We start from the raw sequence: 71,548 nt of genomic DNA, 5'->3' as shown, positions 1-71,548 counted from the left end.
TTTGTTTTTAAAACTTGCATCCGCTCGTAGTTGCCGCTTCTTCCGTTTCTTGGTTGACCTTCTCTCTGATCAACCGGACCGCTCTCTTCTCTCTCTTTTCTGAGCTCATCAAACCCCTTGCCTTCGTTGACCGTTCCGAGACCAACCGTGTTTTCGGTTCCCTCTTATCAAACCTACTAACCTCTCTCGTCAGCCCGCGATCCCCTCCCGCGCGTCCGAAAGTTGTCCCGTACCCGACCCGGTTTGTTGTTACCGTTGGATTCGGATCATCCCCAAACATCTATAAAACATCTCCGTTTTATTATTCGGGCTACCTAACCTATTTATTTACGACCGCCCGATTATAATCGGACGGACCGGATTAATCCCTACCCTAATCCCCTACCTATTTAAATAGACCAACCCTAAATTCTAGGGGATTTGTCCCCCCTACCGCCGCCACCCACTCACCAAACCCCCTGTAACGCCCACGATGCGGCTATATCTCCCACGTGTCGAGGCACGACTTGGAGGCATAACCGCATTGTGGTTTTGTTGCAAGAAGGGTCATCTTCACACAATCCCATGTAATGAACAATAATGGGACAACGAGAGTTGGCTTACAATCGCCACTTCACACAATACATAAATAAATTCATGGGACGATTGTAAGCCAACTCTTTATCACATTCTTGTTCATTACATGGGATTGTGTGAAGATGACTCTTCTTGCGACAAAACCACAATGCGGTTATGCCTCTAAGTCGTGCCTCGACACGTGGGAGATATAGTCGCATTGTGGGTGTTACAAGTTGGTAATCAGAGCCATCCCCGACTTAGGAGCCCCCTGCTTGATCGAATCGCTGACGTTGTTGACTCTAGAACAAAAATGTTTTGAGTCTTAGGATTATATATATCGGAGAGTAGGATTCTTTTTACTCCTCAGTCCCTTCGTCGCTCTGGTGAGGTCTCCTGACGTAGAAGTTTTGACTTTTCTCTCCTCAAATTTCACTAAAAAAAAATTAGGATCACGCGGGTATCTTGGAATCATTCCGATGGTTTTGTGACGAGAACATTGTTCTTGGTGCCTCCTGACATTTAGGGGTTGTGGCCGTGTCCCGGGGAGTTGAGCTCCGAGGTGTTGTTGTCACAATTTTATCGTTGCAGTTCTGGAATACCTGAGTTTTGCCGACATCGAAAATCTCTTTTATGCAGTTGTTGGTGAGATCACCTCGACGCCACCCAGTACTGGGGCGGGAGTTCGGGAGTATTGCCATAACTCGTATAACGGATGCTTTTCGAAGGTTGAGGTAAATGATTTCCGAAGGTTTCTTGGTTATGTGTTGAAGGATGGATATAGCTGGATCTAGGGATTGTTAGTTTGCGTGAGATATATTGCGTCCCCTGTATCCCCAACACGTGATTGCGTAACCAGAAAGTTTCGGGAGTTTATAAGTGGGAATTCAAGTAGCTCCTAGGATATCTTTCCAATAGATGCATGATATGAGATTGGGGTTCGACGTCTAGTGGTCCGCCTTTCCACGGTTGGTTTTACAGTGGTCTCGCAGTGTCTTAAAGAGTCCTTGGCTATGCCGACTCGGGGACGCTTCGTATGTCATGTGCACTGCCTTGTACATGATGGTGCTGTACGATCGAACCCGTGTGGGCCCCACCACGAAAACTTCGAACGAAATCTCTATCATATGTTTGTTCCGGCTTATTCTGCAAGCCAAAACCTTTATTTTGTTTTGTTTTGTGGTATTCGAGTTGCTTCAATGCCAAGTGTTGATTCCATACCTTATCCTAAGCGGTGTTCTCATATTCCTATGTGGATACTAATCATTCTTGACCATCGAGATTGCCATCTTAATTCTATTTCCAACCGGTGTGCTTCTCTTCAAGTGGATCCGATCATTTTCAACATCCGCAAGATCAACTCTAAGTTTTCTCAACGGTGTTTGTTTCATCCGTCCTCAAGTTGTATTTGTTTTCCCCGAGCTTCAAGTTTATCATTCTTCATTCTTTTTCTTCTCCGGTGGACTAAATTCAAGCCTTCAATGTTGGTCACATTCCTTTCCTTGTTTTCAAATGTTTTTCTCGTACCGGTGCACCTCTTAATCATCCACTTCTCACTATTCAATTGTTCCGGAGTGCTGAAGATGCCTCAGGAGATTCGTGTTTCCTCTCCGCATCAATTCTAAATATTTCGAGGTTGTTACCTCATTCAAGCCATTTAATTCAACCGGTGCTGTCTCCTTTTCAAGTAATCATTTCAACGGTGTTTCTTTTGAGTGGACCCTAACCCACAGGTCTTTTTCCAGGATCTTACCTAACTCTTCTAATTCTTTTCGGAGTTATTCTCAAATTCATTTCAAAGTTTGACATAAGAATGAATTTTCATCAGTCATATGTCTTTCTCCAAGATCTTTCAAAATCTTTCATCGTTGGTTCATCATTTCTATTATCCATTGTTCCGAAGTGTCTCAATAATTTTGGTAGTATTTCTCGTCGTCATTCTCGGGTTTTGAAGACCAAAAAAGAGTTCCTCTTAAATCCTTACCCGTTCTTCCAAAGATTCATGGTTCTAACTTGTTGCCATCCTCTCAACATGTTTCCAATCGCGCAATTCTTTTCTTACCCATCCGGAGCATTTCATAGTTGTTTTCATTTCTTGATCATCCAAAGGCCATCTTTTCAAAAGATTTCTTCATTCTAAGTTTTCAGCTTCGTTCTCCAATTATTCTAAATTGATGTCTCTTCGTTCATCTCCATATTCTTCCAGTGCATCGTTCAAATATCCTCTAATCAGTTCATGATCTTTTCGTTCTCATGTGTCTAAATTCTGTCAAGTATCTTTATTCGTTTTCTAATTCTTCCCGATGAATTGCGCCTTTGCTACTTTCATTTCCAATTCTTACGGTGGTTCGTTCAAGAGTTCTCTTCCTTGGTTATCATAGAATTTTTTTTCGTTGTTTCAATCCTACCAGTGGTTCGTTGAAGACCTTCCCAAGTTTGCGCCATATCTATCTTATTCCTTTCTACGAGAAGAAGTAGTATGCCAAATCCGTTGCTTGTCATCAATCTAAATTGGTGAAGGTTAAGCATAATGCTATTCTTATTCTTGTTTCATCCTAGTGATTAATTCCTTATTCCGGAGATTCATCAAAATTCTTGATCTCATTTGTTCATTTTTCTTTCCGGAGCTCCAAGTTATTTCAATTATATCATTTCAAAGCTTCATCTAAATCATTGCAAGGCTTCACCTTGTGTTGTCAACTTCTCTTTATTTTTATCATCCTTTTATTACCGGAGATCTTCGTGGAGGCTCTACATGGTGCTTCGTCAAGGATTCTTTTCATTCTTCAATTGTTCTTCAAGATTTTTCTCGAAGTTAAGATCCGCCAAGCTATACTTTTAAATAAACATGGTGTTCAACACATGTTTTGTTTTGTGGAGTCCAAGCATTCTTGATCTTGCATTCTAAAGTGCAATTCGTTCTACCTTATCATTTGAGGTGGTGTTATGTCATTCTTGACAGTTTGAATTCGCGTTTCATGATTCACATGTTGTCAAGAATGAGATATTTTAAATCCACCAATCTCTTCGTTGGATTTATCTTGTGTCATGTTTCACCTAAAGCCTTCCCTAAGGAATGTTGCTATTATGGTGCTTATCAATGATCCAAGTTTTCTCCTATCCTCTTGGTGAAAGAAGTTTTCATCTCGTTGGTGTTATCAATTATTTTAATTGTTTCCGTTAGTGGCAGAATTTTACCTCATGTTTTGAGAAGTTTTTCCATAAGTCCACTACAAGCTTATTCTTTTCGTTGTTGGTTTTTCCAACAACTCCGTTCTAACCTTCTTGGAAGGGTGCTTTCCAAGATCATTTGTGGCAGAAGTTGTCATTTTCTTCTCCATTCTTTATTCCAAGGATCTATCTTATTTTATTTATTTCTTCCGGAGGCATGGTGATGTTGCTCTCTTCACTCATCATCTCGAGTTGTGAGGACCATGTTCTTTTCGTGCTTATCCATTTCCAACCGGAGTGTCGTGCCCTCTTTTCAAGTTCTTCCCATTCTGTCAAGTTTTGCGTCCCTTCTCAACCGGAGTGCTGTCTGAAATCTTTCTGACCCATTGTGCCATTCTTTCAATAGTTCCGGAGGCAGTGTCTTGTTAATTTCATCGAGTATCCTCTCATCTTGTCAAGATCATGTTCAATTCCTTCCATTTACAGTCGGAGTACTGTCCAAATTATATCACTCTTATTCCTTCTCTATCTTGTTTTAACCGGAGTGTTGTCGTAATTGATCTTTATCGTTCCTTGTACATCTCGTTTCAACCGGAGTGCTCGCATGTACTTCTCGTCCATTGTTCTCGTCATTCATAGCTTTGCAAACTCCAAGGTTCACATGGAGTTCCTTGTTTCTCTTTTCTACCGGTGTGCTTTCATATTCCTTTTGATGCGTTAAGCTCTTGTTTCATATTCTTCAACCTACAAAGGTTCTCGCAATGTTCCTTGTTCCTCTTTGATAACGGAGTGTTTTCAATCTCGTTCATCTCCCTTGTATTCTCTCTTTTCGTTCGTTCAATCTCTCAAGGTTCGTGGTTTCACTCGTTTGTCAAGAAGCAATTTGTTTTACCTCTTCCTCTCCCGCTTCTCTCCGGTTCCATCCTAGATCTCGGGACGAGATCCTCTTGTAGTGGTGGAGTGTTGTAACGCCCCGAGACCGACGCTCCAGATGTCTTCCTTGTTTTGCGTGCCAGCTGTGTTATTTATTTGTTTGTTGCATCTCATCATCGCATAATGTGCATTGCATCCGCATTTGTTTTTAAAACTTGCATCCGCTCGTAGTTGCCGCTTCTTCCTTTTCTCGGTTGACCTTCTCTCTGATCAACCGGACCGCTCTCTTTTCTAAGCTCATCAAACCCCTTGCCTTCGTTGACCGTTCCGAGACCAACCGTGTTTTCGGTTCCCTCTTGTCAAACCTACTAACCTCTCTCGTCAGCCCGCGATCCCCTCCCGCACGTCCGAAAGTTTTCCCGTACCCGACCCGGTTTGTTGTTACCGTTGGATTCGGATCATCCCCAAACATCTATAAAACATCTCCGTTTTATTATTCGGGCTACCTAACCTATTTATTTACGACCGCCCGATTATAATCGGACAGGCCGGATTAATCCCTACCCTAATCCCCTACCTATTTAAATAGACCAACCCTAAATCCTAGGGGATTTGTCCCCCCTACCGCCGCCGCCCACTCACCAAACCCCCCTCGGGATCCATCCCTCCCCAACCATCGCTCGCCACCTACAGCCTCCAGATCCCCTCGCCCTCCACCTCGCTCGATCCAGCGCCTCCCTGTCCTCTCCATCGCCTCCTCCCCGCGTCCAGCCGCTGAGCCCATCCGGATGCCGCCGCTGCCCCTGTCCCTGAGCCACTGGAGCACCGCCCCGCTTCTGCCTCCTCGTTCGAGCGCCGCTGGAGTTGCTCCGTCCGTCATGCCTCGCGTGCATGGTAAGAACCCCGGTGAGCTGCGCATGCCCATTCCCCTCTTCTCTTCTCTATCTCTCGACTTATCTCTCTCACGCGTCTCTCTTTCTCTCTGTACCGCTGCAACAGGGAGCCGCCATGGCCATGGATGTCGTCCGCCGCCTCCAGCTCGAAGCTCCGTTGCGCCCAAGCCTCGGAGGCGACCGGATCCGGCCCGGATCGACCTCCCCAAGCCCCCAACACCGGACTCTCCTGCTCACCCTCTGCTTCCTGCACCGATGACCCGAGACCAGGCGCCCCCAGCAGGACCAGCCCCGTCGCCCCTCTCCTTCCTTCCTCCACTTCTTCTCTCTCGCTCTCTCTGATGGTGTCGCGACGCCGCCGTTTTTGCAGGAGCCTGCCGCCCATGGATCTCCTGGAGGTTCCCGTCGCCCCCGCCTCGTTCCAGGGAGGGACGCCCTCGCGCCCGCTCCTCCTGTCTGCCCGAGCGCCGCCGCCTCGCGACCCTGCATCCCTCGTCACCAGGAGCTCGTCCCCAAGTCCCGCCAGCGCCGCCTCGCCAAGTCGTCGCCGTCCCCACCTTCGGTGCCCCAAGTCCCCACTGCCGCCGTCGAGCCCTGCTTTTGCCTCGCCCGCTCGTCTCTGTACGCGAGGGAAACGAGCACCCCGCTCCGCGTTGACCAGTCCAGCGCCAGCCTGGACGAGCGCCACTCGCCGCGCGAGGCCTCCTCTGCTTCGCTCGCAGCCTAGTCGATCCAGATTCGGCCTCAAGGCCCGATGTGAGGAGCCCCCGTCCTCTGTTTTCTCCTGTTGGGCCAGCCAGTTTCGGCCCGATAGTATTTTTTTCCTGACCTGCGAATTTCCTTTTATCCAGTGAATTACAGTTTTACAGAAAAGTCCCTCTACATCATGCATTTAATAACTCACAAGCCGTGCATCGGTTTAAAATGATTTTAATATGTAAAATGCTTAGAATTCTGTCTAGTTTCACATTATGCCACTCTCATCCATGTTTAAAATGTTTAAATTGCTGTTTGATTAAATTTGCTCAAATGCCATGTTAAAATGATTTATTTCATAACTAAATAACCGTAACTCGGATTTAAATAAACTTTATATGTAAATGGGGTAGAAAAATGCCTAGTTTAACATGGTGCACTTTATTTTGCTGTTTAACAACTACAAAATTGTGTTTAGGGAAGATCAGTACCAAATCAAAAATATGCTTATGGAGATTTTCCGGATTTGTTGTTTGTTGTTCCGGCCTCATTTAAGCTTGCCTAGATAGATAGTCTTACTATGCTTCACCTCTTGCCATGTTTAATAACATTTAATATTGTTGGGTACATAAACGAGAGAGAACTAAATAATTGATGTGGTGTTTCTTCAATATGCAACTCGTTGCATATTGAGCTCCATTTAATTTGTAGTGTTGTTTGGTGCACTTTGCCATGCCATGCATATTTAAACCGGACATGCATCATACTTGATTGTGCATCATGCCATGTGTATGTGGTGGTTGTTTACTATGTTGTTTGTTTCTTTCCGGGTTGCTTATCTCGCTAGCTTCGGTTTCGTTCCGGAGTTGTGAGGATTCGTTTGACTACATCTGTTTGTCTTCTTCATGGACTCGTTCTTCTTCCTTACGGGATCTCAGGCAAGATGACCATACCCTCGAAATCACTTCTATCTTTGCTTTGCTAGTTGTTCGCTCTATCGCTATGCTTGCGCTACCTACCACTTGCCATATTCATGCCTCCCATATTGCCATGTCAAACCTCTAACCCACCTTTCCTAGCAAACCGTTGTTTGGCTATGTTACCGCTTTTGCTCAGCCCCTCTTATAGCGTTGCTAGTTGCAGGTGAAGATGAAGTTTGTTCCATGATGGAACATGGATATGTTGGGATATCACAATATCTCTTATTTTAATTAATGCATCTATATACTTGGTAAAGGGTGGAAGGCTCGGCCTTATGCCTGGTGTTTTGTTCCATTCTTGCCGCCCTAGTTTCCGTCATACCGGTGTTATGTTCCTTGATTTTGCGTTCCTTACGCGGTTGGCTGATTTATGGGACCCCCTTGACAGTTCGCTTTGAATAAAACTCCTCCAGCAAGGCCCAACCTTGGTTTTACCATTTGCCTACCTAAGCCTTTTTCCCTTGGGTTCTGCAGACTCAAGGGTCATCTTTATTTTAAACCCCCGGACCAGTGCTCCTCTGAGTGTTGGTCCAACCCGTCAGTCGCCGGTGGCCACCAGGGGCAACTCTGGGCTCGCCTATCGGAAGCTTGGACAATACGGTGTGCCCTGAGAACGAGATATGTGTAGCTCCTATCAGGATTTGTCGGCACATTCGGGCGGCTTTGCTGGTCTTGTTTTACCATTGTCGAAATGTCTTGTAAACCGGGATTCCGAGACTGATCGGGTCTTCCCGGGAGAAGGAATATCCTTCGTTGACCGTGAGAGCTTATAATGGGCTAAGTTGGGACACCCCTGCAGGGTATTATCTTTCGAAAGCCGTGCCCACGGTTATGTGGCAGATGGGAATTTGTTAATATCCGGTTGTAGAGAACTTGACACTCGACTTAACTAAAATACATCAACCGCGTGTGTAGCCGTGATGGTTTCTTTTCGGCGGAGTCCGGGAAGAGAACACGGCTTTTGGATTATGTTTGACGTAAGTAGGAGTTCAGGATCACTTCTTGATCATTACTAGTTGACGACCGTTCCGTTGCTTCTCTTCTCGCTCTTATTTGCATATGTTAGCCACCATACATGCTAGTGCTTGCTGCAGCTCCACCTCACTACCCTTTCCTTCCTATAAGCTTAAATAGTCTTGATCTCGCGGGTGTGAGATTGCTGAGTCCTCATGACTCACAGATACTTCCAAACAGTTGCAGGTGCCGACGATACCAGTGCAGGTGATGCAACCGAGCTCAAGTGGGAGTTCGACGAGGACCTTGGTCGTTACTATGTTTCTTTTCATGTTGATCAGTAGTGGTGCCCAGTTGGGATGATCAGGGATCTAGCAGTTGGGTTATCTTCTTTTCTTTTGGCTTTGACCGTAGTCGGTCTATGTGTGTACTCTGAATGATGCATGAATTTATTTATGTATTGTGTGAAGTGGCGATTGTAAGCCAACTCTTTATCCCATTCTTGTTCATTAGATGGGATTGTGTGAAGATGACCCTTCTTGCGACAAAACCACAATGCGGTTATGCCTCTAAGTCGTGCCTCGACACGTGGGAGATATAGCCGCATCGTGGGTGTTACAAGCTGGGCCGGCCCATTATGGTCCGCTAAATTTTGTGGGCCTTTAGCTGGGCCGGCCCATTATGGTCTGCTAAATCTTATGGGCCTTCGGTTGGGCCGGCCCATTTAAACTTTGTGGGCCAGTTTTGGGCCGGTCCACATGTCAACATATCATAGGCCCATCTCGACCGTTGGAGGAGTGACATCTTTGCCAACGCGGAGCTGACGTGTGGATCCGTCAGCCAATGAGAATTTTACACATGGAAAATCGGCATTGGTCGTGGCTGTTAACGGGTCATCGGATCCAAAATCCAACCCGATAGCTTAACGACGTTCCGTTACGGTGGATGCCACGTGTCGGTCACCCTTGACGAAAGCACTTATGTGACGCGCGATTTATCGTCACGGAAGTGGACACTTCCGTGATGATAATTTTGGCAATGTCATGGGACACTTCTACGACAGCACAGGTATGACTATCTTGATTCTGTCATAAATTTGTCATGGATGTACATGCATGACAGATAACGCGACCTACTGTGACAAACACGTATCATCACGGAAGTGTATTTTTTTTGTAGTGGATGGAGTAGTTTTCACTGGTGAACATCACTATGTTGATCATATCTTCTATATGATTCACGCTTGACCTTTCGGTCTCCAGTGTTCCAAGGCCATATCTGCATATGCTAGGCTCGTCAAATTTAACCTAAGTATTATGCGTGTGCAAAACTGGCTTGCACCCGTTATATGTGAACGTAGAGCTTATCACACCCGATCATCACGTGGTGTCTCGGCACGACGAACTTTCGCAATGGTGCATACTCAGGGAGAACACTTATACCCTGAAATTTAGTGAGAGATCATCTTATAATGCTACCGTCGATCTAAGCAAAATAAGATGCATAAAAGATAAACATCTCACATGCAATCAATATAAGTGATATGATATGGCCATCATCATCTTGTGCCTTTGATCTCCATCTCCAAAGCACCATCATGATCACCATCGTCACCGGCGCGACACCTTGATCTCCATCGTAGCATCGTTGTCGTCTCGCCAACTATTGCTTCTACGACTATCGCTACCGCTTACTGATAAAGTAAAGCAATTACATGGCGATTGCATTTCATACAATAAAGCGAGAACCATATGGCTCCTGCCAGTTGCCGATAACTCGGTTACAAAACATGATCATCTCATACAATAAAATTTAGCATCATGTCTTGACCATATCACATCACAGCATGCCCTGCAAAAACAAGTTAGACGTCCTCTACTTTGTTGTTGCAAGTTTTACGTGGCTGCTACGGGCTGAGCAAGAACCGTTCTTACCTATGCATCAAAACCACAACGATATTTCGTCAAGTATGTGTTGTTTTAACCTTCACAAGGACCGGGCGTAGCCACACTCGATTCAACTAAAGTTGGAGAAACTGACACCCGCCAGCCACTTGTGTGCGAAGCACGTCGGTAGAACCAGTCTCGTCTAAGCGTACGCGTAATGTCGGTCCGGGCCGCTTCATCCAATAATACCGTCGAATCAAAGTATGACATGCTGGTAAGCAGTATGACTTGTATCGCCCACAACTCACTTGTGTTCTACTCGTGCATATAACATCTACGCATAAACCTGGCTCGGATGCCACTGTTGGGGAACGTAGTAATTTCAAAAATATCCTACGCACACGCAAGATCATGGTGATGCATAGCAACGAGAGGGGAGAGTGTCGTCCACGTACCCTCGTTGACCGTAAGCAGAAGCGTTGTGAGAACGCGGTTGATGTAGTTGTACGTCTTCACGATCCGACCGATCCAAGTACCGAACGCACGGCACCTCCAAGTTGAGCACACGTTCAGCTCGATGACGTCCCACGAACTCCGATCCAGCAGAGCTTCACGGGAGAGTTCCGGTAGCACGACGGCATGATGACGGTGTGATGCTGCTACCAACACAGGGCTTCGCCTAAGCACCGCTACGATATGATCGAGGTGGATTATGGTGGAGGGGGGCACCGCACACGGCTTGGAACAATCAACTTGTGTGTTCTAGGGTGCCCCTGCTCCCGTATATAAAGGAGCAAGGGGGAGGCCGGCCGGCCCTTGGGGCGCGCCAAGGAGGGGGGAGTTCTCCTCCTAGTAGGAGTAGTACTCCCCTTTCCTAGTCCAACTAGGAAGAGGGAAGGGGGAAGGAAAGAGAGGGAGAGGAAGAGGGAAAGAGGGGCCGTGCCCCCTCCCCTAGTCCAATTCGGACTCCTCATGGGAGGGGGCGCGCCACCTCCTGGGTTGCTGCTCTCTCTCTCCCCTCAGGCCCACTAAGGCACAATACTTCCCCGGGGGGTTCCAGTAACCCCTCCGGCACTCCGGTTTTCTCCGAAACCACCCGGAACACTTCCGGTGTACGAATATAGCCGTCCAATATATCAATCTTTACGTCTCGACCATTTCGAGACTCCTCGTCATGTACATGATCACATCCGGGACTCCGAACTACCTTTGGTACATCAAATCACATAAACTCATAATATCGATCGTCACCGAACGTTAAGCGTGCGGACCCTACGGGTTCGAGAACTATGTAGACATGACCGAGACACGTCTCCGGTCAATAACCAATAGCGGAACCTGGATGCTCATATTGGCTCCTACATATTCTACGAAGATCTTTATCGGTCAAACCGCATAACAACATACGTTGTTCCCTTTGCCATCGGTATGTTACTTGCCCGAGATTCTATCGTCGGTATCTCAATACCTAGTTCAATCTCGTTACCGGCAAGTCTCTTTACTCATTCCGTAATGCATCATCCCGCAACTAACTCATTAGTCACATTGCTTGCAAGGCTTATAGTGATGTGCATTACCGAGAGGACCCAGAGATACCTCTCCGGCAATCGGAGTGACAAATCCTAATCTCGATCTATGCCAACTCAACAAGTACCATCAGAGACACCTGTAGAGCACCTTTATAATCACTCAGTTACGTTGTGACGTTTGGTAGCACACAAAGTGTTCCTCTTGTATTCGGGAGTTGCATAATCTCATAGTCATAGGAGCATGTATAAGTCATGAAGAAAGCAATAGCAACATACTAAATGATCAAGTGCTAAGCTAACAGAATGGGTCGAGTCAATCACATCATTCTCTAATGATGTGATCGCGTTAATCAAATGACAACGCATGTCTATGGCTAGGAAACTTAACCATCTTTGATTCAACGAGCTAGTCAAGTAGAGGCATACTAGTGACACTCTATTTGTCTATATATTCACACATGTACTAAGTTTCCGGTTAATACAATTCTAGCATGAATAATAAACATTTATCATGATATAAGGAAATATAAATAACAACTTTATTATTGCCTCTAGGGCATATTTCCTTCAGCGCAACCGCAGCAAGCCCAGGAGGCGTCCGTGCGTCAAACGAGGGCCGCGACGGCGAGGAAGGTGGTGAAGGCTGCGGTGGCGAAGAAGAAGGCGACTGCCTCTTCATCGTCCATGTGTCCTCAGACTCCATCTGCTTCCCCTCCTCCCGCAGATGATGACACGCAGGTCGTCTTCGATTTTGGGTCTCTCAGCCCAAGGAGGAAGAGGAAGGCAGCGGAAGAGGAGGTGGAGGATGAGTAAGTATCCTGCCTTTTTGTCATCTCCGTCCTCTCAGACCGCGCCGCCTTTCTTGATTTGTTCTCATCTTCGCAAGGATGCGGAGACGCTGGCCCAAAGGGTGAAGAGGGCCAGGGCCTTGACGGGCGGCCAGCCCCCGGCGGGCACTTCAAGTGCGCCGCTGGTGGTGGTGAGCAGCCCGGACAGCAGCCGCCGGCGCAGCCCCCAGCGTAAGTTCACCACTCGCCCCCCCTCCCCCTCAACGTGTGCTGGGGTACGATCCCTTGGCACTGACCTTGTCGTGGTTGCAGGAGGAGGACGGCAGCCGGAGGAGCCACTGAGGGCCACCCCCAACACGCCGCCCCCATCGACCACGTTGCCCCGAGGGGCGTCCCCGGCAAGGGCGCCGAGCACCGAGCCCATGCGCACGGAGGAGGAGGAGGCGAACATGGGCACTGGTGGCTCCTCCCAGCGCCAAATGTTGGTGGGGAGGGGATCTCTTCTTCCCAACCCGGCACGGGTAAGTTACATGCCTTCTGTTCCTGTTCTGGTTTCTTCTTCTTGAAACTTGGTCTTGGCTTTTCCTTATCCTCCTTCTTGGGATCTAGGTGCTCCCTCGGCGAACCAGGAGGACATTGACATCGTCATCGAGGAGGTCGCCAGGGATGCTAAGGCCGAGGCCAACAAGGTCGCTGCCGAGCAGGCCGCCAAGACCGCCGACAAGGACGCCGCCAAGGGGCCGGCTGGGGAGACCGGCAAGGCCGCTGCCGAGGAGGCCGGCAAGGGGCCTGCCGGGGAGGCCGGCAAGGCGGCTGCCGAGGTGGGGATGGTCGACGACCAGCCGTCCTTCTCTGCTGCCTCCAGCTTGGGCAGGTATCTGAGGGTGAGCGACGATCTGTTCGTCCACCTCCCAGGGACGGCGAGCACCAGGGCGCCCACCGAAGGGGAGGTGTTCGACGACAAGGTGCTCGCCACCGCCGGGCTTGAAGTTGTCGACGAGCCAAGCGCCGGTGGCGGTAGTTCCCAGGAGGAGGAGGTCCTTCGGGCCATGAACGCCAACTTCCAGAAACTTCGGGCGCTCCACCGGGCTCGCCTGGACAAGGCCAAGTCCAGGATGGCGGCGGTGGACAAGGCGGACCTCGAGGGGCGCGTCGCCGAGACGCGGGCTTGGTTTCACCAAGCCCATGAGGAGCTGAAGGTTGCCCAGGACCTGCTGGCCGAGCGCAAGCTGGAGCTTGTCATGAAGCAGGCCGACATCGAGAAGGCCCAGGACAAGGCGAGGGCGCAGGCTGCCAAGGACGAGGCCGCCCGGCACCAGCACCTGGCCGAACTGAACTCCCAGGAGGAGGATCTCGCCGCCCGTGAGGAGAAGCTTGCCGCAACACTCTATGGCAAGGATGAAGAGGTGGAGAAACTCGTCGTGCAGCAGACCCAAGAGCTGGAGCAGAGGCACGAGGAGGCACTCAATGCCCAAGCTCTGATCCACGCCGGCAAGGTGAAAGAGCTGGAAGTGGAGCGGGACGGGCTGAAGGATCAGGCCCTGAAGTTGGCAAAGGAGAAAGACATGCTCAACAGTGTTCTGGTGGAGGCGCAGGGCGCAGTCCTCGGCAAGGCTGAGCAGCTCTCCAAGGCCAACGACTCCATCAAAGACCTGAAGCAGAAGCTGGAGGGTCTTGAGGAGACGCTGTCTGAGGTCAAGGCCCGGGAGGAGACCCTGACCAAGGATCTAGAGAAGGAGAGGCAGTTGCGGAAGAACGAAGCCGACAAACACGCGGATTTCGTGAAGGGTGAGAAACTCTGGGTCAGCCGCCTCGCCGACGTTGCCGGCAGGATCACCATGCAGCTGGCTACCATGGGGATGTCGCACGTGAGGTACGTCCCGGAGCCGAACGTGAGTCCCAACGCCAAGCTGACGCTGTTCTTTGAGGGTGTTCTTGGAGCCCTGGAGCTGTTCCGCTCCAACAGGGCGGCCTCTCTGGCCGATGCGGCCCGGAGGCTCTGCCGGGGTGCCATCACCAAGGTCCTCACCAAGGTGGCGCACTGGAACCCCAACCTCGACTTCGACGCCGCGCTGGAGAGCTTGCCGGAGGATGCGGACCTTGTGACGCTCGAGGAGCGTATCAAGCCCGTCATTAGCCGCATCGACGGCCAGAGGGTGGAGGGCCAGCGCCGGGACTAGGCACCATGTTCTTCATCACCGCTGCAGGCTCATGACCAAGACAATTTTTATCTTTAGTTAGAACCGCAGCAACAATTGATGTAATATAACTCTGCAATACTTTTGATATCATGCATGCTGTCTTCCCGTTAGATCTCTCTTCGTACGTTTGTACCCTACGCTTGTTGAGATAAGGCTGCCGGCGCGTAAACCCATGCCGTGGTGCTTTAAGGACGGATCGTTAGCATCCTGCCGGAAGGGCGCTTGCTGCCGGCGAGCCACCTTGCCGCCGCCAGCGCGGTCGCTTGAACTGTCGAGCGGACTCGAGGCAGGACAAGAGCGCAGCTGGGAACAGGTAGGCCACCTTGCCGCCGCCAGCGCGGCCGCATGAACTGTCGAGCGGGCTCGAGACAGAAACAAAGGCGTTGCCAACAGCGGAAGGGTCCCGTCGCGTGCAGGTTCCTCGTACAAAGAACGAGATATCTTGGGGGGAACCGCCTTATGTAAGAGAAAATAACCAAGATTTCTTGTGACTTAGCTTTTCTGTCGTAGCGCAGGCGTTCACCGCATCCACGGGCGACGCCGCCCGTTTGGTCGTCTTCTTCCTTGGAGTGACGACCACGATGAAGCCGCTGGTCCAACTAGACCAGATTTCCACAACTGCGCCCCCTACCTGGCGCGCCAAAGATGTCGGTGGAAACGACACCTATGGAATGTTGGCGGGCGCGGGGTTGTGCAAAGAGTGGGTCTGGCGGTCAGCACAAGGATCATTTACCCAGGTTCGGGCCGCGAAGATGCGTAATACCCTAGTCCTGCTTTGGTGTATGTATTTGAGTGTTCTTGAGCTCTTGAGCTAGCTACTGTGTGTGTTGCTCAAAAGATCCGAATCCTTATCGTGGACGCCTCGGGCCTCCTTTTATAGACAAAAGGGGTCGCCACAGTGGCACACAGGAGGTGGAAAGGTGTACAGTGGATGCGTCTATCCTCTGGCACTGCCGGACAAACGCATTTAATGCGCCGCCGATGTGCCCCTCTTGCTTTATCGGGGACGGCAAGGAAGCTCGTCCCAGCTGTCGCTGCCTCGCCTGGCTCCGACGTGCGTCCGAGCTGATGAGGCGTTGCAGCACCACGTCAGTTGGCTGCTGGGCTGGCGCGGTGGTGGAGTCTTCACGAAGATCTGCAAGCCACCACGCAGGTGCTAGCTGGGTCGGTGTAGAGGCCGCATGCTGCCACGCAGGTGCCTTCCCAGTTGGTTGAGCTAGCAGCTGCATGGGAGCGGTGGTGTAGTATTGGCAGACGCGGGCCTGATTGCGGCCCCGTAGGTGTCTTCGGCAAGGGCCTTGCCGTGGCACCGCGGTCGTCCCCAGCAAGGGTCTTGCTGGGGGTCTCGTGGATTTCCTCGGCTAGGATCCCGCCGAGGATCGTCGTCTTCTGGTCCTCATCTGATCTTGTGTGTTTATGATCTTGACGAAGATCTGCATGCCACCATAGAGGCGCCTCCCGAGCCTTGGTTCCAATGTGGTTGATGATGTTGGATCCCTTGGGCTCGAGGGTGGCGCACTCTGCTGGCGTCGGGCAAGTTGCCCCAGCAAGGGTCTTGCCGAGGCTGTGGAGGCCGCCCCGGCAAGGGTCTCGCCAGGGGGAGTCCGCCTCGCCCTCTTGCTCTTTGTGTCTCTGGTCTTGGCGTTGCTTTGGTCGTCTTGTGCTCCGGCTTCCCTCCTCTGCCCTGCCCAGTGTGGCCGCGAGCGCGGCTCTGACTGCTCGTGCACAAGTAAAGGGGTACAAACAAGAGCCCCTACTTTAGTACACCGACACTACTGGTCTTGTCAACCATCAACACTTGATGCTTTTCTTGATTTCTACCTTCGTCGATTTCAACATCACGAAGAGCTTGGGAATTGTTTCCGTTATCCCTTGCATATTATAGTTCATCACGAAGTTCTAGTAACTTGCTGATAGTGACTAGAGAACTCTGTCAATCACTATTTTATCTGGAAGATTAACTCACACTTGATTCAAGTGATTGTAGTACTCAGACATTCCGAGCACATGCTCACTAGCTGAGCTATTCTCCTCCATCTTTTAGGCAAAGTACTTGTCAAACGTCTCATACCTTTCGACATGGGCATGGGTCTGAAATACTAATTTCAACTCTTGGAACATCTCTTATGCTCCATGGCGTTCAAAACGTCTTTGAAGCCCCGATTCTAAGCCGTAAAGCATGGTGCACTAAACTATCAAGTAGTCATCATATCGAGCTTGCCAAATGTTCATAACGTCTGCATCTGCTCCTGCAATCGGTCTGTCACCTAGCGGTGCATCAAGGACATAATTCTTCTGTGCAGCAATGAGGATAATCCTCAGATCACGGATCCAATCCGCATCATTACTACTAACATCTTTCAACTTAGTTTTCTCTAGGAACATATCAAAAATAAAACAGGGGAGCTAAACGCGAGCTATTGATATACAACATAGTTATGCAAATACTATCAGGACTAAGTTCATGATAAATTAAAGTTCAATTAATCAAATTACTTAAGAACTCCCACTTAGATAGACATCCCTCTAATCATTTAAGTGATCACGTGATCCATATCAACTAAACCATGTTCGATCATCACGTGAGATGGAGTAGTTTTCAATGGTGAACATCACTATGTTGATCATATCTACTATATGATTCACGCTTGACCTTTCGGTCTCAGTGTTCCGAGGCCATATCTGCATATGCTAGGCTCGTCAAGTTTAACCCGAGTATTCTGCATGTGGAAAACTGGCTTGCACCCGTTGTATGTGAACGTAGAACTTATCACAACCGATCATCACGTGGTGTCTCGGCACGACGAACTTTCGCAACGGTGCATACTCAGGGAGAACACTTGTACCTTGAAATTTAGTGAGAGATCATCTTATAATGCCACCGCCGAACTAAGCAAAATAAGATGCATAAAAGATAAACATCAGATGCAATCAATATAAGTAATATGATATGGACATCATCATCTTGTGCCTTTGATCTCCATCTCCAAAGCACCGTCATGATCACCATCGTCACCGGCGCGACACCTTGATCTCCATCATAGCATCGTTGTCGTCTCGCCAAATATTGCTTCTACGACTATCGCTACCGCTTAGTGATAAAGTAAAGCAATTACATGGCGATTGCATTTCATACAATAAAGCGACAACCATATGGCTCCTGCCAGTTGTCGATAACTCCGTTACAAAACATGATCATCTCATACAATAAAATTTAGCATCATGTCTTGACCATATCATATCACAACATGCCCTACAAAAACAAGTTAGACGTCCTCTACTTTGTTGTTGCAAGTTTTACGTGGCTGCTACGGGCTGAGCAAGAACCGTTCTTACCTATGCATCAAAACCGTTGTTGCAAGTTTTACGTGGCTGCTCCGAGTTATTAAACACTCAAGGACATCGATAACTGAATCGAGTCCGCATCACGATTAAACAACTCTTAGTAATCTCCTTTGCTTACGAGTTCGTACTCGATCACGTCATCCCTAGCCTGCTCAGCTATGCCATTATCGTGCCGATTTTAACTGTGCTACCTGGTTCTTATTCCCAGAGCACAGCTTTCGACGATGAGCTAAGCTTACGTCGATCTTCCTCGTCATATCACTTCTCCTTGAATAGCAAACTTGATTCCGAGTTTGTGTCCTAACCGTGGTTCCAATAACCTTTCGCTTTCATCATTCCTTTGACTTGATGTCATCGTCGATCGATTACATCTCCATGAAACCTCTCGACAAAATTTGTCATGATCATCATCAACATTCTGAGTTCCTCCAGGATATCAATTGAATTCATGATGAGAAATACCATCCTTGCCCCTCGATGATTTGTGTTATCATCGGCAACATTCTTGCTTTCCCTTCAATACAAACTTGTTCATGTTTTGTGTTGTACCTTGAGATCCTTGTTATCCAACTTATGTTATGTTCTACCTTGGAGTATTGCTATTTTTTTGTCAAGGATATTGTGAGAATTTCTCCACCTCTTGAGAATTCTTGATATAGTAATACTTCTCGCCATCTCCATTTGCTTTCTGATCCCCGTGTTGTTTCTAACCTGAATACCGACAATTGAACTAGGATGCGTGAATTCAAAACTTCTAGCAATCCTATTGCTTTGGAGCTAATGGTCGATAGTTCATGCTTAGACTATTGGTTATCGAATCACCGTTCCAACATTGATCATGCTACCTAAGCCCATATTTTGGGTGCAGCTTTCCACCAATGTTTAATTGGGTATGTTTTCCTCGAGCATACCTCATTATATCATTCGATCTAGCTAATGTTATCTCCTTGGTCACATAGTTGTGGAAATCCATTTTTTGGAAATCTCGAGGAATTGTCGCTGAGTCCATCAGCCACCCCCTCATCCTCCCCTTGGTTTAATGATGAACCCTTGTTTCGGAACTTGCTTTCATAGTTCATTTCCCGAGAATCTTACAATGTCATCCCATCAATTTGTGTTGCACCTTTCTTCTCAGACATCCTGAGTCTGAGGTATCCTGACACCAATCAGATCTGAACCTCGGTCAGATATGATGGTTGGAACATATTTCCAAGAGTTATAACATTGGTCTCTACATAACTCGATAAGGTGGTGTCTTTGCTTAGCACCCCTAGCCAGAGGACCTTTTGTTATAATTTCCTTTTTAGCAAGGTTAACCATTCTTCCATGAGGAAATTGAAAGACTTATTCTATATGTTGTTCCTGATGAATCCTTGTGTATTCCAAGTCTGTCTTTTGCTTGAAGACCATGTCAATGCTATCTCGAAGCATGTCTGTGGTACTCCGAATTTTAATAAGAACATTTGAAGCACAATGCTAAACTTTCTTTATCAATTATCCAAACACCGTTGTATGGGTAATGGCATGAAATTTCTCTCCTCTTTCCTAAAGGGTTTTCTACGTTATATCCCGACATGGATATCATGCTCTGCTTACCCTTGGGAAGAATATACCCTTGAAATATGTGTTTAAACACATTTTCCTTTCCATTGTTCTGTTTAATCCGATAACGATATTTTCCTTCCCATTCTTTTGTTTAACCCTTCTTGAGTTCTATATGATCTAAGCAGTAATATTCTCCTGCTTATGTAAACACCTCGGTGTACAATTCTGTCAGCAAGACCCTGTTACTAGTGTTGATGACATCCCGGTAGCCACCGATGGACGAGAACTTTGCCTAATGGTCCGCCTCGTTTCAACGAGCAGGAAAATGGTTCTCTTCGTCCCTCGCCCTTGGTACCGATATTGTTGCCGACATAAAAGACAGGCTATCCTCTTACATGCCTTACTTACATGATCGTGCAAGACATTACTGCCCTTTCTACTTTTAACCCACATGGTGGGCCCATAACCCACAGTTCCACAGGATCGAAACCTGACTCTCTTGTACACCCCCTGCTCCCAAGGTTATTCCTCACGCTTGGCTTTGTATGTAATTCACGTGCCACCTTTCATGAGATCATCAATTTTGGTATCAGACACAACACTTATTCCCATTGCTCTGAACCCCTTTCACCCTCTGTTTCAGGCAACGGGCGGTTGCCTAACCGCTTGGAGCTTCTCGTTGCCCCTCCTTACCTTGCTCTCGATAACTTTCTTGAATTTCAACTCGAGAGATACTTCTACCTCATTCCCTGAATTGTACACCAGATAATTAATCCTATAAGGGTCAGTTCTCCCGAAGTTACTCTTTACTTCCCCACTTAAATCTCGGGACGAGATTTCTTGTAGTGGAGGAGATTTGTAACACCCCCCAGTGTCATGCTACAGTAATCTCATGCCTGATGATGCCATGTCATCATAATGAAGTTGCTAATCCTTTGTTTCAAACCAAACACAAATTCAAATTTAAAATGCAAGTCAAATATTTATTTCTTCAAGCAGTAAAACAAAAATGTTCACATTGTCCTATAAATTCCCCTGACCATTGTTATGTTGAAACCAACCTCATTTGAGTTCTCAAAATGCCCATGGGAATTAATTTAGTGGTCCAACAGCTTTTAAATTTGCCTTTTCAATTTCTAAAATTGGTTAGCCAACTCCTTTTGACCCCAACCTTTTTGTTCCATCTCAAGATATTGTGCTAGATTCACGTGCCAAGTTTTGTGCAAAACAAAACTCATTTGGTGCTAAAAGAAAATGCAAAACAGAGGAAGAAATTGGAAAGCAGTTAAAAAAAAGGAAAGTAAAAAAAAAGGGCCAGAAGCTACTGTGCAACTAGGCTCTAGTTGCACAGTGCCACGGCCCAGCCCATCTGGGGGCTTTCCCTTACCTCTGTTCACCTGAGGCGTGGTGGCCGCCGTTCGACCGCCCGCGGCCAAGGATGGCCACGCGGTGGCCATCCGTCGCTCCCCCGTTGCCTACTAGGTCGCCCCCGTCATCCCGAGCGCCTCCGTCGCCGCTCACCATCGCAGCCGCGGCTACCGACCTCGCCTCGCCTCGCCGACCTGTCCAGCAGCTCCGCCGTCATCGACTTCCTCGTCCCCGTCCACGAGCGCAAGCCGGGGAGCACCGCAGGCAGCGGATCGAGCCGCCCTCCTTCCGCCTCTGCTCCGGCGATCCCCTTCGACTCCGGCGACGCCTGCTGCTGTTACTAACCTTCCAGGGGCTTTACGTAGCCGCCCGGTGAGCCTCGCCTCTCTCCCCTTCGTCTTCCCGCCGTTGTCGTGCCCGTAGGTGCCGTTCCCCACATGTCCGAGCTCACCTCCACCGAGCTCGTCGCCGGCCACGTTCCGGTGACCGAACGACCGCGCAAGTGTGTCCATCATGCTCGCCCGCACGTGTAGACGTCGTACGTGCTTGGCACCGCTTGTTTTGCTCGCCGTTGCGCCGTTTGCAAGCTCGCCGTGCCTCGGGTCTCCGCCGTCCATGTCACCGGCGACGACTCCGGCCATCCCTGCTCGCGTCACCACCCGTGTTGGACGCGGCGTTCTCCACTTGTTCAAACACAAGTCACGGCGCGTGTTTTGGCTTGCTGTAGCGAAAGTCCCGACGAACTCCGGCGAGAAACCGCCGCGGACGCGCTCGCCGGAGCTCCTCCGGCGCCGGCCCTGACCTGGCGTGGCGTGGGGCCCGCCCAGTGCCGCTGACAGTGGGCCCCTGCGCCTCTGTTTGACTGCGTTGACCACGGTCAACGTGGGGTACTATTCCCCAGCCACAGACATATAGGCCCCACCACCTAATTAGGTTAGTCAAACGTTTTTAAAAATAAACTTAATTAGTTAAAACCTGATCAGTCACTGACAGGTGGGCCCAGTAGTTTTACTAACTAAATTTAGATTAGTTTGAACTCTGTTTAACCCACTGTCTATGACAGGTGGGTCCCCCGTGTCAGTTTTGACCAGTCAACCGGACTGTTGACTGCTGACGTCACTCATACGTCATGCTGACGTCATATTCCTTTTCTGTTAATTAAATAATTCCAGAAATTCAAATAATCTTGAAAATTCATATCTTTTAAACCGTAACTCGGATGAAAATGTTTTCTACATGAAAGTTGCTCAGAACGACGAGACGAATCCGGATACGCAGTCCGTTCGTCCACCACACCTCCCTAACATATCGAACTCGCAACTTTCCCCCTCCGGTCCGTTTGTCCGAAAACGCAAAACATCGGGAATACTTTCCCGGCTGTTCCCCCCCCCCCTTCGCCGGTACCACCTACTGTCGCGTTAGGACACACCTAGCACTGCTCATTGTCATGTCACGCATCGTCATGTTTATGTTTGCATTGTATTTACTGTTTCTTCCCCCTCTTCTCTCCGGTAGACTACGAGACCGACACTGCTGCTGCCCAGTTCGACTACGGAGTTGACGACCCCTCCTTCTTGCCAGAGCAACCAGGCAAGCCCCCCCTTGATCACCAGATATCGCCTATTCTTCTCTATACTGCTTGCATTAGAGTAGTGTACCATGTTACTACTTTCGGTTAATCCTATTCTGATGCATAGCCTATCATTGTTGCTACAGTTGTTACCCTTACCTGCTATCCTACTGCTTAGTATAGGATGCTAGTGTTCCATCATTGGCCCTACACTCTTGTCCGTCTGCCATGCTATACTACTGGGCCGTGATCACTTCGGGAGGTGATCACGGGTATATACTATATACTTTATATACATGTCACATGTGGTGACTAAAGTCGGGTCGGCTCATTGAGTACCCGCAAGTGATTCTGATGAGGGGGCTGAAAGGACAGCTGGCTCCACCCCGGTAGAGGTGGGCCTGGGTTCCTGACGGCCCCCGACTGTTGCCTTGAGGCGAAGCGACAGGGCAGGTTGAGACCATCTAGGAGAGAGGTGGGCCTGGCCTTGGTCGGCGTTCGCAGATACTTAACACGCTTAACGAGATCTTGGTATTTGATCTGAGTCTGGCCATTTGGTCTATACGCACTAACCATCTACGCGGGAGTAGTTATGGGTATCCCGACGTCGTGGTATCAGCCGAAGCTCTTTTGACGTCAGCGACTGAGTGGCGCGCGCCGCATTGGACCGTAAGCTCGCGCTTGTATTAAGGGGGCTAGGTCTGCTTCCGGCCGCGTACGCAACGTGCAGGTGTGCATAGGGCGATGGGCCCAGACCCCTGCGCGCATAGGTTTAGACCGGCGTGCTGACCTCTCTGTTGAGCCTAGGTGGGGCTGCGACGTGTTGATCTTACGAGGCCGGGCATGACCCAGAAAAGTGTGTCCGGCCAAATGGGATCGAGCGTGTTGGGTTATGTGGTGCACCCCTGCAGGGAAGTTTATCTATTCGAATAGCCGTGTCCCTCGGTAAAAGGACGACCCGGAGTTGTACCTTGACCTTATGACAACTAGAACTGGATACTTGATAAAACACACCCTTCCAAGTGCCAGATATAACCCGGTGATCGCTCTCTAACAGGGCGACGAGGAGGGGATCGCCGGGTAGGATTATGCTATGGGATGCTACTTGGAGGACTTCAATCTACTCTCTTCTACATGCTGCAAGATGGAGATGTCCAGAAGCGTAGTCTTCGACAGGACTAGCTATCCCCCTTTTATTCTGGCATTCTGCAGTTCAGTCCACTGATATGGCCCTTTACACATATACCCATGCATATGTAGTGTAGCTCCTTGCTTGCGAGTACTTTGGATGAGTACTCACGGTTGCTTTTCTCCCTCTTTTCCCTTTTTATATACCGGATTGTCGCAACCAGATGCTGGAGTCCAGGAGCTAGAGATCCCGAGGATGATGCTACATGGAGTTCGGCTTCGAGGAGTAGTTAGGAGGTCCCAGGCAGGAGGCCTTGCCTTTTCGATCGTTGCTACTTTTGTGCTAGCCTTCTTAAGGCAAACTTGTTTAACTTATGTCTGTACTCAGATATTGTTGCTTCCGCTGACTCGTCTATGATCGAGCACTTGTATTCGAGCCCTCGAGGCCCCTGGCTTGTATTATAATGCTTGTATGACTTATTTATGTTTTAGAGTTGTGTTGTGATATCTTCCCATGAGTCCCTGATCTTGATCGTACACATTTGCGTGCATGATTAGTGTACGGTCAAATTGGGGGCGTCACAAGTTGGTATCAGAGCCAACTGCCTGTAGGAATCCCCCTTTCCAACTCCTTGGCCGAAGTCGAGTCTAGTCATTGCTAAACTTTTACTAACATGGTTGTGTGGCTTACGGGCCCACGTCGCCATTGGGTGGTATTAGGATCTTTTACTCCTTGCCTATACTCTGGGACTCTGATCTCTCTTCTATTCGGGTTAAATGATTTTACTAAATCTAACATTAGGATCTCGTTATCACTTTCACCCGGAGAGCCCCTTATTACTGATGATCGTCTGTTGCACGTGAAGACCCTGAAGATACTCTCCGCTGATAACCCGAGAACTTGTGTTCATCGCTTTTACAATTCCCTTTCATCGATAAACTCCTATGGATAACCACGTATACTCGCCATTCATACAATGTTTCCCAGATGATCTTGTTATTACAAGATACCCCGAAATTCTCTCTGTTGTTCCGAGAATCCCTTGAGCTTACTACCCTGCTGTTCTTTGTCACCTGATTACCCCTACGGACAATCCTCGCACTTACCGAGTATCCGCTCATCCCCAGTTGATTCAAGTATTTCACAAAAGTGTTCAAAATATCATTCGATCTTCCGAAAATCTTCAGGAGCCTGTTGCTCTTGAAATTCTTGCTTACTAGCATTATGATTAATCCCATAAACCTCGAAATCTTATTGGCGCCCTTTGTCATTATCTTTTTTAGTCCATTGATTCAATATGTTGCGAATGCTCGCAATCCTCAATCAGATCCTAGAATTCATCCTTCCGGCTCAGACATCTTTAACATGAGCTGGATCTCGACCAATCAAATCGTCATCAATTGTACCCCTAAGGCTATTCAACTTATCCATCCCTAATCAGAGCATTGCTTCTGATCCCTTGTCTTGGAATTCATAATTCCTTTGCATTTGAGCTTTTGAGTTAGTCAGTTGTTTCTATAGTCTGATCTCCTTGCATTCTTTCTTCCTCTGGTTGAGTACTGATGCTCACATCAGATCCCTTGGGGACCACCAGACCCTTTTGTCGGATTTTATCCGACAATGTTCTCCATATTAAATAAGCTGGTGAGCTTTTCCTCGGATACATGATGCCTTTGGTAAATTGTATCCTCTGCCTTGTGAACCATACTCTACTTTCAAGATTGTATTATTTACTCCGAAGTTCGTGGTATATGTTCTAAGAAGCCCTGATGGGTTGAACCTATGCCTTCCTTAATATGTGTGAACTCGAAAGTTTTCACGAGTCATACTCTTCTGGTATTTTGCCAGATAAAAATTTTCAACACTGCAACTTCATCAAACGCGAGAAGTGAATGAAAGGTTATGCATTGAAGAAGTGGGAGTCGACCTTGAACTTTGCGTTCATGCCCATGGACACGATGTAGATCTTATCATTAAATATTTTCTTAAATTAATTATTCCCTTGGTATAAGTTCATCTTATCTCTGGGATCTGGCCTTTTGCAATCGTGGTTCCGACCATGTTCTCCTTTAAATACCATTTCTCGTGCAAGTTTAAGCACTTGTCTTCTGCAGAGTAATACCCCAGTCCAACCTCTACTTTGATTTGTCGTCGAGTATTACCCCCTGGTATCTCAAGATTATCACGGAACTGCATAACTTCTTATGAGTTCTCCACCAAGTATTACATTCTCATTGATTCCAATTGTTCACGGGCTCCGAGTTATTAAACACTCAAGGACATCGATAACTGAATCGAGTCCGCATCACGATTAAACAACTCTTAGTAATCTCCTTTGCTTACGAGTTCGTACTCGATCACGTCATCCCTAGCCTGCTCAGCTATGCCATTATCGTGCCGATTTTAACTGTGCTACCTGGTTCTTATTCCCAGAGCACAGCTTTCGACGATGAGCTAAGCTTACGTCGATCTTCCTCGTCATATCACTTCTCCTTGAACAGCAAACTTGATTCCGAGTTTGTGTCCTAACCGTGGTTCCAATAACCTTTCGCTTTCATCATTCCTTTGACTTGATGTCATCGTCGATCGATTACATCTCCATGAAACCTCTCGACAAAATTTGTCATGATCATCATCAACATTCTGAGTTCCTCCAGGATATCAATTGAATTCATGATGAGAAATACCATCCTTGCCCCTCGATGATTTGTGTTATCATCGGCAACATTCTTGCTTTCCCTTCAATACAAACTTGTTCATGTTTTGTGTTGTACCTTGAGATCCTTGTTATCCAACTTATGTTATGTTCTACCTTGGAGTATTGCTATTTTTTTGTCAAGGATATTGTGAGAATTTCTCCACCTCTTGAGAATTCTTGATATAGTAATACTTCTCGCCATCTCCATTTGCTTTCTGATCCCCGTGTTGTTTCTAACCTGAATACCGACAATTGAACTAGGATGCGTGAATTCAAAACTTCTAGCAATCCTATTGCTTTGGAGCTAATGGTCGATAGTTCATGCTTAGACTATTGGTTATCGAATCACCGTTCCAACATTGATCATGCTACCTAAGCCCATATTTTGGGTGCAGCTTTCCACCAATGTTTAATTGGGTATGTTTTCCTCGAGCATACCTTATTATATCATTCGATCTAGCTAATGTTATCTCCTTGGTCACATAGTTGTGGAAATCCATTTTTTGGAAATCTTGAGGAATTGTCGCTGAGTCCATCAGCCACCCCCTCATCATCCCCTTGGTTTAATGATGAACCCTTGTTTCGGAACTTGCTTTCATAGTTCATTTCCAGAGAATCTTACAATGTCATCCCATCAATTTGTGTTGCACCTTTCTTCTCAGACATCCTGAGTCTGAGGTATCCTGACACCAATCAGATCTGAACCTCGGTCAGATATGATGGTTGGAACATATTTCCAAGAGTTATAACATTGGTCTCTACATAACTCGATAAGGTGGTGTCTTTGCTTAGCACCCCTAGCCAGAGGACCTTTTGTTATAATTTCCTTTTTAGCAAGGTTAACCATTCTTCCATGAGGAAATTGAAAGACTTATTCTATATGTTGTTCCTGATGAATCCTTGTGTATTCCAAGTCTGTCTTTTGCTTGAAGACCATGTCAATGCTATCTCGAAGCATGTCTGTGGTACTCCGAATTTTAATAAGAACATTTGAAGCACAATGCTAAACTTTCTTTATCAATTATCCAAACACCGTTGTATGGGTAATGGCATGAAATTTCTCTCCTCTTTCCTAAAGGGTTTTCTACGTTATATCCCGACATGGATATCATGCTCTGCTTACCCTTGGGAAGAATATACCCTTGAAATATGTGTTTAAACACATTTTCCTTTCCATTGTTCTGTTTAATCCGATAACGATATTTTCCTTCCCATTCTTTTGTTTAACCCTTCTTGAGTTCTATATGATCTAAGCAGTAATATTCTCCTGCTTATGTAAACACCTCGGTGTACAATTCTGTCAGCATGACCCTGTTACTAGTGTTGATGACATCCCGGTAGCCACCGATGGACGAGAACTTTGCCTAATGGTCCGCCTCGTTTCAACGAGCAGGAAAATGGTTCTCTTCGTCCCTCGCCCTTGGTACCGATGTTGTTGCCGACATAAAAGACAGGCTATCCTCTTACATGCCTTACTTACATGATCGTGCAAGACATTACTGCCCTTTCTACTTTTAACCCACATGGTGGGCCCATAACCCACAGTTCCACAGGATCGAAACCTGACTCTCTTGTACACCCCCTGCTCCCAAGGTTATTCCTCATGCTTGGCTTCGTATGTAATTCACGTGCCACCTTTCGTGAGATCATCAATTTTGGTATCAGACACAACACTTATTCCCATTGCTCTGAACCCCTTTCACCCTCTGTTTCAGGCAACGGGCGGTTGCCTAACCGCTTGGAGCTTCTTGTTGCCCCTCCTTACCTTGCTCTCGATAACTTTCTTGAATTTCAACTCGAGAGATACTTCTACCTCATTCCCTGAATTGTACACCAAATAATTAATCCTATAAGGGTCAGTTCTCCCGAAGTTACTCTTTACTTCCCCACTTAAATCTCGGGACGAGATTTCTTGTAGTGGAGGAGATTTGTAACACCCCCAGTGTCATGCTACAGTAATCTCATGCCTGATGATGCCATGTCATCATAATGAAGTTGCTAATCCTTTGTTTCAAACCAAACACAAATTCAAATTTAAAATGCAAGTCAAATATTTATTTCTTCAAGCAGTAAAACAAAAATGTTCACATTGTCCTATAAATTCCCCTGACCATTGTTATGTTGAAACCAACCTCATTTGAGTTCTCAAAATGCCCATGGGAATTAATTTAGTGGTCCAACAGCTTTTAAATTTGCCTTTTCAATTTCTAAAATTGGTTAGCCAACTCCTTTTGACCCCAACCTTTTTGTTCCATCTCAAGATATTGTGCTAGATTCACGTGCCAAGTTTTGTGCAAAACAAAACTCATTTGGTGCTAAAAGAAAATGCAAAACAGAGGAAGAAATTGGAAAGCAGTTAAAAAAAGGAAAGTAAAAAAAAAAGGGCCAGAAGCTACTGTGCAACTAGGCTCTAGTTGCACAGTGCCACGGCCCAGCCCATCTGGGGGCTTTCCCTTACCTCTGTTCACCTGAGGCGTGGTGGCCGCCGTTCGACCGCCCGCGGCCAAGGATGGCCACGCGGCGGCCATCCGCCGCTCCCCCGTCGCCTACTAGGTCGCCCCCGACCTAAACCCTAACCCTAACGCCCGCAGTTCCCCTCTCCTTCGCGCCGCTCCTTGCTCCCCCCGTCATCCCGAGCGCCTCCGTCGCCGCTCACCGTCGCAGCCGCGGCTACCGACCTCGCCTCGCCTCGCCGACCTGTCCAGCAGCTCCGCCGTCATCGACTTCCTCGTCCCCGTCCACGAGCGCAAGCCGGGGAGCACTGCAGGCAGCGGATCGAGCCGCCCTCCTTCCGCCTCTGCTCCGGCGATCCCCTTCGACTCCGGCGACGCCTGCTGCTGCTACTAACCTTCCAGGGGCTTTACGTAGCCGCCCGGTGAGCCTCGCCTCTCTCCCCTTCGTCTTCCCGCCGTTGTCGTGCCCGTAGGTGCCATTCCCCACATGTCCGAGCTCGCCTCCACCGAGCTCGTCGCCGGCCACGTTCCGGTGACCGAACGACCGCGCAAGTGTGTCCATCATGCTCGCCCGCACGCGTAGACGTCGTACGTGCTTAGCACCGCTTGTTTTGCTCGCCGTTGCGCCGTTTACAAGCTCGCCGTGCCTCGGGTCTCCGCCGTCCATGTCACCAGCGACGACTCCGGCCATCCCTGCTCGCGTCACCACCCGTGTTGGACGCGGCGTTCTCCACTCGTTCGAACACAAGTCACGGCGCGTGTTTTGGCTTGCTGTAGCGAAAGTCCCGACGAACTCCGGCGAGAAACCACCGCGGACGCGCTCGCCGGAGCTCCTCCGGCGCCGGCCCTGACCTGGCGTGGCGTGGGGCCCGCCCAGTGCCGCTGACAGTGGGCCCCTGCGCCTCTGTTTGACTGCGTTGACCACGGTCAACGCGGGGTACTATTCCCCAGCCACTGACATATAGGCCCCACCACCTAATTAGGTTAGTCAAACGTTTTTAAAAATAAACTTAATTAGTTAAAACCTGATCAGTCACTAACAGGTGGGCCCAGTAGTTTTACTAACTAAATTTAGATTAGTTTGAACTCTGTTTAACCCACTGTCTATGACAGGTGGGTCCCCCGTGTCAGTTTTGACCAGTCAACCGGACTGTTGACTGCTGACGTCACTCATACGTCATGCTGACGTCATATTCCTTTTCTGTTAATTAAATAATTCTAGAAATTCAAATAATCTTTGAAAATTCATATCTTTTAAACCGTAACTCGGATGAAAATGTTTTCTACATGAAAGTTGCTCAGAACGACGAGACGAATCCGGATACGCAGTCCGTTCGTCCACCACACCTCCCTAACATATCGAACTCACAACTTTCCCCCTCCAGTCCGTCTGTCCGAAAACGCAAAACATCGGGAATACTTTCCCGGCTGTTCCCCCCACTTCGCCGGTACCACCTACTGTCGCGTTAGGACACACCTAGCACTGCTCATTGTCATGTCACGCATCATCATGTTTATGTTTGCATTGTATTTACTGTTTCTTCCCCCTCTTCTCTCCGGTAGACTACGAGACCGACACTGCTGCTGCCCAGTTCGACTACGGAGTTGACGACCCCTCCTTCTTGCCAGAGCAACCAGGCAAGCCCCCCCCTTGATCACCAGATATCGCCTATTCTTCTCTATACTGCTTGCATTAGAGTAGTGTACCATGTTACTACTTTCGGTTAATCCTATTCTGATGCATAGCCTATCATTGTTGCTACAGTTGTTACCCTTACCTGCTATCCTACTGCTTAGTATAGGATGCTAGTGTTCCATCAGTGGCCCTACACTCTTGTCCGTCTGCCATGCTATACTACTGGGCCGTGATCACTTCGGGAGGTGATCACGGGTATATACTATATACTTTATATACATGTCACATGTGGTGACTAAAGTCGGGTCGGCTCATTGAGTACCCGCAAGTGATTCTGATGAGGGGGCTGAAAGGACAGCTGGCTCCACCCCGGTAGAGGTGGGCCTGGGTTCCTGACGGCCCCCGACTGTTGCCTTGAGGCGAAGCGACAGGGCAGGTTGAGACCATCTAGGAGAGAGGTGGGCCTGGCCTTGGTCGGCGTTCGCAGATACTTAACACGCTTAACGAGATCTTGGTATTTGATCTGAGTCTGGCCATTTGGTCTATACGCACTAACCATCTACGCGGGAGTAGTTATGGGTATCCCGACGTCGTGGTATCAGCCGAAGCTCTTTTGACGTCAGCGACTGAGTGGCGCGCGCCGCATTGGACCGTAAGCTCGCGCTTGTATTAAGGGGGCTAGGTCTGCTTCCGGCCGCGTACGCAACGTGCAGGTGTGCATAGGGCGATGGGCCCAGACCCCTGCGCGCATAGGTTTAGACCGGCGTGCTGACCTCTCTGTTGAGCCTAGGTGGGGCTGCGACGTGTTGATCTTACGAGGCCGGGCATGACCCAGAAAAGTGTGTCCGGCCAAATGGGATCGAGCGTGTTGGGTTATGTGGTGCACCCCTGCAGGGAAGTTTATCTATTCGAATAGCCGTGTCCCTCGGTAAAAGGACGACCCGGAGTTGTACCTTGACCTTATGACAACTAGAACTGGATACTTGATAAAACACACCCTTCCAAGTGCCAGATATAACCCGGTGATCGCTCTCTAACAGGGCGACGAGGAGGGGATCGCCGGGTAGGATTATGCTATGCGATGCTACTTGGAGGACTTCAATCTACTCTCTTCTACATGCTGCAAGATGGAGATGTCCAGAAGCGTAGTCTTCGACAGGACTAGCTATCCCCCTTTTATTCTGGCATTCTGCAGTTCAGTCCACTGATATGGCCCTTTACACATATACCCATGCATATGTAGTGTAGCTCCTTGCTTGCGAGTACTTTGGATGAGTACTCACGGTTGCTTTTCTCCCTCTTTTCCCTTTTTCTATACCGGATTGTCGCAACCAGATGCTGGAGTCCAGGAGCTAGAGATCCCGAGGATGATGCTACATGGAGTTCGGCTTCGAGGAGTAGTTAGGAGGTCCCAGGCAGGAGGCCTTGCCTTTTCGATCGTTGCTACTTTTGTGCTAGCCTTCTTAAGGCAAACTTGTTTAACTTATGTCTGTACTCAGATATTGTTGCTTCCGCTGACTCGTCTATGATCGAGCACTTGTATTCGAGCCCTCGAGGCCCCTGGCTTGTATTATAATGCTTGTATGACTTATTTATGTTTTAGAGTTGTGTTGTGATATCTTCCCGTGAGTCCCTGATCTTGATCGTACACATTTGCGTGCATGATTAGTGTACGGTCAAATCGGGGGCGTCACAATCTCATAGTCATAGGAACATGTATAAGTCATGAAGAAAGCAATAGTAGCATACTAAACGATCAAGTGCTAAGCTAACGGAATGGGTCAAGTCAATCACATCATTCTCTAATGATGTGATCCCGTTAATCAAATGACAACGCATGTCTATGGCTAGGAAACTTAACCATCTTTGATTCAACGAGCTAGTCAAGTAGAGGCATACTAGTGACACTCTGTTTGTCTATGTATTCACACATGTACTAAGTTTCCGGTTAATACAATTCTAGCATGAATAATAAACATTTATCATGATATAAGGAAATATAAATAACAACTTTATTATTGCCTCTAGGGCATATTTCCTTCAGGTTCTTCACCTTCTGCTCTATTCACTTTGACTATTGACTAAAAAGGTTGGGCGCTTTGCTGCGTCGTTGCTGCTATTGAGTTTTCATAATTTTTTCTACTCTCTCTGTCTTAAAATATAAGGTGTGTTGGTTTTTCGAAAAGTCAAACATCTTTAAGTTTGACCAAATTTATAGAGAAATATATCAATGTCTATTATAATATCAAATCTGTATCATTAGATTCATCATTAAATGAATTTTCATATTCATTTAGTTCGTATTGTGGATGTCGATGTTTTTGGATGTCAATTGATTTGAAAAACCTTTGACATGGTCAAAATCATGAACTAAATAAAAAATTAAATACCTTAATTGAATGGGGTATAGTGGGCTAAAAGAATTGAACGAGAGAGCTCCTAGCGAAAAATAAAATTGTTGATCCGGTCAAAATCGAGTGACCCAATTCTAAATTGAAGGCCTTAATTGACATCGAGGGAGCTTAGTGTATTTAAGATTCTGGTTATGACATGAATTCCTCCTTTTCTTCTATAATATTATTGGACAATGTCGATGAAAAATAAGACTGTCATTTATGAATTACGGATCTCATATCACTATTATAGAATGATACCATGTACATGTTCTCGATAGTCTTCAAATGGGCCTCAAAATCCCCATCCCCTTCCAAACCCTATCTAACCCTAAATCGTGAGCTTTATCTTCCGCCGTTATCCTAAATCCCACCCCGCCATCCACCATTCTCGTTGCCATGGTGCGTTGCAGAGTTCTTCATTGCAAAGGCCATCCACAATCGATGGTCTCATGGTGACGCATGGGTTACTATTCCATTAGCGCATCCTTGACATCCTATGTCGTGTCTGCTTTGTGCCCCATTGTGTTCCTCCCGTTGTCGACACCCTCCTCCGACTATGGGTTGGATGACAAGGAGACGGAGGCACTAATCTAACGCCATCTGCTACCTCTGGCCCAAGACGTGGGAAGAGGACGATCGTGCGCTAGAGATGGAGCGGACGATGGAGCTCAAGGAGCACATCATCGTTGAGGTGCAACTCATCGCGGGAATGCGAGGACGAGGGCGTGGTTGTCCCATCTATGTCGGCGCCCAGACCCTTAAGGGGCACCTTGCCACCAAGGGCTTCATCGAAGCCGCGTGCCGTTGACATCCGAACTGCATACAAGACCAAGCAACGAGAGTGGGCAAGAGTTCTATGCCTACCTCGATGTTGACTCCTCCTCCTACGCTGACAAGGGTGCGCCGAAGGGCACCCATGATGCCAAGGCGTTGGGACCCAGCAAGGGGCCTAGCCCATCGTCATCTCCTCTCATGACAAGAAGTATATCGTCTTAGGTTAATTACGTCATGGGTATGTCTAGAGCACATCTGGATGTGCCTTAACTATTGCACGTATAAGTGACTCAATCAAACATAAAAGGGAAAAAATACATGCACAAATCTCCACGTAAAATCAGTGGCATAACGCTTAGATGTGCAATACTTAGGGCACTTCTAGATGATGCGCTCTACTAAAACCGTTAAGTCATAATTTAAACTAATTAAGTTGTAGTTTATTTTAATTAAGCATTGCTTAGTTCAATTTTTGGGTGATATATAATTATGCACCACTGATGAAATCATGTTTGAATGGCAAAGTTTGTGCAATTTTTTGTTTGGGTAGTAATAGTTAGGGGAATGATTAGGTGCTTGAAAATGTAGGTCACCAACAAAAATGGAGAAGTTCAGTTTAGGGAGCTGGCTTGAAGAGTTCAAATATGGAGAGAGGATAGGAATGTTGTGCCCTCAAGAGGCATGTGCAATATCCACCGTTAAGATCATCCACAACACCGAGAAGAGATGATGTCGATAAAGGGAAGAGGGGTGACACCGAGGGTCTAAGAATTTGGTTCACAGAACGACAAGGGGTGTCCTATGGAGCTTCACCTAGTATATTTGTAGCATTGGAAAAGTTTAAAATAAAGTCCACAAAACCAGTAGTGACATACAACTTGCTGCCAAAGGGGATAAGTGGTACATGAGAATAGACATCAGTCGTTACTGGTCTTCGGAGGATCTATTTGAACCCGGTTTTTGTTCGTCTTCGCTCGTGTAGTTATAGGTTTGATCCTTCTAATCTATGACTCTCTCATCGGCGATGATTGTTGATATGGTGCGCCGGTCCTCTAGGGTCTTAGCACGACGACTTTTCGGCTGTCTACAACAACAACCTGCCCAGCTCCGGTTAGAGAGGGGCGATGACGGCGGCACATCTTCAGCTCGCTCCAATGCTTGTAATCGCTGCTAAGTGGTCCATGGATCTGCTCTATTTTTTATTACATCTGGTGTTTTCGTACTGCTATGATTGATTATGAATAGATCGAGAATTTCTCTAAAAAAAAGAAAAGGAATCATTTTTTCGAGAAGGAGGATGACTCCCGGCCTCTGCATGTGGGAGATGCATGCATCTATTTTATTAACTATTTCACAAAGATCTTACAAAGTAGTACATAGGTAGTTTGAAGCCATCATGTTAGCAACATCTGTCACTATTTCTATCTACTTGATAAATGGGTGCCGATAGTCCGAGTCTAATGCCAAACAGAAGAAAAGGAATGATGCAGGTGATAAAGACTGGACTCGTTGCCTTGATAAGTTGCCAGTGATCGGGAAATCGTAGTATGTCAAATTACGTAGATGCCCCAAAGATGAGTTACAAATGCAAGCTTCTCCTTTCATTTCTCCTTCTGCATCAATCTAAGAAACGTTGTAGCATGCGAGCTATGTCTAGGCTCCAGGATGACCCGAAGATGATCGATGTGCTCGTATTTTTGTAATTCTCTTCATGACAAAATATAGGCAGCTGCTACAAATCAGTCGGGTGATTTTAGACAGACTTAAACCGTCCCTAGAACAGTCCGATTCAGACTCTCCCAGCCACACGATCTGCAGGCCCAAGCCAGCACCACGCACCAGCTCACATGGCAGCACCACACAGCACGAATGGCTCCCGGTGGCGCTCCATTGCAGCGTCGACGGCGCTTCAAAGCAACCCCGGCGAAGCTTCAATGCCCTCCGTGGTGCTTCAATGCAGCTCCAGCGACGCTTCATAGCAACTCGGCGGAGCTTTCGACGACGCCACGATGCTTCATTGCAGCTCCAGCGGTCCCGGCGATGGTCCACTCCAGCAACGCACCAGGCGAGCTCCATGGCAGCACCGGCCGCCGGCGGATGCTGCGACGCAGCGTGCGATGGCGCCGGCGGATGCATCGACGCAACAACAACAGCACACGACTGCGCCGACGGATGCTTCGATGCAAAGACGCAACAGCAACAAGCGGCGGCGCTGATGGGTGCTGCGACGCACCATGCGACGGCGACGGGGGATGCGGCGATGCAACAGTGACGGCGCCGATGGGTGCTGCGACGCAGCATGCGACGGCGACGGAGGCTGCAGCGATGCAACAGCGACGGCGCCGACGGATGCTTCGATGCAACTCATAGCAACGACACCACGCGGCAGCGCCGGCGGATGCCGCGACGCGTTGCTAGCCCGATGATTCGAAACAGAGATGGGGTCATGTGTGGGTGTTGACCGTGTGATCCTCTCCTGCTTGCATCAATGGCAGCCGCCGCCATGACGGGATTGCAGCAGCAGAGGTGTCGATGCGGCGGAGTAGCATCATGCGGTCATGTGTGGGTGTTGACCGTGTGATCCTCTCCTGCTTGCATCAATGGCAGCCGCCGCCATGACGGGATTGCAGCAGCAGGGGTGTCGATGCGGCGGAGTAGCATCATGCGGTCTCTCCTGGTTCCGAGCTGTGACGGTTGGTGATGTTCGTGATGGATTTGACGGCCTCCCCTCTGCCAGTGACGAACTAGGAAGAAAGGGAAAAAGCGAGAAAGCGAGCGGAGAAGAAGGATTGCCAGGAGATAAGGTTGGACGGAGCGGTGGATGGCCTGGGACATGTGTCGCAGACAGGATTCGGTTTAAGTGAGGAATAAATCATCCGGATGAAAGGAAACGTTTTAACATATTTTTTATAGCACATAGGTTTTGGGCTGCTGGGCTCAATACCTCAGCAATTACCGCTACCATGCAAGAAGTAGTCGTGTGCAACAACAACAAAAGATAAAAAAACAAGGTCCTACCGAGACTAGGAAGAAAGGGAAAAAGCGAGAAAGCGAGCGGAGAAGAAGGATTGCCAGGAGATAAGGTTGGACGGAGCGGTGGGTGGCCTGGGACATGTGTCGCAGACAGGATTCGGTTTAAGTGAGGAATAAATCATCCGGATGAAAGGAAACGTTTTAACATATTTTTTATAGCACATAGGTTTTGGGCTGCTGGGCTCAATACCTCAGCAATTACCGCTACCATGCAAGAAGTAGTCGTGTGCAACAACAACAAAAGATAAAAAAACAAGGTCCTACCGAGACTTGAACTCGGGTTACTGGATTCAGAGTCCAATGTCCTAACCACTAGACCATAGGACCTTTGATGTTCACTTCTGACAAACCATATCTTTATACTGTATGTTCCTGTCCTACTCGCCCCCTCCTGCGCTGGACGGCGCGGGACTTGCGAGTTGCGAGAGGTTGGTGTCAGTCACACATGGATGTCTGCATCCGACAGGCTCAATCGACATTGCCCCCTCCCTTTTTCCCCACTGTGTTTGCCAGAAACAGAAGAGAAATACAACAACTGAACTGAACTGCCGACGAACAACCAGATTTTCTCACCGGAGCCAAATAATTTACAGACCGCCTAACTTGTTTGACTGCTGTTGCTTCGTGTTCAAGAAAAAAAAAGAGGCGATGTTGCATCCACGTGCTAGCACAGTAGCACTTGGAACGAACGAAGGAGTTTCAGGCCCCCCACCCCCAGCCCGTGCCGTTGTTCTTGGTAGGGTACGAGGCGATCCTGTAGATGTCACAGACGCCCTCGGGCCTCCCGGTGCCCCTCTTGATCCTGAAGTACCCTTGCTCGCCCCAGCCCCCGCCCCACGAGTTCTTCATGACGATGTAGTCATGGCCGTTGGATGAGCCGTATCCGACGGCCGTCAGCGCATGGTCCAGTTGGGTGCCACAGGTTCCTTCAAACACCCCCTGCAGCCAAGCCACACGCACACACAAACAGATAAGATAATTACCAGGGTAAATAACACTTGATCATTTTGTATCATCTGCTCTATTATCATGGTAGATGACACTTGATCATTTTGTTTACCCCTTTGTAGAACTGGAAGTCCCTGCTCCCCGCAGCGATGCCCACGCTGACGGGCTGGTGCGCCAGCGCCTTCAGCAGGCTCACCTCGCTGTTCTCCGGCACGTCCTCGTAGCCGCTGATGGTGACGACCTTGGAGTGGGGCTAAGAACGAGATCAAATCAAAGCAATCAATGTCCACTGTTATTAGAGTAACAAAAATGCGTTTGCAACTGAATTTCATCTGAAGAATTCGTTAGCTTGTTGTTCCCTGTGCCACAAGTGCCAACCTGCTTCTCCTTGCAGTCGCCCTCCTCCATGAGGTAGGGGTAGTCGGCGTCGGTGTGGATCCCCTGGTTCCCCACAATGTAGGCGTAGGCGAAGTCCATGAGTCCCCCTCCACAGCCGTGGTCCAAGGTGCCGTCGCAGTCCATCAGCTCCTGCTCCGACAGCGACTCCAGCCTGCCCGTCACCATCTGGTTTATCCCTTCCACCGCCGCCACCGTCGAGAAGGCCCAGCAGCTTCCTGCAACACAATTTCAGAATCCAGATAGATGGCGCGCAATGTGCTAACCGAAATCCTGAGATGAATCATGGTTCATGGATGTGCAATGCAATGTTCAGACTTCAGAGTTCAGAGATTGTCTGCTTACCGCATCTCCCCTGGTTCTTGACCGGCGTCACGGCCCCCTTCTTCCGCCAGTCCACCTCCCAGGGCAGGTCCACGGCGGCCTCGTACCTGAATGCCGTCGTCGGAGCGCGCGGCCGCCCGCCGGCGCCGGCCAAGCCGGTGCTCAGCCCAAGGTAGCCGGCCTTGAACTCCTCGTGGGCGACGTCGGCGAACTGGTTCAGGCCCAGCCAGTAGCTCCCGTTCCTCCTGTTGGTCTCCACGATGTGCTTCAGGTTCTGCCGGAACACCTCGTACCGCCGCACCTTCTCCTTCGGGGTCACGTAGACCTTGCTGTGCTTCACCGACCACGAGCTGAAGAGCTCGAGGATCCTGCTCGGCAGCGCGACGTCCTCCTGCGAGTAGCCGACGACCGCGGGGTCATGGTGGTAGGTGGCGCTAGAAGAAGAGCAACAACACGCTGCAAAAACTATCAACAAGAAGAGCACTATTGAGAGCTCTGAATCCATGGCGACGGATTAATCAGCGCTGCTTCTTGTCATGGGACTGCCGGAAACAAATGGACACCTTTTATATATACCGATCGATCGCTACCTAGCTATGCATGTTTCTTGCAAGCAAGCGATTCATCCCACCTCACCTGATATGACCCTTGTTGCTGAAGATTTATGAGGAGGAAGATGCGGTTTTAGCCTTGCAGGTATGCTCTTGCTCATGTTGAAATCTTTGGTTTAGGTAGCAGCGCATGCATTAGAATAGTGAGTAACCGATGCTTGCAGCCTTGCACACCGACCGACTGGAGGTAACTTGTTCGGCTAGACGAAGCAGCTAGCTGCAGAATTGGTTATTTACAAGGATGGACAAGTATCTTTTGCTCATCTGCTTAAGTCTTCACCAAACAGATGTACCTCATGCCATTTTATAATGTGATGGTATCAAACTACTTGCAATGATTTTTCCTTTTCCTGTTGAAGTTTGGTGCACATATCCATTGGTTGTAGAATAGGAAAATATCAGATGAAATTGAACCTAAATGTGCCCATTCTTGACAAAAGGGGCACCAGTTTTTCATTTTATCTCGGATCACTTATCATTAAGGGTACTAGGGCAATTACTCCGTATTTGAGATTTTATTTAAACTTGTACTTGAATGTCTTATATTATGGGACGTCCCATAATATAAGACATTCAATGTATGGAGATATAATAATGTCTTATATTATGAGATGGAGGGAGTACAACCTATTTGCCTGAATTTCACCTTTTTGACAGGATAACTAAGTTCAAACTATATTTTAGAAGATAGGTCCAAATTCCTGGATGTACCATGTGACGTTATGTAAAGTGTGTATATGCAGACCCAGTTTTTCAGGCTACATTTTTGTGCCTTAGAAATATGCAGTTTGACATTCACATGTCAGCATATGTTATTCCCCTGCACTGTCGACTGTCACAGTAAAAAAATGCAGCTGCAAACTAATAATGCAAGTTAATTGACATCTGTGCGCTCCAGTGGTGCACTCCAGCTAAGTTCAATGTGTCCACTACGCAAGCTTGCCTTCTGTTTAGAAGTACCAATCCTGAAGACCATTGTGTGTTACTACTGCTAGTTGGTCGCACGTTCCAGTGTACATGCCACACCACATTTCACCATGCTGCAAGACTGGAGCTTGGACCGGACAGGCAAGGGTTAAATAATTCATCTATAATAATCATAATATTTGCTTCGATTCCTTGGAAACATTGCTCTCACTCCCCGCATCACGATTAACTGTAACACCCGAAGGGTTTATCTTTCAAAGAGCAGAAAAAGGAAGCAAATAATAAGTTAACAGGTTTCGACTGATGTATCCTATCAGGCCAATATGATGAAAATTCAGTAAGCAGGAGGCCGAAACCTGACCTAAAATTTCAATCAAATGCAAACGCTCAGGTTTTTCAGACTTCGTACATGTCATGTCAGGAAATTAAAACACTAGACTGGTCTAGAGCATTAGAAGCGAATACAGAGAACCGCACGGATGAATATCCAATGCCTTGTTTTATTATCAAACCATGGGCTGCTTATGAAAGCTTAAGACTCGACACAATTAGAGAACTCGAACTCGCTCCACATTATTTGTTTTGCTGGAGCTGGAAATGTAAGCTCTATATTCAGGAGCAGCCCATTTCACGGTCCATGTTCATATCTGAAGGGCATCAGCAATCGAGCTAGCAAGGCTCAACACCTCAAATGGAGGTTGTTGGCTGATGGCTTTCACTGTCTGAGGGCACGAATCCGTGATCCAGAAGTAAGCAAACTGGTCACCTGGCCCGGCTGCAAAAAAATTAAAACAATGAGCAAATCAAAGTTGAATAGCTGAAAAACAGGGGAAAGGGAGAACCACCAATTACCAGAATTAGCAGTCATGAAGCGTTCATATGACTGATTGGGGAACACAGCATGAGTTACATAGGCGCTGACTTTTGTAGCACCATGAGCAGCCAGAACTTTCTGCAGAACAGAGTTGAACAATACATAAATACTCATGATAAAAAAGGGGGGCGAAATAGTATATGCAGCTAAAAGTCCACAGACTGCATCATACTTAATTGACACTTGAAATATGTTACTTCTATTTCGCTGTACAATGACATGAAGTAAATATGTCACACCAAATTGACCCACAGCGTGAAAATTCACATGCCATTGACTCTTGCTATAACCAGGTTTGCCGAAGGAATGGAATTGAACTTATTAACTTTACATGACTTAGCCTGCTGGTAATACTGTCGAATGTGGATTCAGGTAAAATTTGCATTGTACAGGCCATTTTTACCATTGTACAGAGAATACGTATTTTGGTCGGACAACTAGAAATGATGCCACAAGACTACCCATCAGCAATTGCAACAGAATGACAGATAGTTACCTGGCACTCTCTAAGAGTTCCACCAGATTGCACTAGATCATCGACAATAACGACATGTCGCCCTTCAGGGTTCCCTTCTTTAATCCGGACTATCCTCTTGTCGCCTTCACGGACCTTCGCACAGACAACCTACATAGTCAAACAGCTCCATCATCAAAAGGCCTGAAAGCTTAATGCCGGGTAATCAATCCCTCTGTGTATCACAAACAGAAAGGAACAGGAATACTGACCACTGGGAAGTTGGCCAACGACTTGTGGAAGCGCTTCCACGCCCCATCATCTGGGAAGGCAATGGTGACCTGCAGCACACGAACGAGGAGTCAGACAAGCAGCAACAAGAAGAAGGATTCACAGCACAGTTGGAAATTAGCAGGAAATGGCTGGGGTTGCACATTGTCGGCGTCGGGGAGCTGGCTGAGGCGCTGCAGCAGGAGCGGTATCCCGGTCTCGAAGCAGGGCAGGACGTCGTCCCCGAAGTAGAACCTCTCCTGGAGCGCGTGGATGTCGTAGATGACGACGCTGGTGGGCCCGCCGCGCGACTTGGGGATCATGGAGAGGATGCGCGCGAGCGTGAAGGCGGTGGCGACGTCGCCCTCCTCCTCGACGCGCTCGAAGGTACCGGTGGGGAAGAAGGGCAGCACGAGCGTGAAGGAGGCGATGAAGAGCTTGGGCAGCGCGAAGATGACGGAGATCTGCTCGAAGATGATCGCCGGCGAGCTGAAGGAGGCGAGGAAGGCGACGTGCTGCCCCCGGATGTCGTGCGCGTTGTTGATGAAGAGGTTCGGGAACCCGTCGGGGAAGTTCCTGGCGGCGCCATGGAGTCGGGAGGGGTTAGATGAGAGAGGTTGAACAGAATCGAGGAGGAGGGAGGGGGGGGGGGGGGGGGGGGGGGGGGCGTGGTGTACCTCCAGTTGATAGACTGGAGCTGGATGGCGTCGGAGGCGGCGGCGACCTTGAGGGCGAGCTCCTCGCACTCGGCGCAGTAGAAGAGGTTAATCTGCTTCTTCACCTTGTGCCTCGGGACGGCGACGGCGGCGGCAGCGGCAGCGACCTCCATCTCGTCCCGGGGAGCGGCGGCGGCGGCGGCGGGGGGTGCGGGGACAGGGGAGCGGCGCGTGGGAAGAGGCTCTGACGGCGACGGGGTAGGTGGTATCGAGACGCGCGCAGCCAAGCAGGTCGTCCGGGACCGGGAGTATCGATTCGATTCTCCTTTCGGCCTCCCAATTATTGCCGCCCGGCTAAACCCTAGACCCCCAGCCGCGGCACCAGTCCAATACGAGTTTGTCGCCGTGGCACTTGCCAGCATGGGATTGGTTGGGTTTAAGGCGAGGCGAGCGAATCAGGGAAAGAAGACGGGGAATGAGATTTCCATGGACGGAATCGCCTGGATTTTTATGGGCAGGAAAGATTGTTTGGTCTGGGGCGGCATGGTTCCGAGCCGGCGTGGAGCGCGCCGCCGCCCGGACGGCGACCGTCGTGAACCACGCAGCCACCCCGCTGCGACGTCCCTTTCTCGCCCAGACCACCGAGCTCTTTTCAGGTGGTGATTACTAGTAGCACTAGGTTTACTGAAAACCGGCACAGATTCCACGCTTTTTTCTGTATTGATCAATCAAAATCTTGCATCCCAACTGGGGTAAAAAGGCAGTAAAAATTACTGGAAATGGCGCCATTTCACCATTACAAATGGGGACAAAATATAGGGAGTAAGAAGCCTTTTGTGCGCTGAAAGAAAAACTGGAGAATGAAAAACACTGGATATGAAAGCTTAGCTTGTAGCAGCAGAGATGTCAGTATGGTTGAACACAAGTTTTACAGAAACAATGAACCTGAAGATAACAAAAAACTTCTGCTACTGAGAGATATGGGGATCACTTATTCCCCACTTGCCTGGTGGGGCCTAATTTACATACAGCACCAACGCGCCATGTCTACTGTGTGCAACTATCCTTGAGCCAAAAAACAATGGAGTATAATCACAAGTTACAGGCATATGTGGTCTATCCAAAAGGTCTACAGAAACCAATATTCAAAACAAGGCCAAAACTTCGGCGTCGTGCGAATCACCACTCTGATAACAGCATTTTCGCTTCAAGCCTGTTCAGCAAGGAGGTGAGACTGAATCACCGACGGGCTTCTCTTTCCAGCGGCGTTCCTCTGCTTGCACAGCCAAGGGGGCATAAGGAGTGGATTGCCGAGTTTGCGAGAATCTAGCTCACACATTCATCAGACATGGGGTGGCTCTTTTCCAGGTTGAATTTGGGCTCGCTGGGATAGACAAAGACGGATGTGGCCGAGGTTGGAGGAGTCAATGCAGCAGAGTACCTCACCGAAGCTACTGTTATCCTCGGCAGCTGCTGGGAACCGGAACCAAGCGGCACGAGCTTGTGACTAAGGGTATGCTCGGTTTTCGGCAGAATGAATGCAGCATGATTGTGAGCCCCAGAGAAAACAAAGTTCTGGGAATCAACAAGAGAGTACTTGATTTCCTGAAGCAAGGATGTTGAGTTGTGGATCTTCACATAGAAAGTGAACGGGGTCCCGAGGATAGCGTAGGGAGGGCACTCGATGCTCATGACAAGCGGCGGCTCCTCAATATGAACCTCAGGTAATCTTTGCTTCATTGTAACACGGCTATCTTGATTCTCTCCAAGGACTAAATCTCTTGACCAGTTCAGGCAAAGTTCACCTAAATAAAAGTCCGGATTGCTGGCCCTTGGATTGACTGAAAATATTGCTTTGTATTCTGCGCTAGGAGCAACAACCGCGTATTCATCAGATAGTCCGCTGATTTGTTCAACTGAGCACAGCTGCTTCCCATCACCATCAGATTCAATGGCTATCGAGTGCAAACGCAAAGGGACCTCGGTGCAATTTCTAGCACTCACAATAAGCATATTGGACTCGTTCATAGCAAGTGAATCTTTTTTATCATCGCCGCTTGAGGATCTGATCCTAGATAGCAACAAGGGTTCTCGCCTAAATGGTCTCAAAAACTGGTGACCAACTATCATGGGTATCTTTCCTTCAACTTGCAAGCTTCTGTGCACGTTAAGTCTGTGTAGTGATGCATCTCCACTGGAGTCTAGAGAATAGCCAAGTGAAACGTAGAGCATGAGTGACTTTGCTCCATGCCATTTAATTTCCAATTTGCAGGACCAGGAATCACCCGCAACTAACGTGGGAACTGATACGACCCCAAATGAATATTGGATCTTTTTAATGTTATCGACTTCTTCCTTCGACACTTCATCCCCAGTTGCAGTTGAAACACCAAGAAGTTCAACGTGATGGCTTTCAGATTCGTCTGCTTCCCCTGGACTCATCAGAAGACCACCGCCTTTGGCATCGACGAGATTAATTTTCAGCTCACCAGAATGAACTGCGTGCCCTTTTGATAATATGGTTACTGGGACAACAAACAACTCTCCAACCAGCGCAGGGCCAGTAGAATCTAAGACAAGGTCAACTTGAGTGTCTGGCTCTTCGACTTGAATCAGTTTCTGCCCGGAAAAGGCAAGTGCAGCATCCTTTGTAGGCAATGTCTCCACTTGATCCTCAAATTTCCACAGCGGGAAGTCTTCCATTGAAGCAGGACTTTCAGCCTGGCAGCAAACCACAAGGTGCTTATTTATTATTGCCTTCACCGATAAACATTCCAACTTTCCACTTTGTCCTGCAGAAAGTACTCATAGTATTACTTCGATTTTACAACTCGTGGTAGGAAAAAAGAATATCAGCACCAACAGATGGAGAAGAAAGCTTGATATTCCCACATCAAGAAGCAAATAGGCAGGCCATAAATTATGAAAAATGAACAGGTCAAAATATAAATAAGCTACAGCTACAGTTTCAACTTTCGGATATGGCAGAAAATTGGCTGTGCTCTTTGTATCACCTAATCACGAAAAGCCCTTTTTTCTGTCACAACAAGCCAACTAGCCCACACAATTGCATGGTTAATAAATTCCAAGTTAATGGTTAGAGTTTGTTTCCTCAACAATTTTCAATTTTTTCTGACTAATATTTACTGTTCTAGTTGTTTATTTACCAAGTTATGTGAATGTATGCATTGTACATCCTCAGTCACACCCGATGGAACTTGCAACTGCCACACACCTTTATTTCCCCCTATCCTCACATGCTTCTCTCTCCTTATCTCTTCCAATCCCCACGATACAACTGCACCACCGCACCTCTCCTCCGCTCTGCTCTCCACCCGGCTGCGTGCTGCCACAAGAGGCCATGCTGTCGGTGCCGAAGCTGTGGCGTCGCAGACTGAGGCAGAGGAGGCGCTGCCGCGATGATGGTAAAGGCTGGAACGAGATAGGAGGCGGCAGTGCTGGCGGAGGCGAGGGCGAAGCTTAGTGGTGGGAGGGGGAACGCCAGCGCCAGGCTACATACAGGGATGGCCTGGGCAGCGGCAGACTGGCGGTTGGTACATGTGTGTGTGTGTGTGGGGGGGGGGGGGGGGGGGGGGGGCAGCGCCGCTGGCCACAAACGGCAGGGGACAACTGCATGGGCAACGGGCTGGCCGGCGGCTCAACGAGGAAAAACTGTGATGGAGGTGGTTCCTCGACGACGAGGCAGGAGGATCCGGCAGTGGAAGAACAGCTGGAGATGGAGAAGACGATAGCTCAGCTGTCAGACTTGACAATGTAGGGTGCTTGACCGCGAATTAGTCGTCCCTTAACCAATGTGTGCTCTGGAGCATGGAGTCTTTCAAAGGAATATCACAGCTATTATAATTGGACTGTACCATATACAAATGGATTAGATTATTTCTCCAATTCAACATGAGATGTTCCCCCTTCTATCATAATTAATGGGACAACTTCTAGGTTTTCTTCTCCAATTCATGTGGTGCATCGGTGCATCCAATCTCGCCATCTGTGTTTGTATATTATATATAGGATAGTACTCTGGTCTCTGGCAATTAACATCAAATGCTGCCTAGCATGGATGAAAATTTAATGAAACAAATAGCGCATAACTGCTAAGAGAGTACCTGATTTAACTTCATGCGTCAACCGCATCCATTTATTGCTGAACAATGTAAGAGAAGTAGAATGGACAACTTGGCCATGAACATCTGAATTCAACGTAGAAGAATCTTCCTGTGCACTAACCATGACAAAGTTACAGTCAGATTGGTTGAACCGAACCTCCAATTGATCAATTGCAACTGGAGAAGGAAGATGAGACAACAATGACACGCTGACAAGCAGAGGTGAGCCAGGTTTTACAGATTGGTCATGAAAAGCAACAGATGCAACAAGCACTATTCTTAGAGGACTTATTTGATCAATAACTAGTTGAGTAGATTCTTCCGTCAATTGAAGATTAAATTCATCATCCATAACTTGGGATGTATGTTTTCCTTCAAGAATATTGACAACTTCTTGCTGTATTTCCTCTCTCCTGGAAATGGTAGGCCAACCTGCTGGTCCATTACTTTTATTTTCAGAGTTGCCCTGTACACTGCCAGAGAATAACGGTAATGCAGCCATCTCTAGTGAATAGCTGATAAAATTCACCAGAGAATTAAGTTTCCTTGAGCATTCTCTCAAGTAACCCAGGTTTTCCCAAAGCAAAGTAGTCCAGCCCTCCTGACGGTATAGACCAGCGACGCCATCAAAAAGTTTTTTTGCGTTACCAAATTCCCCAGCTGCATAATATTCTATAGCCATTCCAGCACTACAGGAAGAAGCCATTCTCGTAGCCCCTAGACTCAGAAATGATTCATAAGCTTTTCTAAACAATGCAATTATCTCGTACGAATCTTGAAACCTTTCAGCTTCTGACAAAGCATAACTGGTATATTCTGCATCAGAAAGGCTGCAATCACAGTGTGAGGTATAAGTATTAATCTTAAAGTTGTATTATCAATTAAAAACAGGCATCAAGAAAACTTACGGAAGCACAGAAATGGTATCTCCTTCCTCAAACAGGCGGACATACTGGCCAACATATACAGAAGACATTACTGAGTCAGGTATTTCGCTATCACCGGTAAGATTTGCCCTTGACGAAGGGCACTCTAAAGCACACCTCTTCTCTCGGAGGTAATTTGCCGCTAACTGCCAGAAGGAAATGTATGATAGATTAAGTGTGATCCAGTAAAAGAAATGTGGCTCTCAATTGCAGTGCTGTGTACAGAAGATTTAGACTGAACCTGGTAGTAGTAAGCTGGCTGAAATTCCCACTCAGTCAATGCATTGTCAGCAGTACCAAACCGAGGGGATATTGTATCTGGAACAGTTGTTGATGTTGTCTCTATTAGCTCACCAAAGACAAGGAACTGCCTGCTAAACCATTCCCAATGAAGAAAAGCAACTTCTGGTGATCCAACAACACGCTCAAAGCTTCGGATATGTTTACGGAACCATGTGATTGCTTCTACGACCTTCCCAGCATGAAGTAGCAATGTTGATATCTTAAAGTGAAATTGATCGGCGACTGCTTTTATCTCAACTAGGCGTTGGGTTGGAGGCAACCTTGTTGAAGTCCCAATCATCTAAATATGAGCGCATTGCCAATGGAAAGTGTCAAAATTAATAGAAACTTTATAAGCAATGGTGGCAGATCAATCAAACTGTAACAAATTTAGAAGGCAATGTATAAACATAAATGGGGAGGGTGGAACAAAGTGTTGTTTGGACTACTTTTCGTGAATGCAGAATGCTATATAAGGATATCAGATGCTTGCACAGCTTTCTTTTTAGTATGAAGTGATCAAGAATAGCATTTACACTTCCCTAAAAAAAAGAGAATAACATTTACACAATGGTGCTTGTCTTAATTCCTTTCCTTAATTACTTCTAAAATAATTTGGCATGCCAGCCATTGATTTACTTAATTATGACTGTTGACAAGGCTATATCAGTTAAGGCATAGGACTGTCGGTCACACCTCACGCAAAACACGAACTCCTTCCTCGTAGAACTTCAATGCTTCTGGCCAATCCCGTCTAAACTCCGCATAAACAGCAACCTGGTGTAAGAAATAAGAAACATCAGAATAATGCAAAAAAAGGTAGAAAATTCATTCACATGTTCCTGTGAACAATCAAGTGGGTATAAGTGGAAGGCTTTCTTTACAGTACTTCTACAATCATAATCTAAGAACCAGACTGGTGATCAAGAGTGGCGGTTCAGGTTTTCGCCGGGGTCAGACCGCCAGTTCACCAGTTCGATTGTCGGTTCGATAGGTAAAAAAACAATTTGTACGTACTAATATAATAGGGGAGGAACGTTAAATAATGTAACTTCTTTCAATTTGACACCTAGCTAGCCTGTCTTGGTTGGTTACTGGGCTGAGATAGTACTTCGGCTTCGCTTTTGAGGGCACCTGCGTTCGAATCCCATGCGACGCAATAAATTTTTAGCACTCACGCCCATCAACCGGTCCAACTGCCTGGTTTTATTCCCCGGTTTATAGAAAAACCGTCTGGTTCAGCCGATTTTCTGCGGTTTGATTGCGGGACGGTCCATGAAGCTCAAAAAACCGCCAGGGCTGCCGGTTCCAGGTTTTTTCGGTCGGACCGGTCTGGTCCGGTTTTTAAAACTATGCCTACAATGGTACTTAGGAACACTTATTAATAGCACTAGAATGGATGAGACAGGGATCCTTACCTTGAAGCAGTAGCGGACACTCAGCTCCACAGAAGAGAAGTTCCTCTTCTCAATGCGGGCTTTTATCCTTCGCCCTTCCTCCTTATAGTATGTGGAACACAGCTCCGCAAAAATAGTCCTCAATCTGTCAACAAGGTTGGAACAGCAGATGAATTATGAGATGTACATTCAAGGAAATTATCATAAAGAAGAACTGGTGCAAGCTTTTCACTCTCAACTTGAGGAGAAATAACATGTCTGAGAAACTAACTTGAGGAGAGATGCGTTCCGTTCTGCTTCATCACTCTCAACCAACACAATCAGGTGCTTAGAATCAATCTCCGCACGTTTTCTCAGGGCAACCATAACTTCCTCACCCAGCTCATCTGCAGGATATAATTGTGTGTTTGCTTAAAATCGTTTTCCTAATTGCCATGTCACTGATGGGAGGTTTGACCCACAAATATCAAGCGATTATAGGATCCTCTTTGTGAGTAGGCACATGTCCTCCATTATCATGGTATATAGGGCACAAGCCCTGCAGTGTTCTGACTAATGGTCGATAGATAAAAGAGACCACTAGGGGTGGACAAGACATTACTTACCACCAGCTTGAGTCTGTACAAGGATCACCACCAATTTACTATGTCTTCCCTGGATTATAGACCTGCGCAAAGAAAAGTAAATCATTTGACATTTGTAATTTCAAGATGGACTACACTTGCTACTGTTCCAAAGGGTCCAACAAGTTCCTAATCCCCACAGATGAAAAGATTGCTCATTCGCATTGTAACATTGATAATTATAAATGTGATACTGCGGGTGTGGATTTGGGATCAATGCTAAAGGATGAAGGGGAGGTACTTGAGGTTCTCGAGATCGGAGCAGGCCTGGAGCCACTGGGCGGGGTCGCCGGTGACCTGATCGGCCCGGAACATGGCGGCGACGGCGGCGGGCACCCGCGTCCGGTGCTTGAGGAGCCAGTCCTTCTTGAGGATCCCCGTGGCGGCCTGCGGCGGCGCGAGCGGGTCGCGGCTCTTGGCGGTGCGGGAGAGGATGTTGGCCTTGGCGAAGTCCGGGAGGGCCAGCGTGCTCATGGGCGGCTGCTGGGAGCTGAGCGCCGCCGAGATCGTGGCGTGCATCTCCGGGCACCCCACGATGGACACCAGCGACACCGGCGGCGTCCGCAGCTCCTCCGGGTAGTCCTCCATGGCCGCCCCACCCCGCGGTCGCCGCGAGGCTGCCGGGCGAAAGGTCTCCGATCCCGGAGCCGCGCGCGGCGGTGGTCGTCGAGGTAGGCGGGCGCGAGCTCGGATCTGTGATGGCTGGCTGTTCCGTGCGTTCGGAGGGACGGGGACGAGGGGGACGCGGAAGTAACAGTGAAACAAACGGGTGCTGGTCTGGCTTGGCTAGGTGTAATAGCGAGCATAGTTCGAGTGCTTCTTTGTAAAGTTTTTGGGGATTTCGTGCGGTTTCTGGGCACGGTCTCGTTTGTCCTTCACGGCAGAATTGATAAAATTGACCTTAAAGCGAAAGTATTTCACAAACTAAACTGTTTTTGAAAATATTTCACACCGCTGATCCTTTTCTGCAGCTTCCGATAGTAAGGCGCTGCACTCTACTGTGCAACTCCTTACAGCTAGGCGCTGCACAGTGTGGCGCTTGTGTGTTAGGCGCTGCATATTAGTGGTCAGTTGGGTGAGATGTTTTTAAACATAGTTTAGTTTGTGAAATAGTTTCTCCCTGAGGTCAAATTTATGTCTTTTGCCGTCCTTCACATTCGACCCTTTCATCTCTAACATCATCCCATAGCATCTATTTCGATGGTGAGCGAATGTGGTGGGTTTCCAGACAATGTGTGCGTTGAACTCGCCCCCCCCCCCCCCTCTTGTTCCCTGTGGTGTTCGAGAACAATTTGTATTTTCATTGTTTTGCAGTCGAGAGAAGATTGACCCAGTTCAAAAAAATCATCTCCCCGTCGCTTATAATCCGTTAGCGGACAGGAGGAACCAGTCCGCGGACACGGAGGACGCCATCCAACCGTAGTTGCATACATCCGACCTTTCTTTTTTTTTCCAAGCCCGCGCAATCAAATGGTCGCACGGAAAGGGTACAGACGTTTAAATAGCCGCATACATCACTAGTTCAAATTTAAAAAAAAATACATCCCAACATTGTTGTCCCCTTTCACCGCCCACTGATGCTCAAACAGATCTTCCTTCGGCTGCTTGTGAGTTGGCCGATGCTGAATTTGTTAATGCATTTGAATAAACTCTTTAAATGTGGTCGGATTCTGGTCCTAAAGTTGGATAGGATCACCCATGTTCTCAAATTTCAGAGTTGTGGCAGCATCGTCACCCTCATTCTCGATGATCATGTTGTGCATGATCACACAACATGTCATCACCTTCCATAAGGTCTCCAGATCCCATTGTTTTGCAGGTCCACCAACAACTGCAAAACAGGTCTGCCACGGTATAGTGGCAAGGAGGAGCTTTTCCTTCAGTCAACCTCGCAAACAACAGCGATCGTTGCAGCACATTGATGTCATTGTGAGACCTGGGCATGCCAAAGAAAGCGTTCTAAATCCAAAGATCCTATGATGCATCTGCTTCAAGAATGATGGTGGGCTTTTTTACATGACCCTGATATTCCCCTTGTAAAGCCTTTGGGCAGTTCTTCCAAAATAGTGGGATTATCATCAAATAAAGTCATGACCTCTCCGAGCCCACTTTTATTAAAAATTTCATAAGATTGATCATTATCCAAAGTAGGGGATAATTATTACTTAAAGTTGAAACTTTTCCAAACCTACTTTCAATATTATTGCAAACATATTCATCATGAAGCTTAAATAAATTTTCAAGATCATAAGAAGCATTATCACCTCAATCATGATCATCGCAATAGGTAGTGGAGATAGCAAAATTAGCATCCCCAAGCTTAGGGTTTTGCATATTATTAGCACGTTTGACATTAATAAAATTTATAGTAACATCATTGCAATCATGATTTTTCATTCAAGGAGCTATCATGAATCACTTCATAAATTTCTTCTTTTAGCACTTCAACACAATTTTCAGATTCATGAATTTCAGCAAAACTTCATAAAGATAATCTAGTGCACTCAACTCACTAGCGATTGGTTCATCATAGTTGGATCTTTTAAAAAGATTAGCAAGTGGATGAGAATCCATAAACTTTTTGCTTTCTGATTTGCAATAAACACACAATTATACCAAGCAAATAAGGAAACAAACCAAGTAAGACATAACGGCAAACGGAAAGAAGGCAAATAAAAAGGCAATTCTTTTGTGATTTTTCTGAAAACGTTATAGAAGCGGGGGAGAAAAATGAGAGGCAAATGACAAATAATGTAAGTGCAAGAGATGAGAGTTTGTGATAGGTACTTGGTAGGCTTGATGTAGAACCTCCCCGGCAACAACGTCAGAAATTCTTCCTGCTACTTCTTGAGTTTGCGTTGATTTTTCCCTTGAAGAGGAAAGGGTGATGCAGTAAAGTAGAGACAAGTATTTCCCTCAGTTAAGAACCAAGGTATCAATCCAGTAGGAGGCACAAGCAAGTCCTCAATATATGCACCTGCACAAACTAACAAACACTTGCACGCAACGTGAAAAAGGGGTTGTCAATCCCTTCACGGTCACTTGCAAGAGTGAGATCTAATAGAGATAGATTTAAAAGATAAGTAAAAAGCAAAATAAAGTAAACACAAATAAATTGCAGCAAGGTATTTTGGGGTTTTGATTTTATAGATCTGAAAATATATGATGGAAAATAGACTCGGGGACATAGGTTTCACTAGAGGCTTCTCTCTTGAAGAAAATATACGGTGGGTAAACAAATTACTGTTGAGCAATTGATAGAAAAGCGCAAAGTTATGACGATATCTAAGGCAATGATCATGAATATAGGCATCACGTCCGTGACAAGTAGACCGAAATGATTCTGCATCTACTACTATTGCTCCACACATCGCCCGACTCCTGCCTGCATCTAGAGTATTAAGTTCATAAGAACAGAGTAACGCCTTAAGCAAGATGACATGATGTATAGGGATAAACGCAAGCAATATGATATAAACTCCATCTTTTTATACTTAATGGCAACAATACAATACGTGCCTCGCTACCCCTACTGTCACTTGGTGAGGACATCGCAAGATTGAACCCATCACAAAGCACCTATCCCATTGCAAGAAAAACCAATCTAGTTGGCCAAACTAAATCGATAGATCGGAGAGAAATACTAAGCTGTCTCAATCATGCATAAAAGTGTTCAGAAAAGACTCAAATAATATTCATAGATAACCTGATCATAAATTCACAATTCATCATATCTCAACAAACGCCCCGCAAAAGAAGATTACATCATATAGATCTCCAAGAACATCGAGGAGAACATTGTATTGAAGATCAAAGAGAGAGAAGAAGCCATCTACTACTAGCTATGGACCCTTAGGTCCGTGGTAAACTACTCACGCATCATCGGAAGGGCAGCAAGTTTGCTAGTATCCAATGTTCATTATTCATAATACATTTTCATGACCGTTTTCACTCTCTAGTTGGCCGCTTATCAACCTATTTGCTAGCCTTTGCCTGTACTAAGCGCGAATGTTGCTTGTGCATCAAAATCCTAAAACCCAAGTTATTCCAGATGAGTCCGCCATATCTACCTATATGTGGTATTACACTGGTATGCGTCCGTGCTATACAAACGGTTTTTAACCCCTTACCGCGATGACATTTGGGATCGTCGCCAAGTGAGTGTGGGCGATAGGGGGTCCTTCTCACACGACCCAGAAACCGTCGGGGATATGGAGCAATGATCCAGAGGCCTTCCAAAATGTAATCGTGTGCGATGCAGCACACACTAAATTCTTTCGCATGTGTGGGATCGGTGATTAAACGTTTCTAATGACGCAGTGAAACCAAACGGTATGTCGTAATGAACCATTTGGGAAACAGTATGTAAGGCACACAGGCCAACATATGAACTGTGTGCGATTTGTGCCCCATCGCGCACGAGTTTTCTGCGTAACCCGTTTGCCATGCAAGACTTCATCGCACACGTTTCCCAACAATTACCGTCTGCGATAATGTTCTATCACAAAGGGTTCAGGAGCCCCTTCGCACACATACAAGTGCTGCGGACCGTTTGTGATTTGTTGTGTATCACCGACGGTTGCGGCAAGTGTGACGTGTGCTTTTCGTTTGGGATCCCACACGTTTCCTGAAAAAATTACGAATGGGATTGTATTTTACATTGGGCACGGTTTACTTCGAGTTCTCGTGTGCGATAACGCGATACCACAAAATGTTCCGGAGACCCTACGCACACGTAGTAGCACTGCAAATCGTCTGCGATCTACTGTGTATCACCGACAGTTCCGCTACGATTGACGTATGCTTTCCGATGTGGATTGCACACACTCATTTAGTTGAACCGTGTGCGGAGCAATTGCCAGGTTAAAACAAAAATATCTCATTTTGAATCGGCATGCAAAAAGCAAATTCGCCACAATATTCAATTGAACAAATAAACAAAAATATCCCATTTTGAATCGGCACGCAAAAAGCAAATTCGGCACAATATTCAATAGAACAAATAAACAAAAATATCCCATTTTGAATCGGCACGCAAAAAGCAAATTCGCCACAATATTCAATTGAACAAATAGTGTCCACAGGAAGAACATTCATCAGATTTCGCAATAATTGCAGTTGAACATATGGTAGCTAAATTCCAATGATTTGTCCACACATATATGCATGACATAATTAATCATAGTGTACGAAATACGAAGACCTCATCAGATGGAAAACAATGGATCCATGCGTATATGTTTAGCGGCTAACTCTTACTCAATGTTTCAGGAGAACGCATGCTGAAATCTTCATTATCACCAGTGGGATTGATGTAGTGATTCAGGAAGAAGTTGCTGATAAATCTCTGAACCATCAGCAATTCACCAACCGGGAGCGGTTCAGGGGTCCTCGGTTTTAAGATGAGATGCAGTATTTTTAAGATCAGAATGTGTCATATGAGTGGAGTAGAAGATATTAATTAAGATAAACTTACTGGTACTAATTCACGAGGATCGTCACAACTATCAGCAGATTTGTAGATGGAGATCATGTGTCTGCAAACATAGTATCCACAAAGGTTGGTCCCTGCTTCTTGCCGAGGACACTGAATTTTTTTGTACAGAATTAGTAATGTATTTGTCCTGTTAGGAACAACCTAACCGGTGTTAGATGTATTATTTTTTTTCTTTGGACAAAATAGAAAGAGGTTTATTTATAAGCTTGAACATTTGACTAGTGTAGAAAAGGTATTTGCAGAATGTTGGATAAATTTTTTGAAAATACGGATTTGGTGTGTTACCAGAGAAACGATCTCGTGCTGCAGAGGTAGTTCCCTCTTGAACAGGTTCCCTGGTTTAGTTTTCCACAATGCGAGCACACTGCAAATGAAGATGAATTTTGACAACATCAATTATTGAACCAGGCAAATTAATTTCAACATCATAGAATTCAATACCTATCCATGAATTGCTGAAGATGCGTCAGATCATGAGCGTTTGTTGACTCTCTGAGAGAATCGATGTAGTAAACTGTGTTCTTGTTTGGAACAATGAATACCCATATCCAGTGATTGCTACATATTAAGAAAGCCATGAACTTATGAATTATGTCGAAATCTGAAAGACAATCAGTGCATGCGTGGTTGTTTACTTGACTTACCGTTCATGATATGGCCAGAGAAATGATTCTGCATGGGACATGTTTTCGAAGAGACGGACGACCGTGTTAACGGCCCAGTCCCGTAGGTCCTTACCATGTATTGTTGTGCCATTTGCTAATGCATGATCTATGAAATACACACTCTCCCTTTTTTCTTCTCTGCACGTTCAATCCCCTGAGAGGAATAAAATGTAGTTAGCTGTTTATCATTTACAGCCTTGTATGGAGAAGTTGATCAGAGTTTGTTAAGTACTTACAAAATCAGGCATCTAACAAGAGTGGCATCGAGCTCGTTGAAGTTGAAGAAGAGATGTAAGTCCTCGAAACTCACATTGATGGAACCAACATCGTGTCGAAAATGATATCTGTTGTAGTGGACTAGCAAACCATGATGACCTGCTGACATTAGATCCATGCAATATTCATGTAACTCACGGCAACTGGAGCTGCACTCATCAAAGTATTCGCCAACAAGAAAATGGCTGGCCATGGACGTGATTGCATGCTTGAAATACGTCTGCTTTACTTTTAACAAGCAACAAATGTACTTCTTCATCATCCATGCCGTCAGAAATAATATTGCTCCCCGATTCGAACAAGCTACTGCTAATTTGGTTCTGGGCGATGAGTGTTTTAAGTAAGAGGCAATCGTTCTCTTTCCTCTTCACTCTCCCGCTGCGCTTCCTCGTGGGTGTAGCCTTTTTGGCCACTTCCTTCTTGGTACTTGAAGCATTTCTGGCAGAACGTCTGGTTGGCTACAAGGTAGACTGCCGAGCTGACGGTGAAGCTTTGACGGACTGCTTAGCAGACGGTTTATGTATGTCGGACCGCTGAGCTGGCGATGCTGCTGTGACGGACTGCTGGGCTGTAGGAGCAGAGGCATCGGACTGCTGACCATGCGTTGAAGCTATGTCGGGTTTCTGTGCAGGTGGTGCCAACTTGTCAGTGTGCCGAGGAGGCCGTGCCAACGTGTTGGTTTGCTGAGCAGAAAGTGCTGACGCATTGGTATGCTGACCACGCGACTACGGACCAACGAACTGATGAGCAGTCGGTTCTGGACCTACAGACTGCTTAGCAGGCGGTTCTGAAGCATCAGACTACTTAGCAGTCCGTTCCACCAGGTTGGTCTGCTGAGCATGTGCTGCAGTTGGGTCTCCCTCCGCTGCTTTAGCGGCCGACATCTGAACCGGTGGTGCATCTTCAGCAGTTGTAGGCCTTGCCATTGGCTGCTTTGGGGCGGAGGATGACATGGCCTGTATGCCACAAATTCGGGCCGGCTGATCACAGGTTGATGCATCAGCCGTTGGATTACGAGTATTAGGTTCTTTGGGGGAAGCACGCGAGAACTGCTGTGGCAAGGAGAGCGTCACTGGTTGAGGGGTGACATTGGTTGCTCTTGGCGGGGCTTCAGGGATCTCATCGATGAACTGTATTTCCTTTCGTGGCCACTGGATGTGATGTACTAGTGTCCCTCCCAAGGTCCTTTGCTCATCTAAGTCTCCTAGGACATTCTTCAGGGCAAATTCATTGAATCCAGGCTTTACTTCAGTCACGTAGCACTTCACACAGCCCGGCTTCAATGGCACATTGTCCAACAAGAGGCCATCTTCCAAGAAGGGTGGGCACACCCAGGCTGTTGCACATTTTAATGTACCTTCATAATGTGTAAGCACGCCCTTCGATCTGTCTTTCATTCCAGATAGATCAGATATAGCATCATCACAAGCAGCTGCAGTCTCAGTGTCGCTGGGGTCAACTGATGCACAGCCACTCTTGTGCAGTGTTGTCGCGCAATAAGCAGCATCCTCCATGCCCGCCTCCCCTCCCATCTGCTGGCTATCTGTCAGTGTTAGAGTCTTCTGCATCATCATTGAATCCTCAACATCCTTTCGAACAGCCGGGTACATCTCCTTCCTCAACCTTTCATACAATGCATTCTGCTTCATTTCACTCCTCGCTTTTTTCATGCTGAGCCTCTCTTCTTTGCTGAGTGTGAAAGCCCTCTTGTGCGGGACATTAACACCTATACCCCTTGCACGGCCAGGGGGATCTTTTGTTTCCAGAGCAACAGACAGAATGTCACATGGCCCTGAGTTCCTGTAGAACCTTCCAGGGATCTTGGAAGCCTCTAACATCACTTGATACAGTTCTTCGTCATGTGAGTTTTTAAAGTAATAAGTTTCGTCATCACGCCTCCTTGCACGTGCCCACAAGTAGTCTCTGGCGCGTTGGCCCCTGATTTCGCTAAAGGCCGGATTCCCACCCGCCGCTACTGCTTCTTTGTCCTCCTGGTCCCATATCAGTTTCATGTCGTAGTATCCTGCCACACCCATACGGTGGGGGTGTATGTTCTTCTTCTGAAGTTTCGATTGCTTGAAACTCTTCTCAGCAAACTCTTTAGTTGCCCTGACCCTTTTGAGTTCGGCCCAGTCTGCCTTTGTAATTTGGGGGTATGCGGGGATTGGGTCCTTGCCTTCACTCAAGTACTTCTTGTACAACACGTGCTTCCAGTTTCTCCAAGCATCCCTAGCCTTCTTCAGTGCAGCGTGTTCCACCCGCATTCTCCACTGCTCTGGAACGTTGAAGTGATCCATGATCTCCCGGACTATCCTTCGCCGTGTTTCTGTGTCAGCCTTCCGAAACCCCGGCAGATTAATGTTGAGCCTTGTCCTGCCAACAAATCCACACACACTCCTAAACCTCGTGCGTGCTTTATCTGGTTTAGTTGGAGCCAAGACTTTAAATCAATCTCGGTTACTTCATATACACCTTTAGGCTGGTGTGTGGGCTTCCTTGGAGCGTTCCTCCGTGTCCTGACCGGAAGCGTAATTGCTGCAGCTCTATCCCGTTCATGATTACTTGATCCCTCACAATCTGCTGAAGACCTAGGGTTGTCGGAATCAGATGAAGATACATCGCCTGAAGCATGAGTGTTCTCGCTGCTACTCGGCATCTACAGAGAACACGTGCGAAACTCAGGAAAGGAGGATAAGCATAAAACTCAAGAAAGGAGGATAAGCATAAAACTAACAACTTGGTATCAAGATTTCTAAACATGTCATGCAATAATTTAGAAAATGTATGGCTAATTTGTTAAATTTGTGTGACTCGGGCGCCCGTGATCTGTAAATAGGCAGTAACTTATTGGAACGAATACAACTTATATGTAGTTAGGAAGGTAGATAATGAACATATATACGCTCTCCGTTATTTTATAGCCAATTTGGGAACATACAAACGAATTAGGAAGAGGGATTGCGAGGAAATATGCCTCACCGCGATGGAGAGCAGTAACTAACAGGTTTCTTAATGCAAACCCGGCCGGACCACAGGAGAGGCGAGGGTTACAGCATCGATATGCTCGAGGGTGGCTGGCGAGCAAACGAAGGCGAGGCACGGGCAGCCGCATGTTGGGAACGACAGTGGAGGTAGGCTTGACGCCGAAGAACGGGCACACGGCCGGGGTGAGCACGGCGGTGCCGGAGAGGGTTCTGCTGTGGATCTGGGGGAGGGGGAAGCTGGCGATGGAGATTGGGTGGACTAGTTGAGTGAAAAGCGGGCAGGCGGTGGGGGGTGTTGGCGGCCTAGGTGAAAAGGGTGAAAAATATCCCCGGTCGCCGCGCGGAAAGGCCTATGCAAACGGTTGCCTCTAAGCACCCGTGTGCACAAAGAGAATAATTTTGTTTGAAATGAAGACGTACTAATTTTGAAATGAAAACGTGAGTTCATCATTTCGCCTCTAAATTTTTCCCATGTTAAGCAATCACCATTATACCACGGGTTTGATTTGCTGGCGCATTTCATGTCTCGTGTGTTATATGTAAGACATTTTTAGCATTTACCATGCATTTTGGCATATAAATCAATTCCTAGCCGGACTGCATTTCCTGTCGAAAGGGGTGAGGATTGCCGTTCGATCTGGGAGCATCCAACGGTGCAGACGTACGATCCGTGGGGTTTGGTTTCTGGCTAATCAGAACGCACGACTCAGATCACACGCGCAGCAAGGGGGGCATCGGCCACGGTTTGGTAGGCACACGGCTTTCATGAGTGAACCGTGTGCTATTTGAAAATATTTTTTTGCGAGGGGCTATTTGAAAACATTTACATGAACTAACAACACATTTTTCATTCGAATGAAAACAAGATTTCATCGTTTCACCTCCAAATTGTTTTCCATGGTAAGAAATCACCATTGTACCCTATGGTTCGATTTTCTCGTGCATTTGAGGTATCGTTTGCTATAGTCGCAACTACATGTGGGTGCTAGCTAGCTAGCAAGATCATTTATGTGTTGCTTTGGGAGTTTTCATTCATTGTTCGAGAAACGGAAAAAAAATTCAAACAGTTCGGCCGCAGGGTGCGCCCAGAGGCGTATGCCTTGTTGGTATTCTAATTACAGGAAATGCATATAGAGTCCGGAAATAACGAAAATCAGTGTGTCACCGTTCCGTGTTCTCAGGATCACATGGAATTTTTTTGGTAAATATTTCACGAGTTTTGATGATCACGCCTTCCAAATCGGAGCATCTCACAAGAAGGATCATAGTTTCCAAAAGGAGACGCGGCACTTCGGACTCCAATCGTCAATGACTACATCGTTCCGCTTTGAATTATTTTCATGGTAAACAATCACGTATATACCCTAGGTTTGATTTTCTGGCCCATTTCAGGTCTCGTCGCTATATTCAAGTCATTTTTTTGCACTTACCTTGCATTTAGTGCATATAGTTAAATTCAAAACCGTTCTGCAACTACATCTGGGGTGTTAGTTAGCAAAGAAGGTGTACAAATCATTTATGTGTCGCTTTGTGAGTTTTCATCCATTGTCTGAGAAACGGGGAGAAATTTCAAACATTTCGGCCGTGAGGTGCGGCCGCCGGCGTAGGCCTAGTTGGTATTTTAATTACTGGGAATTCAGATAGAGTCCAAACTTCATCAAAATCGGTGTGTGCCCGTGGCGTGCTCTCACGACCCCGGGGATTTTTTTGGTAAAGTTTGGCACAGGTTTTGATGATCGCTCCTTCCAAACCGGAGAATCTCACATGAAGGACCATGATTTCCAAAAGGAGACATGTCAATTCAAACCCTAGTGGTCGGTGACTTCATCGTTTAGCCTCATAAAAATTTCCACGGTACGCATTCACCATTATACCACGAGTTTGATTTTCTAACGCATTTCAGGAATCGTTTGCTATATTTAAGGCATTTTTTGAATTTAACGTGCAATTTGTGGATATAAATAAAATCACAACTGGAACTGCATGTGCTGTCGAAAGGGATGAGGATCGTCGTTTGATCAAGGAGAATCCAATGATGCAGACGTACGATCCGTGGGGTTTGGGTTCTGGCCAATCAGAACGCATGACTCAGATCACACGCGTGGCAGAGGGGGGCATCGGCCACAGTTTAGTGGACACACGGATTTCGTGAGTGAACCGTGTGCTATTTGAAAACATTTACATTACCTAACAACATATTTTTGTTTGAATGAAAACATGAGTTTATCGTTTCGCCTGTAATTTTTTCCACGGTAAGAAATCACGATTGTACCCTATGGTTCGATTTTCTGGTACATTTTACCAGGCGGCAGGCCTCGCTATCAATCTTAAACTTTGAATATGCAAAAAAAACTTGTTTGTATGTATATATATGTAATCGCAACTACACGTGCGTGTTAGCAAGATCATTCTTGTGTCGCTTTGCGAGTTTCCATTCATTGTGCGAGAAACGGGAAAAAACTTCAAACAATTCGGCCGCAGGGTGTGGCCAGTGGCCTAGGCCTTGTTGGTATTTTAATTTCAGGAAATGCATATAGAGTCTGGAAAATAATGAAAATCATTGTGGCACTGTCGCGTGCTCTCACGATCGCATGGAAAAAATTTGGTAAAGTTTGACACAAGTTTTGGTGTTCGCACCTTCCATACCGGAGCATCTCACAAGAAGGATCATAGTTTCCAAAAGGAGAAGCATCACTTCGGACTACAAATCGTCAGTTACTAGCTACATCGTTCCGGCCCATTTCAGGTCGTCTGCTATGTTTAAGTCATTCTTTGCACTTACCTTGCATTTTAGTGCATATAATTAAAGTCAAAAACCCTACTACAACTACATGTGGGAGTTTTAGTTAGGCTATACTTTGGCTACTCATAGTGGAGAGTGTCATATAAAGTAGTATCATGCATATATATATGATACTACCTTTAATTATAGCGCATAGTATAATACATAGAGTATAGTATCATAGATCATATTTATTGCCATGCATGACACAAATTAGCATCGCATTTAACATGATACGGTATCTACCCTTTTACTCTAACCCTCTCTATATTTAATTCTTTGCCACATCAGCATACTTGCTATTTCCGAGTGCATGATATCGTCGGCTATGATACCACCACTATGGCCAGCCTTATATAGTGGGGAGTATCATATACTATAGTATCATGCATATGATACTAGTGTATGATACTACGTACGTACCTTCATAGTGCATATATAGTATCATAGTGTAGTATATATCATAGATGACCGTATTTATGGCCATGCATGACACAAAGTAGTATAGCATTTATTATATATGTTACGGTATCTACCTATGTTACTGCTTCTTTGCCACATCATCATATTTGCTATTCCCGAGTGCATGATACCGGCTATATATGATACCCCCACTATGGCCACTGTAAGGCTGGTCGTAATATGGGAGTATCAAGCGGTATCATGCATGCCAACTAGACTTTTTGTATGATGTGGCACACAGTTAAATGAGAAAAGAGAGGGTGTGGTATCATATCATGATACCGTATCATATTAAATGTTGTACTACTTTGTGTCATGCATGGCAATTAATAAGGCAATCTTTGATACTATGCATGCATTACGGAGGTATTATCGATCATATACTAGCATCATGCATATATATGATACTAGCTAGTCGTCTATGATATACTAGCTACCTCACTAAGAGCGTGGTTAATAATACAGCCAATGGTCGGCTATAAGAAGTTGCCATGTCATATACATCGAATCTCTTAGCCGACATGTACAATAATAAGTTTTAAATATGTACTAGTTTATTAATACACTACAAAAAAATACACTTCCGTGATGATACGCGTTTGTCACAGTAGGTCACGTTTTTCTGTCATGCATGTACATCCATGACAATTTTATGACAGAATCAAGATAGTCATACCTGTGCTGTCGTAGAAGTGTTCCATGACATTACCAAAATTATCATCACGGAAGTGTCCACTTCCCTGACGATAAATCGCGTGTCATGGAAGTGCTTTCGTCAAGGGTGACCGACATGTGGCATCCACCGTAACGGGTCGCCGTTAAGCTATCGGGTCCGATAACCCGCTAATAGCCCAGACCAATGAGGATTTTCCACATGTAAAATTCTCATTGGCCGGAGGAAACACGTGTTGGCTCACCGTTGGGACATATGTCATCCATTCATTGGACAGGAGGCGCCTATGATACGTCGACATGTGGCACGGCCCAACAGAGGCCCATTCCGGTGAAAAGGCTGTCCCGTTTGACTTGGTCAAAAGGTAACGGGCCGGCCCACGAAAAGCCTGTTCCTATATAGCCCATTTAGGGCCCGCTATCTCACGGCCCGTTAAGGCCTATCGGAATTAAGCCCAGTAGCTTCATCCGGGCCGTCCAATATGATTCCAGCCCATTGTAACTTCTGGCCCATGTATGGCCCATGATGTCTTTTGGCCCATACGAGGCCATTTGTAACTCTTGGCCCATTAACGGCCCGTGGTGAATCTGGCCCGTAATGAATAGTGTACCCCTTTATACCCATTAACGGCCCATTATTCCATTGGGCCGTTTCCAACCCGTGTTATCTTTCGGCCTTCTCAGGGCCCATTTATTCTTGGGCACATTTCCAGCATTCGGTTACTTACGGCCCGTTATTGGTCTTTTCTGCTTGTGGGCCAAATTCAGCCTGCGGTTACAATCGACCCGTTAATCCGTTGGGCCATTTTCATAACGTCGTCAAATACGGCCAATTAACGACGGCCCATTATTGTCGGCCCATGAACGGACGATTCCAAATCTAGCCCATTTACGGCCCATAATGCGGTCTATTATTGGCCCATGTTTGGCCTATCAATCATACGTCACGTAGAAGGCCCATTGATGCTACAGCCGGTAGAAGGCCCATTGTTTCTATGGCCCTTAGAAGGCCCATTGTTTCTACGGCCCGTAGGAGGCCCATGGTAACTACAGTAAATATGTAGCCATATTGTGGCCTAGTTTTAAAAAATAGGTTATTGCGGCCACTAGCAAACCGCGGAAAAAAACTGCACTGACTACAAGCAAACAAATAAACAAGACAACAAGGAAATAAATAAGCAAGCAACTTACGCTAGGCTATCACGGCTATTACACATATTACATCCACGGGGCATCAAAGTTCGCTACCAGTGCAAATATAGGGAACAAAGCAGCATATCACATACACTGGTCGTCAAAGTTGGCGACCAGTGCAAATAAACGCCACAACAAAACAAGTCCAGAACTGAAACCACTTCAGAAGAGATCAAGAAACAATATCCTGCGTACCCATAATGCTGGCAAGATGCTTAGCAAGCTTATTAACTTTCTCTTGTTTGGCGCTTAAATCCTCCAGAGCTTGTTGTTGCACAAGAAAGTATGCATCTGATTTCTGCAGGGACTTCCTCAGTCCTTCGGCTTCTTGCCGCAGCACAACTGACTGATGCCTTTCAGCTTGTAGCTGAGATTGAAGAAGCCGAAGTGATTCAGGCAGCAAGGTCGAAGAGCTTGTGCCAGCGGTACTGGCCAGTAACTCGAACACTACATCAACGCAGGACTGTGGGGTTTTCTCACTGTCTACAAGATCGTTTTTATCACCTTTCTTGGAGACCAACAGGGTTGTCTCACTATCTTGAACCTTATCTGCATTACTTTCTCTACCATTGCATAGTGGGATGCTCTTCTCCAATATTCTGTTCACATACTACAAGAGAAACAAGCAGACACATCAAAGGTTTAGCATGTAGTATACCAAACTCATTTTGGTAATCCGGTTCCGTAGTAAGGTGGATAGGATAACAACATGAAACAACCATATATCTATGTACTATGGTCACTGTATTGTCCATATGATTCCAGTTTATGTTGCCAAATCAAGATAGAGACACAGCTCAACTCATATATTTTTAAGACACAACAGCATAGACAGAATATAAGTGTGAGAAACTACACAACATTGGCAACACTTGTAGTGTGCATCACATGAGAACATAACTGTTTATACAACTGAAACTGAAATCAACATAGAGCAAGAAGTTAGAACATCAATCCAGTTAAAGAAATAGGTTTAAAACATACCTATTGCGCCATTGGAGTTTCAATTGAACCCTTCAAATTCAAAAGTAGTTGGTATGAGTAAATACAGTGATGCAACAACAAAGGAGTATGGACCATAGCTACGGAATCTAACCTAAGAACAGTTGCTCTTCTGCTTTAAACGTGGAGTTTGGGTTCGCTGTGGTGGTCTTCGTGCTTTGGGCACTGCAGTTGCTTTACAAACTGCTCGTGTGGGGGTACTCTGTGGTGGACATGGTGCTTTGTCAACTAGAAGTGGGTTACTATCCACTGGGGTTGGGGTTAGATGGGTTGTAGCTGGTTATCTGCCCAACGGTGTAAGTGTGCAATCTGGAAGAGTCTCGATTATGTGTGGTGGGGCAAGTTTGTGGGCCAGTACAACCATGGTTCTATCAGCATCGAGGGGTAGCACTGTCTTTTGTGAAGAACAGGTTTTTGCTCCTTAGATACCGCCATCACCCCCCTCCAACTCAAATGGCTGGTAAACAAGAAAAGAAATTGAACGCACAGACATTGTATGATAGACAGATGTGGTAATTCACATATATGTTGTCTAACCAAACAAGACAACATGACACAGTGTCACATATATGATGCCTAACTAAACAGGATAACATGACACAGTTTCAGATATATGATGGATAACTTAACAAGATATAATGGCATAATTCAACATATGATGAGTATCTAAACAGGATGACATGACAAAACTATATGATGTCTTTCTAAAATAGGTTGGGATGAAATAATTCACATAAATGTTGTCTAAGTATACAGGATGACATGATATAATTGACATAATTGATTCATATACTAAGCAGCTGGCACTCGCATGTATGATCTATAAACTAAGCAGATGGAATTCAATATTGTGCATATGATGTTTAAACTAAGCAATGCAAGACACCATATGCATGATATGAGAAATATAAACATTGCATCTTAGAGCATACACCTCAGGTGGGATATAGGACTCTGGATCCTCCTCTGAGGAGCTCCCTGTAACCATCGAGATATATGCTTCAACAGGTACCATTGCCTGCTCTGAAGACCTTGTTTTCACTATTGATCTTTCCATAACCGACTCAAATGGCTGATACACATGAAGAGTAGTTCAATAAACACAGATTGTCGACAAATGGAATACGTAATGAAAAAAATATGGCATGAGATAATTCACATATATGATGCCTGGCTACATGGCGGTGCATAATTCACATATATGAGAACTGGCTAAAAAACATGGCATTGCTTAATTCACATATCTGATATAGAAAGCAAACAGGAGGCATTCACACAAAGCATGTCTAATCTAAGCAGATGGCATGGCAATGCAAGACACCATATGCATGATATGAGCAATATAACCTTGCCAAGTTAGAGCATGCACCTCGGGGGGGAATACGACTGGTCATCTATCTCTGAATCCTCCACTGAGGAGCTATCTGAAACCAGCAAGAAATATGCATCGACAGGTAGCACTGACTACTCAGAAGACCTTGTTTTCACTCCAGATTTTCCCATGACCGACTCAAATGGCTGATGCACAGGAAGAGTAGATGAATGTATAAACATTGCTGACAAATGGAATACATTATGAAAAAATATGGCACGATACAATTCACATATACGATGACTGGCTAAACAGGATGGCATTGCATGATTCACGTATATGATGCCTGGCTAAAGAAGATGGCATTGCATAATTCCCATATACTCCCTCCGTTCCTAAATATTTGTCTTTTTAGAGATTTCAAATGGACTACTACATATGGATGTATATAGACATATTTTAGAGTGTAGATTCACTCATTTTGCTCCGTATGTAGTCACTTGTTGAAATCTCTAAAAAGACAAATATTTAGGAACGGTGGGAGTATGATATAGAAACCAAATAGGTGGCATTCACACAAAGCAAATCTAAACTAAGTTGATGACATATAAGATGAATAATGTAAGCAATGCGAGGCGCCATATGCGTGATATGACAAACATCAGCATGCCAGGTTAGAGAAAACACCTCAGGTGGTAAATAGGAGTGGCCGGCTCCCTCTGAATCCCCATCTGAACAGTTATCTTCCTCTGGAATACAATCTGGAATGGCGGGAGGGGGGGGGGCACTTCGCCCACCATGGAGCGGCGTCTGCATGACATTGTATTCCCACGCAACGGTCTTCTCTTTTTCTCTACATGTTCAGTACAATTGTGTACAATAACTGACATGCATAATAAAAAATTAGTTAGATTTTGTAAGGCCTAAGGGGTGCATGCAGAAATCAAGACTGATGGTAGCAAACGAGTGGATAGATCCAAAACTAATGATAGCAGGTAGATTATATCTCCAGTTTAAAAAGATAGACAATGGATCATCTACTGTTTGTTGCCCACCCAACATGAACCACATAGAAGACCCTAGATGAACCAGATAGTAGACAGATACTATTTGTTGCTGCCTCGATATGAGACCCACGGGCATTTTAAAACTCAAGTTTGAACAATAAAGTATCAGGTAATAATAACCGATGTATAACGTAAGCAAACACGAAAGACTGCGACCACTCTTCTGGAACTGTGTAGTCCTCAGGTTCATCTGCTCAGTCGATGATGGTAATGCAGTTGGCGTGGCTGCCGGCAACGGGGAAGATGATCTGAGGCGGCGAAAGAAAGTTTGCAGGGGGAATCTCTGCTGCAGTGAACGCTTCTGTCGATGGTGCACCTCAGGTGGGGTGGATGACGACACGGCTGGAGCAGGACATAACACACAGAGTTTTCTTTGACGCCTATCTGAAAATGAAGTAAATCTGTAAGGGCTCCTTAGAATTGGAGGATTCTATAAATGCAAGGACAGGAAAAACACAAGAACAGGATAGGAATGCACGTGCAAAACAGAGCATTTGGAAACATAGGATTTCTGTGAACCTCGGTGTTTGGTTCACATGAATTAGAAGAACACAGGAATGGAGAAACATGGTCAAATTAAAGTCAAACCACGTGAAAATGAAAAAAAATAAGAATCTTATTATGCCAGTAATGCAATTAGTCCTGTTCTTCATGCATATTAATTTGAAAAGGACGTCCAACTGGATATTAAAATTCCTACCATTTTTCTTTGAAAGAGACACCAAAGGAAAAAATCCTCCAGTTTTGCTTTGCTCCACTCCTGACCAAATGCACGAATAGTAGTACCATAGTAGTTCCATAGCAAAGGATCCCTGAGGGATCGGCATGAATGCAGAGTAACAAAGTGATGCAACGAGTGTACAACCTCTTTGGCATAGCCTTGTCGACCTCAGCATCATTGGGTTGGACGTGGAGGATGGTGATGCTGGTGTGACTGTCGGAAGCGGGGAAGAAGATCTGAGGCCTCTGGAAACGGCGCCGAGGGTACTGCTCCGCTGTGATGGACGGTTCCGTCGTTGGAGCAGCTCCAGTGAGGTGTACGGCGGCGAGGCTGAAGCAGGACAAGACAGACAACGTTAATCTGAAGTGGGACTCTAATATCATCTGCAATAGATGATGTAAAATACATCACCAAAAAGTGCTAGATGTAAAACGCATCAGCCGCGCCACAGCCGCTCCGACAGATGCTGTAAATACTGTTTACTCTGAACTTAACTGAAACTGAATTTTACTGTCGAAACTGATTGAACTAGTAGAAGAGCATTGCAATAGATGTTTAGGGCGTTCGAGCACTAGTAGCAGAGAAGCAGTGATCTAAATCAGCAGACGCTCGAGCAGGGAACGCACTAGCAGAGAGCAAGTCGTGCAGCAGAACCGCGAGCGAGTGCTAAAGCAGCAACTCCTGTAGCTGTCGGAGGTTGTGCAGCAGCAGCAGCAGCAGCGCGAGCGAGAGTAAGAGCAGAGCAGCATCACAAATGAGAGCAAGAGCGGAGCAGCAGCGCAACTGACAACAATAGCAGAGCAGAGCGGCAGCACAAACGAAAGCAAGAGCAGTGCATCAGCGTGACCAACAGCAAGAACAGAGCCGCAACGCGAGCGAGAGCTAGAGCAGCAGCAGCGAGAGCCGGAGCAGCTGTAGCTAGTGCTGGTGTGGAAGTCGCCTTCGAGGAAGCAAAGACATGGGGGAGAGACGCCGTGGATGAAGTGGCCGGTGACGGCGCCGTTGATGGAGACCCACCATGGCTGCTCGGTATCGAGCACCGGCAGCCCCGTGAGATCGAATAAAAGATAAAATGCAGCGGTGAGTGTAGAACCTCCTTGGTGGCGCCGAGTTGGCCTTGGCTTCATCGGAGGAATTGGTGAGGGTGCTGCGGTTCCGGTGGGGCATGTTAAGACGACGCTGTGGGGATGGAGGTGGCGTGATAGATGAGGCGAACGTCGGGGCAGCTCCTTGGAGGTGGAGGACGAGGTGGCTGATCCGGCGGGACGACGAGATCGATGACGGATCCTCATCCGGTGCGGTGGATGAGGGACAGCGAGCTGTTGTAGTGGACGATGTCGTCGGGAAGAGTCTCCAGCTGGGCGGTGGTCGGGAGGCCGATAGAGGAGCGTGGGGGTTCGCGGGTTTTGGCGGCCTCGGTGTATGAATGGGGGGGGGCGAAGGGGAAGGTATGGGGAGCCATGGCTTAGGGACGCGCTTGTCCGAAATGTAGGGTAAGTTACCAGCGTACCCCCACCGGTTTTGACACCGCGACATCGAGCCGACATTTCTGGCTGAGGGGTAGAAGGGGGATTTCGCGTGTCTGGGCTGTGGGACAGATTTCGGATGAGGAGGGAGTTTTCACGCGCGTCAAAATTTCGGGATAACAAGGCGCGACGCGGGTTGAAGAGGCAGGAGTTTCGAAGCAGATGAGACAAAAGATACTCGAGCTTGAAAATTTTGGGATAACAAGGCGCGGATTCCTTGTTCGGCAGAACAAACTTAACGTGTACAAAAAAAAACAATTCATACAAGACACAAGAGAGTCATGTCCCCTTTTACTGTATTGCTATAAATGTCATTGAAAAAACTACAAGAAAAATGTAAAAAAATTCGGGAGAACAAGATTACCCTATACAGTACCAAATCGATTCGCACTTCCCTCAACAACAACAAAAAACAAATCAATTCCCACCAAAAGAAAGAGTCATGTCCCTTTTTATATGATTACAAATGCTAGGATCTCGAATTTCAAATTTGAATCCATGTTATGTTGAATTCGAATATATCGTTAGGTGACCTTGCGGTTTATAATGGATGTAGTCCTACATTTTGATCTTCCATCATATATGAACATTTTACTCCACCCTATGAACATATATATTGTCGTCTACCATATGGACTAAATTTCAATCAATTTTCCTTATTTGAATACGATTGTGGTTAAGTTATACAATCATTTAAATATTATCTTGATAAAAAACATGCATATAACAGTAATCATATTTCACTATAAACTACATGTACCATACGATCTCCAATTCAAATATTTGTATCCATTTTATGTTGAATTCAAATAAGAGTACATTGGTCTAGGTGGCGAGATGTTCGGGATAATCTAAACCCTGTTTTCATATGTATATAATTCTTGGCTGAATTGGGACTAGTTTTGGTATAAGCTTCTTGCAAAACCGGAGATTCTCTCAACAAGCCTCGTGGTTCCGAGAGGGAACGTGTCACCTTTCCGTGTGAAACGATATATGCTGCCTCCCCCGTGATTTTCTTTACAGAGGCAACATAGAACTATATGAGTGTCCTGTTAAATTTTGGAATTATTTCGGGTTCGTTTGGCCTTTTTAATACATTAATTGAGTTTTTGGACATTTAATGTGCATAATCCAAATTTGAACTGCAAGCACATGCTCCGGTGCACCAAAGTTGGTTGAAAAATCACATGTGTGTCCTTGGGTGAATTTCTAGGTCCCATGCAAGAAATGGGAATCAAATTCAAACATCTTGGCGTCGTGACTCGGCCGAGAACATCGAGAAACTTGGTTTTAAAATTCATGTAAATCCAAAACTCGCCTGGAAATCATGAAACTTGGCATGGTGTCATGTCATGGCTAACATGTTGTGGTAAAAAAAGTACGATTTGGAACAAGTTTTGGTATAAGCTTCTTGCAAACCGGAGCTTCTCTCAAGAAGGCTCATGGTTCTGAGAGGGAACGTGTCACCTTTGAGTGTGAAACGATATACGCTGCCGCCCCTTGAGTTTCTTTACAGAGGCAACATAGAACTACACGAGTGCCCTATTAAATTTTGGAATTATTCTGGGTTCGTTTGGCCTTTTTATACATTAATTGAGTTTCTGGTCATTTAATGTGCATAATTCAAATTTGAACTACAAGCACATGCTCCCGTGCACCAAAGTTGGTTGAAAAATCACATTTGTGTCCTCGGGTGAATTTCTAGGTCCCATGCAAGAAATGAGAATGAAATTCAAACATCTGGGCATCGTGGCTCGGCCGAGAACATTGAGAAACATGGTTTTAAAATTCTTGTAAATCGAAAACACGCATGAAAATCATGAAACTTGGCATGGTGTCATGTCATGGTACTACCATGTTGTGGTAAAAAAATTGGCCGGATAGGAACAAGTTTTGGTATAAGCCTCTTGCAAACCAGAGCTTCTCTCAAGAAGGCTCATGGTTCTAAGAGGGAACGTGTCACCTTTGAGTGCGGAACGATATACGCTGCCCCCCTTGAGTTTCTTTACAGAGGCAACATAGAACTACATGAGTGCCCTGTTAAATTTTGGAATTATTCCGGGTTCGTTTGGCCTTTTTTATACATTAATTGAGTTTCTGGTC

At 46.6% G+C, this 71,548-nt stretch overlaps 3 protein-coding genes and 1 non-coding gene across 4 annotated transcripts; all 4 read right to left on the bottom strand.

Moving 5' to 3' along the window:
• Positions 1–36,728: 36,728 nt before the first annotated feature.
• TRNAQ-CUG (transfer RNA glutamine (anticodon CUG)) lies at positions 36,729–36,800 on the bottom strand. The gene has a single exon. It is a non-coding gene; the product is annotated as a tRNA-Gln (tRNA).
• Positions 36,801–36,891: 91 nt separating this feature from the next.
• Positions 36,892–38,949, bottom strand: LOC109779239 (cysteine protease XCP1). The gene is made up of 5 exons (XM_020337847.4): positions 38,778–38,949; positions 38,163–38,606; positions 37,800–38,035; positions 37,534–37,674; positions 36,892–37,412 (listed from the first exon to the last, which is right to left on the bottom strand). Exons 1-5 carry the CDS (start codon positions 38,851–38,853, stop codon positions 37,173–37,175), a joined length of 1,137 nt encoding a protein of 378 aa, XP_020193436.1. The 5' UTR covers positions 38,854–38,949; the 3' UTR covers positions 36,892–37,172.
• A 1,063-nt stretch (positions 38,950–40,012) lies between these two features.
• On the bottom strand, positions 40,013–42,405 carry LOC109779241 (ribose-phosphate pyrophosphokinase 4). Its single transcript, XM_020337849.4, has 6 exons — positions 41,955–42,405; positions 41,442–41,853; positions 41,280–41,348; positions 41,050–41,178; positions 40,532–40,631; positions 40,013–40,454 (listed from the first exon to the last, which is right to left on the bottom strand). Exons 1-6 carry the CDS (start codon positions 42,353–42,355, stop codon positions 40,321–40,323), a joined length of 1,245 nt encoding a protein of 414 aa, XP_020193438.1. The 5' UTR covers positions 42,356–42,405; the 3' UTR covers positions 40,013–40,320.
• Positions 42,406–42,804: 399 nt separating this feature from the next.
• LOC109779240 (uncharacterized) lies at positions 42,805–50,079 on the bottom strand. The gene is made up of 9 exons (XM_020337848.4): positions 49,527–50,079; positions 49,268–49,329; positions 48,934–49,048; positions 48,684–48,807; positions 47,962–48,042; positions 47,225–47,566; positions 46,966–47,129; positions 46,058–46,887; positions 42,805–44,725 (listed from the first exon to the last, which is right to left on the bottom strand). Exons 1-9 carry the CDS (start codon positions 49,871–49,873, stop codon positions 43,260–43,262), a joined length of 3,531 nt encoding a protein of 1,176 aa, XP_020193437.1. The 5' UTR covers positions 49,874–50,079; the 3' UTR covers positions 42,805–43,259.
• Between the last annotated feature and the right edge of the window lie 21,469 nt (positions 50,080–71,548).

Source organism: Aegilops tauschii, chromosome 6, assembly GCF_002575655.3.
Source record: "Aegilops tauschii subsp. strangulata cultivar AL8/78 chromosome 6, Aet v6.0, whole genome shotgun sequence".
Classification (NCBI taxonomy): domain Eukaryota; kingdom Viridiplantae; phylum Streptophyta; class Magnoliopsida; order Poales; family Poaceae; genus Aegilops; species Aegilops tauschii.
Note: the sequence above shows the minus strand (reverse complement) of the source record. Positions and strands in the feature narration are given on the sequence as shown.

Bases quoted from the DNA above. Each gene is read 5' to 3' on its own strand.
- LOC109779239 (XM_020337847.4), bottom strand. From the start codon at position 38,853: ATGAGCAAGAGCATACCTGCAAGGCTAAAACCGCATCTTCCTCCTCAT. The intron at 38,036-38,162 runs GTAAGCAGACAA...ATTGTGTTGCAG, and splicing joins CAAGAACCAGGGGAGATGCG to GAAGCTGCTGGGCCTTCTCG. The intron at 37,675-37,799 runs GTTGGCACTTGT...TCTCGTTCTTAG, and splicing joins GCGACTGCAAGGAGAAGCAG to CCCCACTCCAAGGTCGTCAC.
- LOC109779241 (XM_020337849.4), bottom strand. From the start codon at position 42,355: ATGCTGGCAAGTGCCACGGCGACAAACTCGTATTGGACTGGTGCCGCG. The intron at 41,179-41,279 runs GTCAGTATTCCT...TTGACTATGTAG, and splicing joins CGTTGGCCAACTTCCCAGTG to GTTGTCTGTGCGAAGGTCCG. The intron at 40,455-40,531 runs GTAATTGGTGGT...ATTTTTTTGCAG, and splicing joins CTTCATGACTGCTAATTCTG to CCGGGCCAGGTGACCAGTTT.
- LOC109779240 (XM_020337848.4), bottom strand. From the start codon at position 49,873: ATGGAGGACTACCCGGAGGAGCTGCGGACGCCGCCGGTGTCGCTGGTG. The intron at 48,808-48,933 runs GTTAGTTTCTCA...CCTTGTTGACAG, and splicing joins CGGAACGCATCTCTCCTCAA to ATTGAGGACTATTTTTGCGG. The intron at 46,888-46,965 runs GTAAGTTTTCTT...CTGTGATTGCAG, and splicing joins GATACCATTTCTGTGCTTCC to CCTTTCTGATGCAGAATATA.